Source organism: Spermophilus citellus (genome assembly GCF_964194105.1).
Source record: "Spermophilus citellus genome assembly, chromosome: 10".
Classification (NCBI taxonomy): Eukaryota; Metazoa; Chordata; class Mammalia; order Rodentia; family Sciuridae; genus Spermophilus; species Spermophilus citellus.
Window position 1 is genome coordinate 895,203 of NC_138197.1, and position 72,089 is coordinate 967,291.

The 72,089-nt window shown below is 41.5% G+C and overlaps 1 long non-coding RNA gene across 3 annotated transcripts; it reads right to left on the bottom strand.

Moving 5' to 3' along the window:
* Positions 1-37,065: 37,065 nt before the first annotated feature.
* Positions 37,066-43,101, bottom strand: LOC308658467. 3 transcript variants are annotated; one of them, XR_014024173.1, is made up of 3 exons: positions 42,785-43,101; positions 41,099-41,227; positions 37,066-37,626 (listed from the first exon to the last, which is right to left on the bottom strand). It is a non-coding gene; the product is annotated as an uncharacterized lncRNA (long non-coding RNA). The 3 variants fall into 3 exon arrangements; XR_014024174.1 differs by having other exon boundaries at positions 37,066-38,051; XR_014024175.1 differs by lacking the exon at positions 37,066-37,626 and adding an exon at positions 40,486-40,905.
* Between the last annotated feature and the right edge of the window lie 28,988 nt (positions 43,102-72,089).

Consider the following 72,089-nt stretch of genomic DNA (forward strand, 5'->3'; position numbering starts at 1 on the left):
ATTGACCTATACCACCCAGTATACCAGAAAGGGAATTAATTGTTTTGTAGCCAATAATTAAGGCAATGGGCCATAAGATTTGGCTCTGCTAATTTGTCCCTCCTGTCACATTTGTGTGCAGTGATGGGTCAGACAGGGACAGTACCAGGTTGCTCACCAGCTGCATTTGTTTATGACAGTCACACAGGTGCAGGGGCACTCAGTGTCTCTGAAGGCTGTAGCTACTGCTTTCATAGAAGCAAACAGAATACAGGTGCTGACTTATGGGTTGGGGCTGGTCCTCTCTGGCCAGAGAAGTCTCAGGTGGCCTCTTGGTTCTCTCAATCCATTCATTACCATTCAAAATCATAACTTCTCTGGATGTCATTACATGAGCAATATTGGGAAACATCATGGTGGAGGACAGATACTTGGAGAAGATGCTAGCTAATCTGAGGCTTCAAGTTTAAGAAAGAGAATCCTATGATTCAGCATATGAAAAATAGAGGCAAGCAGTACTGTGACACCTCAGGGCAACAGCTGGCATTTGGTACAGTTGGGAAGAAGGGGAATGAGGGGGAGGGGAGGTTTGATGGGTGAAGGGTGCAGAGACATGTACAGACAGCTCTTGAGTTTCCCAATCCAAACTCTGAGCAGGGCCATTGAAGGATCCTAAGGAAAGTTGTTCCTTTGGGCTAGTTGCAGGGAGACTGGAGGATAGGAGAAGACAGCAGGTAAACTGAGTGGGCAGCTTGGACAGTTTGCAGGGATCCAGGGGTGTACTCATGACGCTCTCAGCAAAGGCAAAAACAACCATTAGATAAAACTATCCTTTGCAAATTATAGTGATCTGCAAATACTGATTTTAAAATATACCTGAGCAGATTACCTACGCAAATTGAAGGTAAGATCTGTAACTATTTGCTAGGGCAATTGAAAAAAAAAGTAATCATTACATGAGAGTCTAGGTGAAATTTAAAGAATTTTTATGTATTTTTTCAATAGAGCTAGTAAGTACATGAATACTTGTTAATTATTCATGAGAGAAAACCCAATTAAAACCACTAGTCACCAAACAAAAAGCCTAAAATTTAAAGAACTGACAATACCAAATGTCAGTGAGGATACGAAGGGTTGGAACTCTCAGATCTTTCTTTGGGTGGATATACCAGTAACTCTTTTTGTAAACAGTTCAGTAGTCTCTTAAAAAGTTATGATGTGCCTTTAGTAAGGCCTTAAGCAACTTAGTGAGACACTGTCTCAAAATAAAAAAGGGCTGGGGATGAGGCTTTGTGGTTAAGCACCTCTGAGTTCAATCTCTGGTTAAAAAAGTTACATGTATATTATATGTATATTAAATGACCTGATGGTCTACTGCCATGTATTTACCCCAAAGAAAAATAAATATGTGCTCCTTCCACCACCATGAAAAACAAAACTAAAAACAAAATTCTAGTGTACAACATCCAAAAATGTGTATTCACAGGAGCTCCAAACTGGAATACACTCAAATGTTCATCAACAAGGTGTGATGGGTGAAAAATGGAGTCACATCTATACAATGAAACTGCACTCAACAATGAAGGAAGTACTAATACATGTATCAGCAGAGATGCTCTCACAACCACAGGCTGAATGAAAGGCACGAGGAACAAGAGCACATGCTGAGATTATTTCTATGAAATTCTAGAACATGCGAAACTAATCAGTAGTGTCAAAAGCACAACAGTGGTTGCCTGGGGTCATGCATTGGCAGAGATGGACAGCAAAGGGGAGCCCTTGGGTGGGAGAGAGTGTGTTTCAACTGGAGCAGGTACAAGGCCGTCCATTGGTTGAAGGTGCCGAATGTACAGGTAGACACGTTTTGGCATGTATAACTTATAACTCTGTAAAGTTAATCTTAAAATAAAAATTGTGGTGGCCATCTTTTTAGTAACTTCAAACATTTTCACTGATTAAGGATAATTTATTTCTTGAGTGTTTACTATGAGTTAGATGCCAGGTGTTTCCCATTTCACAATCTACCTAGAATTTTAGCCCTACTGACGTCCCCGTTTCATAGACGGAGAAACTGTGGCTTCCAGAGTAAAGCCATGGGAGGAACTGACTTGATATCACTGGAGCAGTGGTTGGAGACTGGATTGAAACACAGTCTTTTGGATTCCAGAGTCTTTGCTCTTGTCCACTCTATGAAGCAGTCTTGTTGGTCACAGAGGCTGCACTTCTGCTTCCTTAATAAAATAAAAGTCACCTACTTACCTTTGGTGTGAGGGCCTGGACCCTTATGCAGGGAGCTGGGGCAGTGGACAGTGTACTGGCACAACCCAGTCTTCTCATTGCTGGCCCCTCCTCTAACAGTGATACTGGAGTCAGGGGGTGGAACAGTGTGGACATGCAGCACTTGATGAATTACTCATTCCTCTTGCTGCCTGAGCCAGGTGCAGGAGTCGCAGATCACAGAGCCTGCAGGGCCCCAGGTGTGGAGGTTCAAGTGCTCTTGTGCACCTGAGTCATCTCCTTCTTCTTAGTGGCATCATTTTTCATCTGTGGTCAAAGCTGCCCTGGACCACCCCTCAAAGTGAAGCAGAATGGGCTGCTATCCCTGCAGAAACCCCTGTCTTGTCTTGTAGGCCTGGCTGACCCCACAGCCCACCCAGGAAGGGCATGAGAAGTATACAGTTCTCATCAGGGAAGAGATAGAGCTGCACTTGGGGAGATCTCTAGCCTTCACCTGTCCCGACTCTCATCTGATTCTATCTGTCCCCAAGACAGGTGGACAGAGAAGAGCAATGTTCTATATCTTAAAAACTGAGGTCTACCCACTTCTACCCATACCCCACGAGGAGTCAAGGGGCACTCTGAATTGAAATTAGGTTAGATGTAGAACCCCATTTATAGCTCTTGAACCCTGGAGCTTATGGGAGGTCATGCATTTGAATAGCTTAGTAGTCACGTTGCTGGATTTACAGCTTTAGTAGGCCATAGAGGGACCTTCTACAGTGGCTTCTGAAAGAGAAAATGGGGTAGGAGGGTGCTGGCCCCTTGGGTGGATTACAGCATGGACCCTAATGTAGCCATTTAATAGCCCTTAGCCCACAAGGGGATACAGAGGTCTAGGGCTGAAAAGAGAAGGTCGAAATTTCCTCAGCAAATCCAAACCTTGAGAGACGGAAAAGGAGGCCCAGTAACTTCTGGCTGCATAGGGATTGTGTATTTTCTCAAACCTATAAGCTCTTCTAGTGGCTAACTAAATGACACACATACTCAGCTCCCCCAAGAATGCAGATCCAAGAGCATTTGAGACAGTATTCAAATGTCTTGTGAACTCTTTTCTGTATCCAACCTAATTTCAGTTCTGAGCAAAAGGTCCCTCAGGTACCCTGAGACATAACTGGTTCTGCAGGAATGTTGACTGGCTCAAACCATCACTCAAGGAAGCACCAATGTTGGAAAATCCCCAACTATGAACCTCTGCACCCCATCTCCCAGCTTTCCAATTTGATTCACAAGCAGCAATGGAAGAAGGAGAATAAAGAACAATTAAGAGAAAGATGAGTACTTAAGTGGAGATTGGAAGGATGGAATGAAAGAGGAGAGAGATCTTTCCAGGACTGAGGGACACTAAAGTGTAGGGGGCTGCTGGCTCAAGACTGTGGTTGCCTGGCCTCTGAGAACATCATGCGTTTCCTTCATGGGTCCTCTTCCAGCTGCTTTCCCTTCAATTTCACATAGTCATCTTCCTCCCTCCCTCCCTTCTTTCCTTTCCTTCATTGCTCCTCCTCCCCTCTAGCCCTTTTCTGTAAAGTATGGGAAAAAGAGACAAGCAGAGTTCAGAGTCTATTTACCAGGCCACTTCAGGTATCTCACAGTTTCAGTATCAGCAATCCTGATCCATTTAGCTTTTCTCAACAGAAGCTCCTTTTTAATTAAGTTACAGTAGTCTCCTCTTTCACTGTTGATTTTCATTTTTTAAACTGTGCAAGCTCTTCGAGTAAGCAACCTCAGAACATCCTCTTCTTACATTTAAGGTGGCAGTAATTAAGTCAGATTTGCTGAGCCTGTGGGAATCCCACAACCAAAGTGATCTTAATGGTGGTTTAATGTCTGAACTCCTCTGTCTTATGTGTGAGGTCACGTGTGAACATCTAGAGTGTTCGGGTCCCTTGGTAAGGGTCACAAAATAACCAGGACACAGCGGATGCAGAGCAAAGGCAGCAGTAGCAACTTCATGCTGAGATTTATTTGCAAGTTCCTTTTATATTCTTCTTCTAACAAAGCAAGCAATTAACACTTTACCCACATTGCCCAAATACCATGCCTCAGCAGGTACACAGAGCTAAATTCAGATCATTCCTATTCATTTGATAAGTACCCTCCCAAAGTTCTTTGTAGACATTATCTAATCCTCTGAGGATGCATTTGTTTCTTTAGAATGTACTGTTCCCAGGACAAGTATGCAGGAAGCTTCTTCCTCTTGGCCAAACCATGCAGAACTTGTGACTTGCGATAAGGAGAAGAGAACTTTTTCTCCTCCTAACTGAGGTTTGCCTCAGCTGACCTAAATCACAACCACAGCTCTTGCAAAGTGTCAGGCCTGAGGGAGCTAAACTCTGCACACTCAAACTCCAACAGTCACTAAGTGGATAAAGGAAATGGCTTTGACATCCTGGTGCCTACTGAAGTTTACAGAATGGCTTAAGGGTGGGAGGTTTGTGCATTTTTCTTTACTAGTTGAGAAACTGTGTACCCTTGAACCCATGTCAGAGCCCACCATGCATCTGGGGGCTTTCATCCCTCCATATGTAAGGTACCTGGAGATATTTTATTCAATTCAGAGAAAGTAAAGATTTTATGGATGGCAAAGTTTTGTAAATCAGGAAGCAGTAAGCAAGTGGAAGTGCTCAGTGGTCTTTAATAGGAGAGGCATTTTATCTTTAAAGGAAAGCTTTGTTATCTTCCAAATAGAGACATACTGGTATTTTGGGTTCATTGTAGAAGACTAACACCCACTTCATAGAATAGAGACTATTTTTAATGGTGTTACCCCTAAATATAATTTCTCATAGATGGTCTGAGGGAAATGGAGAAAGAGCCCAAATAAATTGTCCAAAGCAGGGAATCATCATTGTCTCAGACTGTTGCCTGACTTAAAATTTCTCCTGACTTAGGAAGCCAAGAACTACCACCTGGACTTTCCCTAGGGAAACACTGAGTCTAGTCTCCAAATCCCACAGACTTCACTTTCCATTCAATAATAATAAAATTATTTGCCAGTTGGTTCCTTTGATCTGTCTGAGTCTTTTCCAACTACCAGATGATTTCTGAGCAGAGACCACCTCATTATTCTTGTAAAACCAGTCCATTATCCCAGTTACCTTCTCCCCTGATAATCACCCAGCACACTTTGATACCACCTCATTTATTGACCAGGCATGGTACCAGGATCTCAAGACTGCAAGATGCCCAGTATGACCTTAAGCTGCTGTTCTCTTTTAGGAAACTGCAAAGCAAACACAGGTATGACTGCCAGACAGAGAAATGAGGGCATAAGAGAGTCTTGCCATCGGGGCAGGGAGGGGGTCCACATGTAATCACAGATTCAGAGAACCCTGCCTGAGGGTGACAACATTTAGTCTAAGCCTGAGGGACGTGTAGGAGTTAAATGGTGGCAGTGTGTATTCGAGGTAAAGAGAGGACCCACCGTGAAGACTTTGTGGGTAACCAATTGTTTAGGATGGTTAGGTCAGATTTGCTGAGCCTGTAGGGATCCCACAACCAACGTGATCTTCATGGTGGTTTAATGTCTGAACTTAATGTCTTATGTGTGAGGTCACTAAATGGATAAAAGAATTGGCTTTGACATCCTAGTGCCTACTGAAGTTTGGAGAATGGCGAATGGCTTGTCCCTGGAGGGACAATTATAGGTAGACTGTTAGAGCTACCATTGGGGCAGTTACTGACTGTGAAGGTTATTGAAATTCAAACTATACCCCAACAGTTCTTAGAAGGGAATTGAAGATGTCTAGCAGCATAACTGGATGTATGTTGAAGAAGAATGAATCTCTCGTAGATGATAGAGTGGAGGAACTCATTCCATGAAAAGGGAAGCCATTGAGGTTGCTGCTGTGGTATTCCAGGTGAGAGGAAATAAGGGCTGGATGGATGCAGAGATGCGGGAAGAGGAGGAATGTGTAGAACAGAAATATCAGGACTGTCAGGTTGGGAACTGATACAGGCAGGGAAGGGAGAAGAAATAACTGAGAATTCCCAGACTGCTGCCTGGGTTGGGGGTATAGAAGAAGGGGCTTGCAGAAGGCTGGAGGGAAGTGGACCCAGCCTGCACATGCTGGGGTGTGGGGTGAAGCTAACAGAGCAGTCTGTCATTCAGTTCTCGACCTTGAGACATGAACTAGTGGGTACCTAGTCAACTGCTCTTTCTCAACATCTTTAAATCATGGGTCAACTAAAAATATCATCATTTATTTCTCTAGCTAATCTTTCTTGAATTTTACCACATGAAGCACATTTTAAACTTTCTTAGCTCTTGAATTTAAGGTCCATTAAATTCCTGTCTGCACATTCTTATTTTCACAGAAATAGAAAGACAATTACACTTTTTGAACTGTACTACCAACAAAGAAAAAACTAAGGCGAAAATTCATACTACTATTTAACAAATAGTGTATAGCATCTTTAAAAGCTGTTCCCCTGCAGTGCACAAAAGCATGAGCAGGTGCATTTCACACAGAGAAGGCACGGAGGATCCCAGGGAAAGTGGTTTATTTGAGGCAGTAATACTTCTTTGAGCTTCTGGAACCACTGACTCAGAACCACCAGCTTCATTCTAATTTATAACATGTTCTTCATGTCTGGCTGCTTGGTTAGCCCAAGGACTCCTACCTGGGAGAGACATCTGTCTCCTGGAGGAGTCCAATGAGGAATTCAGAAGGGATGCTAGGACCTGAATTTTAAGCAAAACAGAACGGAATCCAAAACATTTGCTCCTCCTAACATGCAAAATACTAAGAAAAGGATTAAATTAATCTTCAACACTCAACTCTTAATTTTGTTATCTGTGATTTAACTTCAACACACCACCTCTTGGGGAATAGGAAAACTTTGAAATAAAAATATGTAAGTTAAACTTTATCAATTTAAAGTGCAAAGTAATGGATGCTTAAGGGAAGTAAGAAGGCCCTGAGGAAATCTAGAAATAGACTATAACTTAGTAGAGCTAGTTATTAAATATTTACTTTTCCACATTGGTTTAGAAAAAGACAAAATTCTTTGATGGCAAGATGGGTCTCACTCCCCACAAGAAACCCTTACTGAGTCCCCACATCCTGGCCCAAGGAGCTGGTTTCATGGCAAGGGTGGTAGGTGCAAAGGAGGCAGTGATGACTTTGGCTCTCTCTCCTCTCCACGCTGCCAAACAAGTGCTTTGGGCAGTAGCCATGGAAGCCCCTGTGCCCTGCCCCAGCCCCATCTGATCCAGGCACTGCTTTCTTCCTGTATATCCATATTCTCTACTCCCATTCACTAGCTCAAATTTTAACTACCCACATTTGCTTGGCAAAACAACAACTTATGGTAGACATTGTTAAAGTATTCTCCCCACTAAAAAGAAAAAAAAAGAAAGAAAATGTATTCTCTATTTAGAAGCATTTGGCCAAATATTAATCCAAATCCAGAGCCTGTGTGAAGCTCCTGAACCAAGTAGGTAAAGCAAACCTTACCTTTTTGTACAGACTTCTCAGATCTCGGTACTGCCACATGTTGTTTAGGACCTGAGATGCAGCCTTGACCACTTTTGGAGAGTGTCTGATAAAGGAAAGACAGGAAATGCAATCAGAGTGGTAGCTGGGCTTGCACTGACCCTGACATGTCAGGAAAGTTCAAAACGGACTTCCTCCCAGCTTTTCTGGCTCTTTTCTTCTCTGCCTGGGAAGTGCAAAGGATTTTTGTACCAGTCCCCATCTGTGCGCACATCCATGAGGATGACAGGTAGGAAGAATTTACAATTTGGCAAAGAGTTTTTAAAAATGCAAACACATGAACAGTGACATATAGTCAGAATTCAGACTTAGTGTTTGACTACAAAATGGAATAGAAAGTGATAGTTGTCTATATTCAGGCAAGGACCTCCATGGGCTTTAACTCCTGGGATCAGGAGAGAGAAGTTAAATCTAAAAGAACTTGGCTTCTACCTTTATGAGTGTTCAGCAAATGAAGAGCTCCAATCTTGGGTTTTCCCCTGTAAAAATCACAAGACTGCCAATTATTTCCAGAAGGAAAAATTTTCATCACTGAATGTATTATCACTTAATAGCTTCCGTTCAATGAAAGAAACTAATTTTCTCACATAAAACAAAGATTCCCAACCTACGTGGCAAAAGAATAGTGAGAGGCTTAGTCTGAAGGACCCCAAATATAAAGCCATTTTAAATCCTCAAGCGCTGGGAGTAAGCTTACTGAACACGTGCAAATCTCCCCTAGATCACAATCCAGTCATTTATCATTGCTGTACAAGTTTCTCAATGGGCTGCTAAAATCCCAAGCAATAGTGTAGAGAAGGTGTTATAAATAACACTTGCCCATTAATCCCCCCAAAGGTTTGTAACACACACTCTCTCTCCATCATCCTTCTCTCCCTCCCTCCCTTGCTTCTTTCATTCCTCCCCTGAACAATAGTAAGAACACTAAGTAGGATATATGTACTCTGAAAACATACTATTATAAAGTGTAAGTATAGAATTATTCTGCAAATATCTTATGCAATTGAAATTTTGTATCCATTGAAGATCAGCACCCCATTTTACCCTAACCACATTTTTTTGAAAACAACATGCTACTCTCTGTTTACATTTTTTTCGCCACTAGTGATTGAATCTACAGCACTTAACCACTAAGGCACATCCCCAGAGTTTTATTTATTTATTTATTTTAAATTTAGAGACAGGGTTTTATTCAGTTTATTTTGGCCTGGCTAATTTGATGAGGCTAGTTTTTAACTTGTGATCCTCCTACCTCAGCTTCTGAAACCACCAGTATTAAAGTATGTCCCACTGTGCCCAGCTTGCTTACTGGTTTTTCCTCAAGTTTTTTTAATTATTATTTTAATAGAGTCATGGGGATTTTCTTGTGTTTTTTAGACTTTACCCTTTTTCTTGTGTTTCTTGTGTGTTTTAGACTTTACACATTTTTCAGGTGATGTGCAGGTAATTTCTCTCATTCCAACAGTTGAGTCTTTTTTCTGTACATGCTTTATTGTGCTGTGCAGAAGCTTTTGGCTTAATGAAATAATACTTGTCTGTTTACAGTTCTGTCTCCTGTCCTTTTACTGTCATAGCCAAAGTACCATTTTCTAAAGCAATGATGTTAAGTGTTTCTTCTGTGTTTTGTTTTTATTGCTCACAAACTTATGCTCTTCTTCCTGTTTTTTATTTTAGATTGAAAAATAGCAACTTCATCTGCTTGTGTGGTATACCATGATATTTTAATACATGTAACACTGTATAGTGATCAAATCAGAGAAAGATCATGTCTATCACCTTAGTAGGATGGGAAGAGATTGGTAAATGGGACCCAGTATTTTCTTTCTTCCCCATGCAAATATTGAGTGTCCTCAGCACCATCTGTTAAAGATACTATCCTTTATCCATTCTGTATTATTGGCCCCCTTCTCAAACATGAGTGTGAAGTGAGTGTCTGGGTTTATCCTTGTTCTCTTTTCTGTGCATTGGTTTATATGTTGCCTTCTATTTCAGTACAACAGTGTTTAGTTCTTATAGTGTGTAATATGTTTTATTCTGTCTTTTTTGCATTTGTTACAATTAGCTATATATAACAGTATAATGCATTGACACAGTATATATAAATGAATTATACATTCACATTTTTCTTGTTGTAGAATTTTGTTGATGGAGAATTGCATCAGACATGTAATTGTATAAGTGTGCAAGGTAATAATATCTGATCCATTCATAATCCTTCCAAATCTCATACCTCTTTCCCTCCCTTCACTTCCCTCTCTCTAATAAAAAGTACATTTTTTCTTCCCTAGTGCCCTCCATTATGAATTAGCATCTGCACGCCAGATAAAATATTCAGCCTTTGGAAGTTTGCTATTGGTTTATTTAACTTAGCATGGTATTCTCAAGTTCCATCCATTTGCCAGCAAGTGGCATAATTTAATTCTTTTTGGGGTTGAGTAATATTCCATACACACATACACACACACACACACACACACACACACACATAATATATATATATATATATATATATATATATATATATATATAATTTTATTTATCCATTCATCTGTTGAAGGGTACCTAGGTTGTTTCCATAGTTTAGCTATTGTGAATTGACCTACTCTACATTGATGTGGTCACCAGCAATGTATGAGTGTACCTTTTCTCCCCCATTCTCATGAAAAAAATTATTTCTTGTATTCTTGAGAATTGCCACTATGACTGCAGTGAAATGAAATATTGAAATAGCTTTGATTTTCATTTCTATAATTGCTAAAGATGATGGTCTATTGAATGTGTTTGTTGATCAATTATATTTCTTCTTCTGTGAAGTGCCTTTTCTGTTTCTTAGTCCATTTATTGATGGGTTATGTCTCTTTTTTGGGATTGTTTGTTGAGTTCTTTATATATCTTGGAGATTACTACTCTATTCGATGTGTGGTGGTAAAGATTTATTTTCGAATTCTGTAGGTTCTCTCTTCATGCTATAGATTGTTTTATTTGTGAAGAATAAGCTTCTTTCTTTGAATCCATCCCATTTATTAATTCCTATTTTTACTTTTTGTATTTTAGGAATCTTGTTCAAGATGTCAAGTCCTAAGCTAACATGATGAGGATGTGGACCTTCTTTTTTTTCTCTTAGTCACAGGGTTTCCATTCTCATGTCTAACTCTTTGATCTACTTTGAGTTGATTTTTGAGCACAGTGAGAGATAGAGGTTTAATTTAATCTTTCTACATATGGATTTCCAGTTTTCCCAGCACCAATTGTTGAAAAGGCTATCTTTTCTCCAATTTATGTTTTTGGCATCTTTTTCTAGTATGAGATTGGTCTACATGTCTCTTGGTACCTTGTTTAAATTTTTTTGACTATTTCTCTGTAGTATAGTTTAAGGACTAGTATTGTGAGGCCTACTGATTCACTCATTTTGTTGAGAATTGCTTTGGCTATTGTGGCTCTCCTAGTTTTTTCAAATTAAGTTAATGCTTGCTTTTTCTAGTTTTATGAAGAATGTCATTGGAAGTTTAAAAGGAATTGCACTGAATCTGTATAACTACTTTTTTGGTATGGCTGTTTTGACTATGATCGTTCTGCCTATCCAAGCGCCTGGAACATCTTTACATCTTCTAAGATCTTCAATCTGTATCTTTAGTGTTCTGTAGTTTTCATTGTAGAGGTATTTAAACTCTTTTTTAGATTGATTCCCAAGTATTTTGTTTTATTCTTTTTTTGAGGCCATTATTAATGGGGTGATTTTCCTAATTTTATTTTTACAGTGGATTCATTGTTAAAGTGTAGAAATGCACTTGGTTTATGGGTGTCTATTTTGCTGAATTTATTTATTAGTAAAGACATTTTTCAGGTTAATTTTTTTTTTGTTTTCTAAATATAGAAGCATGTCATTAGCAAATAGTGATAGTTTGAGTTCCTCTTTTCCTACTCATTTATCTTTAATTCTTTCTTATAATTGTTTTGGATAGAGTTTCAAGGATGTTGTTGAATAGAAGTGGCAAAAAAAGGGCATCTTTTTTTTTTTTTTTTAATTTTAGCGGGAATGCTTTAAATTTTTCTCCCTTAAGAACAATGTTTCTGAGGAGCCGCTGTGGGAGGGCCAGGCACAGCGGCCAGCCACTCCCGCCTCCTACCGGTGCTTTGAGGTGGGGGGGAGCCAGAGGATGGAAACACCCCTCTAAGGCGATGAGGCCCTGAGCCTGGGCGGTAGCACCAGTGGCAATGGCAGCAACTTAGCGTCCCAGGGCTGCTTGTTCCCTGGGGCACCCCAGAAGGACATGCTGACACTGAGCCTGAGCAAGCAGGTGTTGCCGCTCCAGATAGCGGCTGCGCCACCTCAGCCTCCCTGGGCTGGATGGGCACCGCCAGGGCAGTGGCCCCCGGCCTCTGCCCTCCTCACCAGACCTGGAGCTACTCAAGCTCACCTCTCCTGAGCTCGGGCGCCCCATAATCCAGTCCAAAGGGCTAGTCACCACCACAGGACAAGCACGCAGTTCCTCTACCCCAAGGTGGCAGCCAGGGAGGAGTAGGAGTTCACCCAGGTCTTTGTTAAGGCCCTGGAAGATCTGCACAAGCAGATGCAGCTTGGCGCCGGTAGGGCAGCCTCTGCTGCAGCACTGAAGGAAGATGGCATTGAGCGCTTAGCCCCCTATTCACCCCACCTCGGTGAGCTGCCCACAAGGAGGCACCGCTCTAAGCTAACCTGAGCAGCAAGGGGGTGGCTCACAGGGGTGCTGGGTGCTGCCACTGTGGCCTTCACCGCCGATCCCATTCCCTTCCCACTACAGATGCCCCCATAGCACTGGGTCCGCTTTGCCTGGTTCCGTGAGAGCACGCTGCTGTGGCCCATCGAGGTGTACATGCAAGAGCCAGATCGCAAGCAGCTGGCCAAATGCATGGCAGCTTCCAAGTGACACAAGCGCAAGCTGGAGCGCATCTCGCACTTGGAGGAGAAAGTGAAGACGCTCAAGAGCCAGATCAGGAGCTGGAGTCCACCGCGAGCCTGCTGAGCCAGCAAGTGGTGCAGCTCAAGCAGAAAGTTATCAGCCACGTCAACAGCGGCTGCCAGCTGCTGCCCCAGCACCAGGTGCCTGCATACTGAGCCCGAGCAGGGGCGCAGCCCCCCTGCTTGAGGAGCGGGCTCACTAGGAGCGAGGCATGGGTGCCCCAGACTTGGAGAACATGCGGCCCTGGTGACCTCCTCCGCTAGAGTGCCCAGGACTTGGAGAGGGCGCAGCCCCAGGTATATCCCAGGGGGTACCCAGATCTCAGAGAGGGTGCCCTAGACTTCAATAAGCTGGACCCCCAGCTCCTTGGGGGCATGACACCACCCCCCTTCATCGGAGCTGCCTCTGTCTGTGGCCCTGTGTTGCAGAAACCTGAGAGCGCCGAGAGCTGTCCCTTTATACACACCTTTGTGGAAGGGGCTCTGTTGGGCACAGCCAGCAGCCTGCCTTTTCTTTTACTTTTTTTTTTTTTTGCCTTTGGAAGAAAGAAGAACAAAGTGTTCGGTTCTGCCCTATTTATATTTTTACTCCGGAACAAATGGTTGTGTATACGTGTGTGTTTCCTTGTGTTTTTTTTTTTTTTCAAGAAAGGGGGAGAAGAAAAGAAATTACTATGCCTTTTCCTAGCTCTGGCTACCCTCTTCTATCCTTCCGACCACCACTCCCTTTTTGTTCTTTTGGTTTTGTCTTTCTTTTTTTTTTTTTTTTTGCTAGGAGTCCGCATTCCTGTTTGTAATTCTTTGTTCGCCCTGTTATCTGTTTTCACAGTCTCCTTATGCCAAAAAAAATATATAATAAATAAATAAATAATACAAATAAAAGAAAAAACTAATGTTTCCCTTGTGTTTACCATTGACAGCTTTTATAGTGTTAAGGTATATGTCTACTATACATTGTTTTCTAGTGTTTTGATCATGTATGTAGTCAAATGCTTTTCCTGCATTTTTAAGATAATTTTTTGATTCTTGTCTCTACATCTATTTACTTAAAAAAATGTTTATTGATTTGCATGTGTTGAACCAACCCTGCATCCCTGGGACAAACTCCACTGATCATATTGCACTATCTTTTTAATATGATGTTGTATGCTGCTTGTCATAATTTTATTGAGAATGATTACATCTCTGTTCATCAGGAATACTGGCCTGAAATGTTTTTTCCTCTGTGTGTCTGTCTCCTTTGATATTAGTTGATATTAGTTTCATAGAATGAGGTTAGAAGGTTTTGCTATTTTCTATTTTATTAAATAATTTTAGAAGAATTGGTGTTCATTCTTTTTTCAACTTCTTGTAGAACTGGGTAGAGAATTCCTCTGATACTGTGTTTTTCTTAGTTGTTAGGCTTGTGATAAATCCTGGCTTGGGAGAATTAATGTAGTACATTCAAGACTTCATACTTTAGAGGAGAAATGACTCCCCTAACATTAGCCTGCTTTGACAAATGTTAGTCCTCAAATAACAATATTTTTTAAACTTTATTTTTTCCCCCAGGAGAGGAGTGACACCTTCAAGACTCCTTTTTTTTTTTTTAAACGTGTGCGTGTGTGTGTGTGTGTGTGTGTGTGTGTGTGTGTGTATCCAGAGCTTTGTGGTCACTTGGTAAAATTGCATTAAATAACACAGCTGTGACTCCATTTTGGGTACTTTATTCAAGCTTTTTAGCTCACATATTAAATTTTTGATCCATAAAACACTTAAAGTAGCTATAATTTCTATCAGAGTCTCTATATAGAAGTATGCAATGATGGGATAAAATATTTTAACACTCTAACTCTCCAATGCTATCAAATTTATTTCTAATGGAATTTAATGTTATTCATACTCTTGACATATGCTCCTTAAATAAATGTAAAAACCATTGAAATAAATAAAACACAAGAGGATCAGTTAAAGGAAGTGAAAGACCCCATGAGAGCAGGATAAAAATTATGAAATACTTCTGAATTAAAAGCTAAGTTCCATGAAAAGTGGAATCAACATTTTTCATGTGTGTGTATCAGGATAATTACTACACTGAGATATCTAGGTGTTTGTAAAGCAGGAAAATATAAGATACTATTACAGTGTTAAGAAATAGGGAAATAAGAGGAGCACTAACATAAACATCACGCTGAATTTAGCTGGACACCCAAATGTGAAGCCTAGAGATGTTTTGTAGAAATCAACAAAGTTAAGCAAATATCATCAGTTCTCTTGCTGCTGAGGACAGAGTAGAAGGCAATAGTTTACACACAGGGATTCCACCTCTTGGGTCCCCTTCTTCCTCCTCTGGGAGAAGTCTTTTCTGCTGTCCTTTAATAAACTTCTAATTTCTACTCTGAAAAAAAATAGTTTACACACATATTTTTAATAAATTCAATATAATATTTCATTTCAAGGGAAAGGAATAAACCACTCTGGGTAGAAGAAACTGTCAAGTTCAACTTGTTAAACTGTCTTTGACACATCTATGACCAAGAAGGAAAAATGACTATTTCCCATGAATAAATTCAGTAATAACAGAAAGTCTTCTCAGACTACACTTTGAATAATGCTGCAATGTTCATTAACTCTGGTGCCTCTCACAGAATAGTTGATACTGCTGTTTACCTGGAGTCTTTGCTTTCCCAATGCTGAAGTATAACACCAAAGAAGCAGGCCCAGGCAAGTGTAGAATGGAAAGTGGAAGCTTTATTAAGGACAGTAGAAAAGACTTCTCCCCAGAGGAAGAAGGGGACCCAAAAGGTGGAATCCATAGAAGGGCGAGGTCTTCCCTTTTTTATTGCTAAAGTCTTCTTTCAGTTTTCCCATACTCATGTCTTTTTTTTTCCAAGGTGGAAAGGCCAAAAGGTGGGAGATAGCCAGGCTGGAGGAGTAATCTGGTTAGGAAGGGCCTGGAGCAGCTTTGGGATTAGCAACTCCCTGTTTGCTTCGAGCTGTTTCATTAACATTTCCTTAGGATGGGCTCCAGGTCTAGGGGACATTAACATTTCAATTTCCCCAAGGCTGCTCCGGTTTCCTGTACTCCATTCTCTATAATGGCCTCCATTTAATTTATCTTACTGGATATGAGACAGGATTTACCTAACTACACTAAGAACATATCTTTAAATCTGGCTTCATAGTCACTCAGTGCCTGAAAGACTCATGGGTAAAAAGAAGTAGGTACCCAGGGCTTTGAGTCTTCTTCAAAAAAATTTTCCTTTACTTCCAAGTTTGACCATTCTGACATCAATATGTGGATTCAGATATTTGGGGCAAAGCTGTACTCTGATGATCCAATTACCTTTCTCCTTTAAAATTACAAAAATTTCTATAAAAAATGCTTACTTTACCTGAACACCCAAAGTCCATTGTCATTCATTGAGTAAATTGAAATTGCCTTTGAAAAACAAATTTTCTTTAAAGTTTTCAGTGAATAAAATTATGCTTTGATATTTGGGTGAAAAATCAGTGAAAATACCTTTGAAAGTTTAAGTATTTTTCAGGAAGAGATAAAGTAACTTTCTCTAAATTATTATAAACTTCTTTTATTATAGAAAAGTCAGTAATGTCATAAAAATAATTTAGTTTTTATTGCTGTTATCTTTTTTTCTGGTTCTCTTCCTAGCAAAGCAATGCAGGGCCTCTCATTAGACCCCAGATATGTATAGCTTGTTGTATAAGAAAATAAATAAACAAATAAATTATCCAAACTAATGTTTCATGTGAGTGTGTATACTCTTAAAATATATTTTTCAGGTTTTTCAATTGAAAGCAATTCAGAGTAATGACACCCAACATAAATGGATATGCCTCCCATAAAGCTTTATTTTCCAAATGACTAGTTTCTGACAAGTAAATATGGAGAGTGAACTGAGACATCTTCTCTTAGAAAGAAATCAAGGAAGAAATGTAGAGTGAGAGTTAAGAAGGAAATAACCAATGAAATGAGGAAGGATGAAAGTAGTGAAGAGAAAAAGGAAGGAAGAAATTTTACTAATGATTTTTCTCATTTGGGAATGAAGACAGGTTAAAGCACCTTCTTCCTCAGGGAGCCAGTTTTTCTTCCAATTACCCATTCCCATTGTAGTCCATCTTCTCATTCTTTCACCCTCATCATATTGAATATTTAGCAGATATACATTGTCATTATGAACCAATTTGTGCTTGAAGATAATTTCTTCAGCTACTGTAAAGTCCAGCTTAGTCATGGCAGGTAGTTTAAGATCTGTGAAAAAAAAAGAACTGTGGATGCCAGTAAAGCAGAATTTTTCCTTTCCCATTCTAGGAACCAAAATAATAACCTCTTTCCTGTTAACCTTGGCTTAAAATGTAAGGGAAGGTCCTGACTGGCCCTGGTCATGTCCAAATCTACTAAATATTGTGAGCATAATGGAACTTGATATGGACAGAAATGACTCACAGATCCTGTTATCAGTTTCTGGTAGGTTAGTGTTAGTAACTACCATTACTCAGAAATGCAAGATCTATATGGGAAGGGTTAAGTTATTAAAAAAATAAGAATATAGAGATCTAAGTATCATCAAATGCCTACTATTTATCTGAACAATAGGACTGTGTCTCTCAGTAATATCACCCACAATTTATCTGTCCCTTAATGTCTATCAGCATACATCTTTACTTGAACTATCTTCATTTATTTCAACCAGAGATTTGTTGAGTAAGTAAAAGAAAGTACTCTCATTTTATAAGTAGCATATTGGAAGTAAAATGGACTTAAAAAGTCTCAGAAAAATTTCTCATGAATATAAGTGTAGTAAAAAAAGTTTAGAACATCTTTTCCTTAGTATTCAAAGAATTATGAACTGTGGTGCCGAGTAATAAATAATCATTTTTTATTGATGCATAAGCATCTTTTGAATGTAAGATACTAGTTTATTCACAAAGGCCTTATGTTCACTGTTCTCTAAAAACATAATGAAAATTGTAAAGATAGAAAAGAAAGAAGAAAACTAGGTTTTGAAAATTATTTGTTCTCAGTACAAATTTTATTGTTGAGGGCCAGTCCTAGGGCAGGCCATGTTTGAGGCTAGAAAGATTACCAAGCCTTCTGTGATTGTTTTAATGAACAGACTTTATTTTAACGAGAGTTGTTGATTTACAAGAAAATGAAGCACATAGTACCATGTTCCCATATGTCTTCCCTTATTCAGAGTTTTTACTATTTTTTGCTTTGTATATTACTAAAAAATATTTGATATAAGCACAAAATCAAAATATTTTGTCAATAGTGATGGTATTAAATGATTATTACTGGTAATACATAGTTTAATTATTTATTAAAACATTAATTTTACAGTTTTTTAAGCATTGACAAAGAATAATGTCAATTTTCACCATGATGGTGTCTTATAGAGTAGATTCACCATGCCAGAAATCCCTGTTCTTCCCCTCTTTAGCATCTTCTACCCCCCTGATTTCTTGGCAATGCTAAACATTTTTAATTTTTTGACTTTTCCAGAATGTCACAAATTTGGAATCACAAAAATGTGTGTTTCAGACAATATATTCTTTCCAACAATATTTATGTATGATGCCTCCATGTGTTTCCATGTTTAATAGTAAATTTCATTTTAAAAAATTTTATGAATGACCCTCCAGTGTATGGATGGATGTATCATAATATTTACATTAATAACAGGTAAATAGCTACTGAAGTCTCTCTTAGCTGCTTCCTGCTCTTAGCAATCATGAATGAAGAATCTGTGCGCATTTGTATGTAGGTTTTGTGTGGACACAGCTTTCAATTTCATTGAATTAACCTGAGAAATACAATTAGTGGGCCATAGTAAGTGTAAATTTAATTTTTAAGAAGATATCAAGCTGTCTTTCAGAGTGGATGTTCAATTTTGTTATACCCACCGCAATTTATGAGTGTTCTTCGTGTTCCCCATCTTTGCCAGCTCTTGATATTGTCAGGTTTAAAATTTTGTAAATTTTTATAGGTGTGTTTAATTTGTAATTTCTTGATAACATATAATGTTTAGCATCTTTTCCTATGCTTTCCAAATATATACTTTTTTCTGAGGAATATATACATTTCTTTCAAATTTAAAACAATTTTATTAGGGTAATACTTAAATACAATAAACTGTATTATATATATATTTCATACTTTTACATGTTTGGACATATATATTTACCAGTGTAAAAATGACCACAATCAAGTTTTTAACATTAATAGTTTATGCAGATGGCTTTGTTGCCCTTTTGTAATTTCTACCTCTTGCTTCCTCCTCCTATGGGAGTGAGTTGGGGGGTGTGGGGGGGACAAGACTGACTTTTAATTGTTAGACCTGATTCATTAAATTGGAAATCACAAAAATTAATTGTCAGAGACTTAGTCTGCAGTGATGGTGACCTCAAACTTAGTGTACTCATCTGTAAGATCAGAAGTCTTGCAATCAGGACTCAAAATATTGGAAATATATGGACAAAGTAAATGATTAATCAAGAGTACTGCCTGACTCAGAAAAGGCTCTTGAATTCTGGTATCCTGTGTTACCATCCATGCTTTAGCTTGGGGATGCATAGTACATGTGAGAGACTATAACTCCATAGTTTCTTTTTTTTGAATTTAGTTTATTTGTTCTTTTTAGAATATATTTTGGCATGTTATACATACATGGAGTATAACTCATTGTATTTAGGATTCTATTTTTGTGGCTCTACATAATACAGTTACTCTTGTCATGTGTTCAATACAAGGATGAGAAAGTTATGTTCAATTCCATAGTTCATTTCTGTCATCTCTAGCTATAATTCTATAGAGTTCAGTGTTTTCAAGTCTTTTTCCTTATTGGTGTTATTGAGTTGAATTCTCATAAAAGTGCCCATCAAAAATAAGTTATGTAGTGACATTTACAATGTTGTGGTATTATTACAAGAATTATCTTGTTTAAAAAATTTTAATTACTAAAAATAAGCCATGTAATCTGTTAAGCAACCACTCACTTAAAAGGCTTCCCAGCCCCTGGCAACTAACTCTTTGTTTTCTGACTCTATGATTTCCAATTTTTGGGTATTTGATATAAATGTAGTTATAACCCAGGTTAAATTTCATCTCTGATTTTGCTTACTTTTCTTAATATTTTTGATATTTTTCTACATGGTGGCCTGTATCAGCACTTCATTTTTATTGCAGAGTAATATTCAAACATATATATGGATCCTATATATAGATATATATTGTTTGTATGAATATATCTATATGTACATGTGCTTCCTCAGTATGTATGTATATATATACATATAAATACATAGACACATTTGTTTATCATTCCTGATGAAAATTTGGATTTTCATATATTTCCTAGTGTAAATGGTGATGCCATTGATATTCATGTTCAAGTATTTGAATATCTATTTTAAGTTCATTTGGAAATATAGCTAAGAATAAAATTGGTAGGTTATGTGGTAATTCTATGTTTAAAATTTTAGCATTCATCAAATCCATTTCTATACCTACTCTACCATCTTATATTCTTAACAGAAGTGTGTGTGGCTTCCAATTGTTTTATACGGTGCCCAACACTTCTATTTTTTTAAAAAATGTAGGCATTCTCTTGTTCATGAAGTACTCTTTCATGGTATTTGTTGGATTTCTGTTGTTCATGTTGTTCTTTTACTAGTTTTGGTAAAGGGAAGTGAACACTAAGGTGGTCCAAGAATGAGATACATCTTCTACCTCTTTTGTTCACAGGATCTCCCTAAGTCACCCAAGGTTTCCACAAACATGCAATACTCCGGCAGACTCCTGAATAGTTTTGATATGAGCATGTATATATTAATAGATAAAAAAGAAAAAAAATAAAAGTATCAATATTTCTCTAATAGAATTTCACTGAAAGAAATATCAGGAACTGTAATGCAAAAAGACAAAAAAATAGACTAAATATAAATGTCTAAGATACAAAGTGAATAAAAATTATAAAAAATTATGATATGCAAATGGTGTCAGATATAGTGAAAATTAAAGCAAATGTTGAAAAACTGATCCAGATACAGAAAAAAAAAACCAGAAGGTATTTGCTAGCTATTTCTACAACTTTGTTCTAGTAGAAAATTTAATCCTATTTTATTGATTTTTATCAGAGGTAAATATTCTGAAATAGAGCATATTATTTTAATAGTAGTGGCAAATTTGCTTTTGATCAGTTTTGTCAGAAGCTGAGCTTTTTTCTCCACTTAATTTGCATAGTTTTATTATTTAAGTGTCAGCATTGATCAACACCAAAGAACTGAGCATGCCATCATAATTGATCAAAAACCTTTTGAAGACATGTCAGGATGAGATAACTTGTCCACACTATGCCTATTAATAGTGAAATAATAAAGTCCAAACCATACTGGATATCAAAGATGATGAGCAGCAGAATGGTGTGAGTAACTCCTCTTTTCTGGGAAGCTTCATGGAGAAAATCTGGAGCTTAGAAGAAACATGATTGTTGTTTAAGTGTATTAAAGAAAATTATTATTTACCTGCATGAAAGAACGATATGGTCTCAAAATTAGAGATCACTGCATGCCATTGTTAGACCAGGATGCAAGAAAAGACCACTGACTCAAATTAAAATCAAATAAAGCAAGCTTATTTTTTTGACCGGCCTGGCTGTCTCTCCCACCCAAAACCACGGGAAGCAAGACAACAGCAGCAGCTTTCCTGCAACCCAGCTTTGTAGCCCAGAAAATTACAAAAAAGGGGGTTACAGATAACAGAACTTTGACAAGTATCACACTAATGGTAGTTTACATTATTTGCTGGCCCCAACATCAGAATTTATGAGGACCGTTAGAGCCTCAGAGAGGGTTGTTGTTTGGCCAGGGAAGGCCAATATTTATGAGGTGTCACTAAATTTTCAGAGAGATATGATATCTGGTCAGAGAGCTAGGCACGGGTGAGTTCAAGTTATGGGTAGGCATTCCAAGCAGGTTCAGAATTTGCAGTAATTTATAGTAAAGCCAAAATTATCTCTTCAGGGTTTTGTGGCGAGATGGCTCCCAATTATAAGAAAAGATCAGGTTGGGTCTATCATTCTCCCCTTTTCTTATGTGTCCCTTTTAAATCTTTGAAAGGATAGGGGAAGAGCACTGAGGGAATTTTAATCCCTAAGGTAACAGTCTCCAACTTTTTAGAACTCATCCAAAACTGGTCTCCCTGATTTGATCTGACTTAATTAATTACTTATATTGATAGTTTATTTATTTTTGTCTTCATTGTTGTAAGAAGAGGGGCATCACTCATTTTGGCTTGTTCTGAGCTGAGAGAGGGTGACATGTGGGGGCACGGCGTGAGGGACATGAGTTTCCTTTCAGTTCGGTTAGAAGTATGATTGGTAAAGAACAGGTTGTAAAGTCATCTGAGGTGCATCGGGACCTTCCCGCTATTGTTGTTTGGGGAAGGTTGTCCCATACAGGGCATCCTGTACACCCTGAGACACTCAGCAGCAGCAGCACCCTCTGCTACCAGGTGCCAGCAGCGCACTCTCCAGCTGACATCAAGGATTGACAAAGTCAGCTGGGAGAAAGGGCACAGAGCTAGGGAGCTCAGAGGCGGGACATGGAGGGGAGTCAGGTGGGTGCACCTGGGTGGTCGGTGCCTTTGGAGGGGATGAAGATGAGGCTCAGGAAGCTATGGGCTCCTGGCCCTGAGGGCATTTCTTGAGCCCTACTGTCCCCTCCCCTGGGCTCCTCCGATTCAGCCTGAAATAGTTCCAGGAAAGGATGTGGTCCAAAGAGGAGGGCTGCCTCAAAAGGATTATCAAGCTGATCATGCAGAGGACTGGGTGAACTCAGTGGCTAGAAAATCAGGATGTGTTCTGCTGCTCTCCAGAGCAAGGTGCTTCTTGTCTGTCAGTTGGGGACCCCAAGAGGAGGCTCACCTGGTTAAATACAGGTACAAGGCCTTCCTCCCAGATTCGAGGCTTCCCCAAACTTGTGACTCATTCAAAGGCACTGGGATAACACAGTGCAGCTGTGCTTCCTGGCAGTAAGATGGCAATTACATTTTCAAATGGCATCACAGTGAATTAAGCCTGAAAAGGCTTTTCTTTGGGCCAGTGAATGTTCTATAAGCCTATTCTGTACATGAGGATCCTGGCCATCCCTGCTCTCAAGGTCAGGAGGCCAGAACCCCCATCAGTGCCTCCACATCCTGACCTGAGCTCAGCACTAGGCAGTGCTGCACACGGCCCTCTGCCTAAGGACACAGCTATGCCCAGCGAGGCCAGAGACAAGTGCCACTCCCAGGGAGGCAGCAGCTTTCACAGCAAAGCAGATGTTATGAGCTTGGACCAATGAACCCTCTTAAAGATCAACTTGGGATAACTGCAGGGATGATGGGAGGCCTTCTGGGGCCCAGTTTTTCTGCAGAAGCCTAATACCTTTGCTGCTGAGGCTGGGGTAAATGTATTTTTATCAGTGAAAGATAAGCCCATTCCCCAGGGCAGGGCTTGGGGGCCCAGTTTCCCAGGGATCTGGAGGAGTTGGCTTCCTGGAAGGCATGCTATTTCATGGACCATGAAGACTGGGACATTTTCTTCCCAGTCACAAGGCATCCTGTTCTGCGGCTCTGCTTCACATGCATCAGGCACTCCAGCCCCACACCCTGTCCCTCTCCCATTTGGACTCTAGTGAGGGGAGACAGCATTGCTCCATGTGGATCAGGAGCTTGGGAGGCTGCCAGGCTGCACATGCACAAAGCCCACTATAAAGAAGTTGACCATCAGTTCAGGGAGCCCCTGCAGATGCTTCCTTCCTTCAGAAGAACTGAGAACACTCTCATGTAAGAGGGCACTGACAAAATCTGCTGAGGAAACCCAGGGGCATAATCAAGCCTGAGCACATGAGCACTCCCTGGGAGTTGTCCGTTGGACACTCACCAGGGCCTGGAATCCAGAGACAGAAGTGGACAAAACAGGAGGATTCTGTCTTGGGATTCAGTGTGTCTGAGCAGGAGAAATCCAAAAGTCTCTCTCGCCTAAGTAGTGTGGTATTTGCATATCTTTCTGCATTTTAAGTCACCCTCAGTTAACCACAGTCTGAAAATATTCAATGAAAAATTCCAGCAATAAATAGTGGCAAGTTCTACAAGACAGGGATGCCCTCTCTCACCACTTCTGTTCAACATAGTTCTTGAAACACTGGCCAGAGCAATTAGACAGATGAAAGAAATTAAAGGCATAAAAATAGGAAAAGAAGAACTTAAATTATCACTATTTGCAGATGACATAATTCTATACCTAGCAGACCCAAAAGGGTCTACAAAGAAACTATTAGAGCTAATAAATGAATTTAGCAAAGTGGCAGGATATAAAATCAACACGCATAAATCAAAGGCATTCCTGTATATCAGCAACAAATCCTCTTAAATGGAAATGAGAAAAAACACTCCATTCACAATATCCTCAAAAAAAAATAAAATACTTGGGAATCAACCTAACAAAAGAGGTGAAAGACTTATGCAATGAAAACTACAGAACCCTAAAGAGAGAAATAGAAGAAGATCTTAGAAGATGGAAAAATATACCCTGTTCATGGATAGGCAGAACTAACATCATCAAAATGGCGATATTACCAAGAGTTCTCTATAGGTTTAATGCAATGCCAATCAAAATCCCAACGGCATTTCTTGTAGAAATAGATAAAGCAATCATGAAATTCATATGGAAAAACAAAAGACCCAGAATAGCAAAAACAATGCTAAGCAGGAAGTGTGAATCAGGCGGGATAGCAATACCAGACTTCAAACTATACTACAGAGCAGTAGTAACAAAAACAGCATGGTACTGGTACCAAAACAGGCAGGTGGACCAATGGCACAGAATAGAGGACACAGAAACCAATCCACAAAACTACAACTATCTTATATTTGATAAAGGGGCTAAAAGCATGCAATGGAGGAAGGATAGCATCTTCAACAAATGGTGCTGGGAAAACTGGAAATCCATATGCAACAAAATGAAACTGAATCCCTTTCTCTCGCCATGCACAAAAGTTAACTCAAAATGGATAAAGGAGCTTGATATCAAATCAGAGACACTGCGTCTGATAGAAGAAAAAGTTGGCTCCGATCTACATACTGTGGGGTCGGGCCCCAAATTCCTCAATAGGACACCCATAGCACAAGATTTAATAACTAGAATCAACAAATGGGACTTACTCAAACTAAAAAGTTTTTTCTCAGCAAAAGAAACAATAAGAGAGGTAAATAGGGAGCCTACGTCCTGGGAACAAATCTTTACTCCTCACACTTCAGATAGAGCCCTAATATCCAGAGTATACAAAGAACTCAAAAAATTAGACAATAAGATAACAAATAACCCAATCAACAAATGGGCCAAGGACCTGAACAGACACTTCTCAGAGGAGGACATACAATCAATCAACAAGTATGTGAAAAAATGCTCACCATCTCTAGCAGTCAGAGAAATGCAAATCAAAACCACCCTAAGATACCATCTCACTCCAGTAAGATTGTCAGCCATTAGGAAGTCAAACAACAACAAGTGCTGGCGAGGATGTGGGGAAAAGGGTACACTTGTTCATTGTTGGTGGGACTGCAAATTGGTGTAGCCAATTTGGAAAATAGTATGGAGATTTCTTGGAAAGCTGGGAATGGGACCACCATTTGACCCAGCTATTCCCCTTCTTGGTCTATTCCCTAAAGACCTAAAAAGAGCATGCTACAGGGACACTGCTACATCGATGAAGCTAGCCAATCCCTAAAAACAAATGCCAAATGTCTTCTTTGATATAAGGAGAGTAACTAAGAACAGAGTAGGGATGAAGAGCATGAGAAGAAGATTAACATTAAACAGGGATGAGAGGTGGGAGGGAAAGCGAGAGGGAAGGGAAATTGCATGGAAATGGAAGGAGACCCTCATGGTTATATAAAATTACATACAAGAGGAAGTGAGGGGAAAGGGAAAAATAATACAAGGGGGAGAAATGAATTACAGTAGAGGGGGTAGAGAGAGGGGAGGGGAGGAGAGGGGAGGGGAGGGGGGATAGTAGAGGATAGGAAAGGCAGCAGAATACAACAGACACTAGTATGGCAATATGTAAATCAGTGGAAGTGTAACTGATGTGATTCTGCAATCTGTATACGGGGTAAAAATGGGAGTTCATAACCCACTTGAATCAAAATGTGAAATATGATATGTCAAGAACTATGTAATGTTTTGAACAACCAACAATAAAAAATAAATAAAAAAAAATAGTGGCAAGTTCTAAGTTGCACAAAGTGCTGTGTACTGTGATGAAAGTTGGCAGCTCCTCATGATGTCCCACTGGGGACATGAATCACCCTTTTGTCCACACTGCAGACAATATGCTGGTCAGCCTCTCTGCATCCAGGCTGCCTCACAAAGATGTTGAGGTCAGAGTACAGGGTCAAGTGGTATCTCCTTTCTCCCACCTGTCTGCATATGACTGCAGAACACAGGTGGAACCAGGGCCCAGGCTCTTGCCACAAGCCCTGCTCACAGATTTGTGGCTGGACTGAGTGTGCATCTAGAGGCAGCATACCAAAACAGACATGCATAATGCAAAGCCCTGCCCAGCTCCAGAGTGGCCACCTCCCTATTCTTATGCTGCTGGCCCCACTAGCAACATAAAATGATCCTATTAAAGACCTGGGGGTGAAGATCCAAAGTGGAGCACAGGCATGACTGAAATCCACCCAGAGCCAAAAAGGGCACAGGTGGCATCCCAGCCAAGGTCAGTGCTGGGCCCTGTGAGAGCTACATGCTGGCTGCAGCGTTCTGCCTGACACTGCTTTCTGTCTGGCCTCATCCCTCTAGGCCCAGTTCAGACATGCAAGATGTTGGCCTTTGGGGATTGTTTCTCTCTTGGAACCTAAGATCATCCGAGACCCTTGGTGCTCTTGCACCTTGATTTCCTCCCCAATAGCATCAATGGTGCACCTGGCTCCACCGAGGTCATGTCCCCTGTGGCCACTCAAATGCCTTACCCCTAGGGGCAGGTGGTGTGGTGAGGCCTCTGCTTTCCCAATAGTTCTGTCTGCTCAAAGTTTGACTGATCTTTTTCAGGGAGTTTATTTCTTTGGATGATTTCTTCTTTGTCTCTTTCAGCTTTGAAAAGTTGAAAAGACAGAAAAAGCATGAAGAATTTCATGACCCAAATTAGCAAAGGTTTTCTGTCCTGTTTATTCTCAGTCCTTGGAAAACAAAGAAGACTTGACAGAGGCAGCTGCAGGCCTTTGAACACCTACAGCTCCTCACCAGCGGCCAGCAGTTTGATTGCATTTTTATAGTCCTTTTTAAACTTTTGCATAGATCACTATTTACATTTATTTTTTATCTGAATTTCTACATAAGTGGCACCAGCTATATCTGGTATTCTGCATCTTCTTTTCACAGTGTGTGAAACTAGCACCAAACCCGTCATTTATATTTTATCCTGCCAGTTTGAATGTTCACATTTAGGCTTTTATTTATCTAAAGTCCCCTCTGAGCTGGAGTACAGGAGGCTTCACAAGGACCTTGGCCCCCAGGTGTGCACCCCCAGCTTCCTGCAAGTGGTGTCTGTTCCGCTTTCTCCCAATTCTGCCCCACTATCCTCTTTCCCTGTACTGATGTCACATCTCTGCCATTGCTAAATGACATGAATGTGCTATTTCATTAACTTGGACCAAACATGTGTCTTTCCACAGTGCCAGAATTTACTGAATGGCAATAAGTTCACAGACCACACCACTCTCATCAGTGGCATTTCACTGAATACTGGTATGTCACCTGGTAGTCATAAACTGGGCCATCAAAAGTTCTTTTATTCTGAGTTAATTTCTAGTGACTGTAACACTTGTGTCACACATTTATATATATGTACGTGTGTGTGTGTGTGTGTGTGTGTGTGTGTGTTACAAAATGCTAGAGAAAGATTAAGGCAGGTAGCCAGATGAGATTAGGAAGCAGCCAAAGAAACTGTTTAGGGCACAGAGCTATCAGAGTGCAGGAACCTAACCTAGGCGCAGGTCCACAGCTTTAGCTTGAGATGTCAGCTTGGAGTGGGCTGTGCATGGCCATCACAGGCAGGAGAAGCTGCACTCCACTAAAGCCCCCAAACAGAGATTTGGATATTTATTGCTGTGGTGATTTTCCTGGGCAAGGGTTATGATGAGTGACCAGGTGAGCATGTCAGGGTACTGTTATGTCCAGTCTGGGGGTGCCTGCCCTTTTATGGGTCTTGAGTAAAGAGGTTGCATCATTTGGAGATCTAATGTGTTTTTTCAATGAGCTCATGGGTCTGGTTTTTCTGACATGAGTTTGATACACCCATGTATCCATGTGCTTCTGATTAACTTGATAAATGCATAGGTGATTGTTGCAGGGCCTGACTCTGGACCTACATGGATAAATGCTTATCTCACTCATTGTGCAGCAGGGAAGTCCTAATACAGAACATTATGTTGGGGAACAGAGTGCTGTCAAAACACTGGCTCCTTTGACAAGGAGTTATTCCCCTGTTGGTGCAAGGGCAGCCTACATGGCAGTTTCTGAACTCTTGGTGTCTGGGCTCCTGTAAGATGATATGTTGTGTATCACTTCTGGCCTATCATGACCGTTACATGTAAATTGGCACATACCCACTATAAAAGCTATTTTTGCTGCGCAATAAAGCAGATGCTGTTTTCTGAAACCGTCTCAGAGGGGTTTCTCCATGCCCTCAAGCTCCTCACAGTCAATGCTGGAGGGGAAGACCCCTCAGCATTCTGGCACCTAACGTGGGGCAAACAGGTGGCTTTCGCTTGAGGGATCCCTGGCCATGGGGAAACTCAAAGCTCAAAACAGGTAAGCAGTCAGGGCAATGGGTAATTTACCTGGTTCACATAAACAGGCTCAACTACAAATTTCATGTCAGCTCTTAAAAGCCCAGGGTATAAAAGTAAAACATGAGGAATTAGAGACCTTTGGCACATACCCACTATAAAAGCTATTTTTTTTAAAGAGAGAGAGAGAGAGGAGAGAGAGAGAGAGAGAGAATTTTAATATTTATTTTTTAGTTCTTGGAGGACACAACATCTTTGTTGGTATGTGGTGCTGAGGATCGAACCTGGGCCGCACGCATGCCAGGCGAGCGCGCTACCGCTTGAGCCACATCCCCAGCCCCAATATAAAAGCTATTTTTGCTGCACAATAAAGCAGACGCTCTTCTCTGAAACCATCTCCGGAGGGGTATCTCCATGCCCTCAATCTCCCCATAGTCGATGCTGGAAGGGAAGGCCCCTCGGCAGGTAATCATTCTTATCAGCACACTGATTTATCAGTTTTGCCTCATGGTTATGCGAGGCAGATAGTCATTGTTTACTTGTACAAAAAGCATATTGAAAAATTCTACCTCAGCACTAAAACTCAAAATGGAATAGCTCTTGGCAAACTACTGCTTTATAAGATAAAGTAACAAAGATTTGGGCACAACCTCAGAGCTGCAATTCTACATACCATGGAATCACTCAGGACAAGCAGAGCCTGAGAACTGCTGTTCTGCACACCATGGAGTAGAGAACACTATACCTTCACAAAAAGTTTGCTTTCTCATACATTCTCTCAGTTTGGCTCCCACAGGCCCCCAGAAAAGTTTTAACTATTTTCCTTGTCAAACCTCCTTTTTTTTTAAGAGAGAGAGAGAGGAGAGAGAGAGAGAATTTTTTAATATTTATTTTTTAGTTTTCTGTGGACGTGACATCTTTATATTTATGAGGATGGAACCCAGCACCCCGTGCCTGCCAGGCAAGCACTTGAGCCACATCCCCAGCCCTTGTCAAACCTTCTTAATGCTTATATTAAGAAAGGAAATGCTAAACAGAGGAGCAGATCTCCTGATCGCCATCTGCCTAGTGCCTTTTTCCCATCTCTCCACTGCTTTTCACCTCACATGGCCTTGGCCAACTTCAACCCACTTCCTACTCCACCATTGTTCATACTCACAAGGAGGCAGCTCCGCTGAGCCAGTGACACCCTTAGCCTGGCAGGAGGAGGGCAGGGCGGGAGCCCAGAGAGCAGCGTGCTCCAGGACTCAGTCCTGGTTGGCCTCAGAGACAGCTCCCAGGCTTCCCGAGCTTCCCATGGCTGTCCTTCTCCGCAGCCTCTCACCCCAGTCTGCTCAGAACTGAACCACAGATGGTGAAATGGGTGCCAAGCCACAGCTTCGTTCAGACCCTGCTGTCTTCTGAGCATCTCGATTCCTCCTTCTCAATGACCCAGTCCAGGCTCAGGGCAGTGATGAGTCCTCCACTGAGTGGGTCACATGGTGCTCCGTGTCCCAGGCAGAGTGGTGCATGGGATTCCTCCAACACTCAGCCCTGTGCTCGGCGCCCAGGGAGCAGCAGAACCCATTCCCTGACTCCCCTCTTCTCTGAATCCTGCCCCACTCTTGCCCTTAGGTGGGGAGGTGTGGGGGCAGGAGGCTGGGGCAGTGCCTGGGGCTGCTGGAAACCTGCTGGGCTGAAGCCCTACTCTCTCCTGAGCCTGGCACCTGAGACCCCAGGGACACAGAACTCAGATTATTCTCCCAGTCTCCCTGTTCCTTGAGAAACCCCACCTGGGGACATTTAAATAATCAATGCCTTAGCCTCAGGGAGAAGACTGCAGTACATTCCCTGTTAGAAAACAAGCAGCAGAGAGAATGTGAGTCAGAAAGGAGCAGGAAAGTCCTGTCAGAAGAGCAGCTGTAACAGCGGGGCTAACATTCTCAAAGACAAGACAGGAGCAGATCTCTCTCATACTGTTTTCTGCAGGTATTTCCCTGAGCTCTGCTTCCAAAGGGTAGCTCTCCAATTACAGCCAGAGATTATTATCATGGAGTTAGCAGTCACTATCTACTGCATTCAAGGCTCTGTAAGGCATCAGTTAGCAACACTTGCAGTATCTTTTGCGTTTGCCCTTCGACGCCGAGCTCTCTGCTAATTAGAAATATTTTTCCATGCCTTTTCAACAAAATGGAGATGTTGTTCCAGGCTGCCTAGCCCCTCCCCACAATGTTCCCTGGATTTGTGCCAGGTGAGGAAATATCAGCAGCCACCACCTGGCTCTCTGGCCAATTCATTTCTTCTGACTTCAGTTCCACTGAGTATAGTTACCAATGCTTCTCTTAAATAATGGAGTGTTCTCTCTAGACACCCTGTTATACCACTGAAGTAGGCCTTAAATTAGGGTCAAGAATGTCTAACTTGGGCTGGGGTTGTAGCTCAGATGTAGAGTGCCTGCCTTGCATGTGTGAGGCACCAGGTTTAATCCTCAGCACCACATAAAAAATAAATAAAATAAAGGTATTGTTCATCTACAACTATATATATGTAATAATAATAATTATTATTATTTTTAAGGATGTCCACCTTGAAATCCATTGGTCACTAGGAGCAGAGTGCTGGCATTGTCCTGACTCATCTGCACACCTGGCTGGGTGGTAAGAGGTTCAGAGATCACAGCTTCCACCATCCATTCCACTCTCTCTGTTCACTTTGTACCTATTTTCATTTTTAAAAGTTTAAATGGCATCCCACAAACATTGCATACCTTTTCAAACTCAAAATCCACCTTCTCCAAGTGAATTCCAGCCTGGCTGAGAACAGTGGGTGGCATTTGTGCCACAAGGGAGAGTAGATTCACCAGCTAACAGGTGACAAGAAGGGCCATGTGATTGCCACACCAAACTCAGGAGGAGTGCTGGCGCCCCCTTATTCATCGAAGCATCACTGTGAGGGAGGCACCACCTGATCCCTGTCTCAGCAGAGAGAAAACTGCAGCCCGGGGTCCCAGGCTGGCTATGTAAACCTGGGCTCTGCTGGGCCGCCTGAGTGGCCTTTACTACTGGGAGCAGCAAAAACTGTCTTGTGGTGGGCTTTTCTAGAGACCCTCACCATCATTGTTCTTATTAACACGATATTAGCAAAAATTTCTGCAAAGAACTCAATGTAGTTTGAAACTTTCTATTTTCTGTAAGGACTAAGTTGCTCTTTCATGCAAAAGCTAAATATACCAGCAAACTTAGCGATGTACAAAAAAAAAAAATTAGCACTTCTGCTTTCTTTTATTTAAAATTTTTTCAGTTGTACCTGAAAACAATATCTTTATTTATTTATTTATTTGTTTTATAATGTGGTGCTGAGGACTGGACCCAGGGCCTCACGCGTGTAAGGCAAGTGCTGTAACTGAGACTCAAACCCAACTTCTGCTTTCTATGGTAAAAACTTGTGAAACCTCTGTCCAGCCTAGAAATATGGGACAAAGTGTACTGTTATGTACCCACTGACTGACATGATCCACCCCACTGGGTATAAAGTTTAAAGAATTTCCAGACTTGGGGTCCAGAGATTTTTAGACAATAGCCATTCTGGACTGCTGCAGCTAATAAGCCTGCTTCCTACTAGTTCTTCATCTGTCCTGCTGCAGCCTGACCAGTCCCACGTCCTGATGCTAGACCGTCAGCTTTGGTCTTGCTCCACCATGGGATGTGGGCCAGCAGACACACCAGGTTCTGTCACCTAGGAGCAGCAGCTTGTGCTGTCACTCTGTGCTGTCCCCGAGAGCATGGTTTCCAGGGAGTCACAGATGAGGGCTGTGGTGAGAACACATGGTTTCGGTTGCTAACCCTGCTCAGAGTTCTTGGAATGCAGCCCTCTTCAGCAAGGACAAGGAGCTGACCACCGCAGGGTGGTGCCCAGGACAGTGTGTTCCCCTGAGCACAGGTGTCCATGACTGAACAAGAAGACAGAATTTCATCAGACAAGCTTTGCAAGGCCCAAAGGGTGCTTCCACCCACCTCATGCCTTCTCATGGGTAGCTGCTCACCAACTGGAACAAGAGGCTCCTGCTTATGCAGGCTTCACTCAGGAAGACCTGAGGCACTTTCCTGCGGCTGTGAAGGCTCCAATTTGTTGGGATGAAAACCCCATTTTACCTGAAAATTCCTTGTGAATGCATGCTCAGCATTACTGTGTTCATACAGACCAAAGAAACTACTTGTTCAGAAACGTTTTCATATTTTTATTTTATTCACCACAAACACATCTAAGCACAAGGTAAACCAAAAGCCACACATTAAGCACATTTCAGTTTCAGACCACACTGTAGGAAGGGTGCTCAGGACCCTGAGGCTTCATTGGGGACTGAGATGGTGCCACAGCTTCTGCCTGGCCTTCAAGGCCTCAGCCCCCCTGGCCGTCCCACAGGAGCTGGGGGTAGAGTGATCCCGTCTCAGGCAGGCCACCGTGAGTGGGGTGGGCCACCTGCACAGACCCTGTGAGGTGTGCTCCAGTGCCTCACTGCTGCCTAACATCTGCATGTGGCCTCTCTACCCCCAGATGTGCAGCTGTGTCTGAGCAGGTTGAGCCTGTCTGCTCCGTGTCTTGAGAATCCCCCTGTGAGGTGGATGACAGTCCTCCTTGGAAACTCTGGTAATTTACTCACAGTTGATCTTAGGAGTGAGGAGGCTCCACTGCAGATTGGGAAGAAAACCAGTAAGAGTTAGCAGTGGAAGAACTGCTTCCCCTCATCTCTGCCCTATCATACGATATCAGCCTCATCTCCCGGACAACAGTGAATCAATCAAACCCAGAAAAGCTCCTCTGAAGTCGAGATGAGCACAGATAGGAGCTGCTGACATGCCCTCTGTGCGACCTCGTTTCCACCGTGTGTTTTCTTCCCAGGGAATCTGCAGTGATGTGCTACAAAGGGGAAGGGCGAACACTGACAGACAAATGGACAGGTGTCCCTGCCCCCAGTGCCCATCACTCATACCAGCAGGGACCCTGGTCGGACAATGTGATGTTGAGTTCTGCTCACTCAGAGTGTCCACCAGTGCAGGCAGAAGTCCACCCCAAGCTCAGGACACCAACAAGGTCAAGAGGGGCTGGTGTCCAGCAATTGACTGATGTGTAGTCATCCCTGAGTGAACAAACTGGACACAGGTCTCCTCCTAGTGTGTCTGTCCCCACCTACAGTGAAAATTTGGACCCTCCACACTCTCTTGCAGTCCAGGACCTGAGCTTCCCCATCCATGATGAAAGCTTGGATACAGGCCACCAGACATGGCCCCTGCGCCCTCACAGCATCTTCCACACTAGGTCAGTGTCCACATGACACCTCTGGATTCCCCATTGTCACCTGATGGTATCAGGCACAAACAGAAGTCAAAGTGCTTCCAGCTCCCCACAGTTTGCATGCAGAGAGCGGCCGGCTGGAGTCCTTCTCCATTCCGCATGGTCCCAAGTGAAAGCTGGGACGTCACTGCAGGTAGCCTAGCCAGCATCGGGGTCCTTTTGTCGTGGCTCTTTTCACAGCACAGCATGTAGACTCTTATCGGAGAAGAGCACACCTAACTGCATGTTTCTGAGCTTTTATTCAAGCCCAGCTCAGAAAAATGATTTCTCTATCTGTATTTTTGCATGATGCTATCAGTAGACCTTGACAAATGCTATAAAAACAGATACATACCAGCTACCACCACATTCCTGAAGGAAACCTGCTTGGTTTGAAGGAAGGAAGGAAGGAAGGGAGGAAGGGAGGGAGGGAGGGAGGACTCAACAGCAGAGTGGTGCCCGCCCTTCCTTCCTCCTTCCCTCCCTCCCTCCCTTCCCTCCCTTCCTTCCCTCCCTCTCCTTCCACATCCATCAAACAAGGCCTTGCCTAAAGCACTTGGTAACCATGAAAATGCTCCTTGGAGGCCTACTAGGATCAGGCCCAGGACAGGTGGTATCCGACTTGCCTCAGAGTGTGGTCACTGTTCCTACGGCATCTGCTGGACTGCCCTTGCATGCTCTTGGGAAGAAATGCTGTAGATAGGAGTCGAGCACATATGGTTATGAGTGCAGAATGTCTTCACAGTGGAGTCAGAGCAGTTTAACTTTGTTCTTCTCGTGCAAATCTTGGCACCCACCCTAGGGCAGGCTCCAGAACTGGATGCGCACTGGAGCAAACAGGGCTTTGCCTGTCTGAAGTTCATTCTGCACATGTTTGGTCACCTTTGCTGCAGGTCAGTCCTTCTGGAGGTCAGGTTGAAGAATGCAGTGAGGTTGTCCATAGGGAGGCTGTGATTCAGTCTAGCTGTGGACACACTGGCCAGAAGAACACCTTCACCCCCAGCCACCCAGCCAAGGGTAGCAGCCCTTCTCATCAGCCCGTATCTCAGGTTCCAGCAGAGCAACTGGGCTGGCACTGGCTTTACGTATTCACTGAAAACCCAGTCATTGGAGCAGAGTTGTGGCTTACACACACAGGAAACAGAAACCAGAGAGGGCTGTTCTCCTACAAAGGTTCCACTCATTCCAGAGGCAATTTCCTTTCAATCTGGGATCATAAAAGGAAAAGTCAGAGGCCCTCCACTGGCAAGAGCAGGAGCCACAGCAGATCTGTTTCCTGCTTATAAATGCCCTTTTAACATTCAATAGCCCTCACAGGAACTGTGGAGGGCACACTGTCTTTCACTCAGATAAATAGCTGCAGAAAGTATGTCATTTTTTTTTTATCAAGATTTTTCTTTAATACATGCTATTTCCTGTGGACCTTCAAGGCTGTTTGAGTGGTCACACTAGCAGAGTATTTTTTATCCCTGCAGTTTTCTCTTAATAGGGCAAGATAGGATCTTTGTTTAAATATTTATTTTTTAGTTGTAGATGGACACAATACCTTTGTTTTATTTACTTAATTTTATGTGGTGCTGAGGATCGAACCCAGGGCATCACACACACTTAGGCAAGCTCTCTACTACTGAGCCACAACCCCAGCCACCCCCTCCCCCTGCCACAAGATAGGATCTCAAGACACTAATCTTGCTTTTCTTTTCTCTGCTTTCTTCCACGTGAATTTGTACTTGGTCAGATCCAGCATCCACACTGACAAGCACCCTGAGCACTCATAACTGCAGCATTTCATGTGTCTCCTGAAAACTCGACACTAAAGAACTCCACTACCCACAGGACACATAAGTGGGGACTAGACTGCCATGGAGAGGGAAGGCTGTACAGCTGGGATGAAAAGCAGAAGCAAGGGCAGACACTCTATTCCTTCTGTCTCTCCAGCAGCAACGAGTTTCGGGAGGCAGAGGGACCAATGCCCACACACTTGGCCAGTGTCTGTGGACTTTGCCCTGTTGCTGGAGCACCTCGGCTGGGTCCCTCCTGACACGTAGTGGATTAATTGTGCTCTCCTATTTGTGAGCTTTGGACTTGCTATCATATCAAGTCCCCTCCCAGGAGAAAGGCTACAGCATTTGACAACCTGGTGACTCAGAGGGGAAATCTATGCCTAGTGCTTGGGTGAGTCAGAAGATTCAGACACCAGGAAATGCCCATCTGGAGTTGAATTGAAGGAAAACCTTATTTGGTCCCATTTCTCTTTTAACATCATCACAAGTAAACATCATTATTTGCTGATAATTCTAAGATTTTTAGTTGCTATACATCCATTTTAAGGTGGCCTTTAGGAGACTCTGAGTTATTTCCTTATTGCTCTGCATGGCTCTCTGCTAGAAGGCTGGAAAATAAAGTTATGCAAAGTGGACTGCAACATTAGCACTCTGGGCAGAGCCAATTTTGTGTGCCTCTTTTCCTTAACCAGGCCCTAAATGAGAGTTACATGGTCTGATTTGCCAAAAAAAAAAAAAAAAGGTGGGGGGGGGAGTAAAAGGAAAAGTTTGGCCATAGCCAAACTCACCACAGCTGGACAGAAAAATCTGCTTCTGTGTGGCCAGAGGCACCTATAGTCACTGACAGTGCATGGGACACTACATTCAGTCCGTGGTGATGGCTAGGTACCTGACTGGGGTGTGTCCAGTGGTGCTGGTGAGCCAGCTCTGTAGAAGAGGGTCAGAGTGTGCATAGTTTGTATTTGTAGTGTTTCTAACTTCTGTATTGTGTATTCTCCAGCCATGGCCAATTTCCAGTGGCCCAGCTGAGGACTTGGAACCACTTTGAGCAGCCCACAACACTGGCCTCCTGCAGCTATTGGTGTTTCTTCATGAGACTTCATCCTACCAGTCTTGACAGGACTGTTCCCAAGTGCCAGAATGTCTAACAGTGGGATCTTCCAAGCTATACAAATGATGGCCACCTGCCACAGAGCCCGTCCCAAGGGCTGCAGCTGGGAGCCTAATAAATCACACATGGCAGGACCATGGGTCAAGCCACATGGCACTTCCCAGGCAATTTTGTCAGCAGAAATTTATTGCTTTTTTGATGGAATTTAAAAAGCCAGACTCAATAGGAAGGCAGCATTTTTAATGGATCTGAGTTGTAGCAAGCTGTTGTGATAAAGTGCTACATGATATTGGAAAATTTAATTCTGATTTGGTTATGAGCATAAAAACGATAACATTGTTAATGTCCACACTAAACATCCTTCCAATAAATTTTGGAAAAAAAGAAGTTAAAGTAAATTCAATTAGCAGGGTCCTTATGACATTAGAAACTGGGGAAAGTCGTCAAAACAAATGATTCGGGGCTCTTGGAAGCATGATATACTATGGTATAACCTTATAATGATGTATAAGGTCTATGTGGAAAAGGTGAAATCAGAACACAGAAACAGCTTATAATTTCAAATGAAGCTTCAGCTTCATCTAAGGCTACGGTAGCAGGACAGAAAGGGGAGATTTTAGCCAGGACCCTGATGTCATCTTAGAACCAGGCTGGTTGACGCCCACAGTGTCCTGGAGAATGAGTCTGCATGAGACCAGAATTTATTTCAGTGGTGAGAAGCACTTTCAGTGGTGAGAAGCAGTTCCCAGCCTAGTAACTGCCTCTTCCTTTCCCTGTCTTCAGCTCACTCTCAGGTGTTGTGGTCCACCTCCGTGTGTGTAAGCAAGAATGTCAAAGAGTCAACAAGTTTGCCTCTTGTTTCTACATATTTTCTTGTCTTTTCCCCAACATAAAACCTAGGGCAATATAAATGATATGAGCCAGCAGTGAGCAGGGTGTTGCTGAAGGTCTCATATTTAGGACTAGGTAAAGAAAATGTACAGCAGCGGGCAGCTGCTCTGTTGAAAGCATTCTTCCTTGAAGGACTTCTCTACTATGCTCTAGTGAGATGGAATGAAAAATGGCAAAAGCCAGAGTAAGGAACATCTTCAGGTTAGAAAACTAAAGCCAACTAACTGCATGTTTTATAAACATTTTGAAGAACTTTGAGGCAAACCAACTCAAGGAAGAGGCAGAGGAGGCTAACTCATTGCTGAGACCAGAGAAGTTAACTAGCAGCTCAGTTGAGTAGCCACTAAGGAGACATGACTTTCAGCTGCAGCTTCAACAAGAGTGCTGTGCCCACTGGTGCATACACTCTGTTTCTTGGAGATGCAGATGCCTAAGGTAAAGTCAGAACACAGAAACTTAGCTTCTACATTCAGATGAAACCTCAGCTCCATTAAAGGCTATGGTAGCAAGACAGAGGATTTAGGAAGTTAACAAGTATAAGGGACTTTGTTTTATAGGAGGAACAATTCGAGAAATGGCCTGAAATTACCATGAATTTGGGGGGGAGGGGCCTATAGGAAAACCTTGAAGAGCAAGGCAAATCATGATTTCCTGACAGGAGGTCCCAAAGCTCCACTGTTTCCTGATGTCGAGCCTACCTGAATGGTCATTTCCACCCTGTATAAATACCTACTCAGTGTCTTGGAGACCCACGGGAAGCAGTGTCCCGGAAAATGGGTCTGCACGAGACTGTGCCTACAATTTTTACCATTATTAAAGTCCTTGTAAAGAACTCTGACTCCTCATAACTGGTGGTATCTTATGTTTCATGGCAAATTTACACTAGATAATTCCATTGGTTACATGCTATATGTCTTAAAAAATCTAAAATAATAATAGCTAATCCAGATATATGTTTATTTCTCTTTCACACAAAAGAAATTCAGAAAATGTAGTCTGGACGTTGGCGGGCCCAGAGCATGATGGGTCCAGAAACTCATCAGGCCCCCAGATCTCTGACAGGTGGTCTCCATCCTTAAGGTCAGCTCAGGCCCAAGACAGGTGGTGGAGTGCCAGATCTTATAGCCACATCCCAGGAGGAAGGGCATTTTTCCTCTTAAGTAGAATTTCTTTTTCTAAAAATATTTTTAGTTGTAAATGGACCTTTTTTTTAAATTTATTTTTATTTATTATATACAGTGCTGAGGATCAAACCCAGGGCCTCACACCAGGCAAGCGCTCTACCACTGAGCCACAACTCCATCCCTCTTAAGTAGAATTTCTGAAAGTGTCACACCTAAATGCAAAAAGAGAGTGAAGTTGTACCAACAGATGCACAGTGAGTCCAAGAAGGAGGGGAGAGAGGAAAGGTCAGAATGAGTGAAGAAACAGTGCTCTAAACTTCTAAAATGTGAAGGAAAACAATAATCTATATATCTAAGAATCTCAACACCTCGACATTGTATCCTTCAGTGGGATAAACTCAGAAATTCACACCTAGACATATCATAACCAAACTGCTGAAAGCCAAAACAAAGAATCTGAAAACAATGAGAATGGCCATAAGAGAGAGGCTATCGGTGGGAGGTCAATAGGTTGCCAGTGTGTTTCTTATCAAAAACCATGCAGGCCAGAGGCACGGAGAGACGCATCCACACTGTTCATGGTAGAAGACTGCCTTTCCAGAACTCCACAGTGCCTCAGGCCTTAGCTCTCGACACCCCAATTCACCTCTGGCCCATCCCTGCCACTCATCCACCAATGGGTGACCAGATTATGTGTTGACTTTCTCTCCTTGCTCCCTGCAGCACATGGCTCCCAGGTCTAACTGATGGGATCAGGCTCCTGGCTTAAATCTCCTTTTGGGGGATGCTACCATAGCCTTAGATAGAGCTGAAGCTTCATCTGAATGTATAAGCTGACCCTCTGTTCATGTGGTCAGCAACTTATGGCCTCTTCCTGTGGGTGGTTGGTCTCCTGCCAGAGCCCTTCTGCTACCTGCTTCCCCCCACATCTACATCCCCAAGTTCCCTTCAAAGTTTGCTCATTTGACTCCAGAGCCTGGAACTTCATGCTCTTCCCAGTAGAATGAGGTCAGTCAGCCCCACGAAGCAGTGGACAATCATGACAGGTAAGAGGCCAGCAAGCCAGAAGCAGTCTCAGGGCCAACCCAGCCTGTGGACATCCTGCTGTGTCAGATGACTGAGGAGGACACCTACACCTCAAGTCCCACTTTCAGCACCCGGATGTCCCTGAGACTGAGGACCTGGGAGAGGGCTCTAGGATTCCAGGGTCCATGGTACCTGAGTTAGATACCATCCTCCTTTGGGGGGATGCTGCTGGCCGCGTGCTCACTGTCTGATACTGTGAATGTGTAGGCTTTGTCTGCCACAAGGCTTAGGCAGACCAAGGTCCCTTTGGGTCCCAACAATCTATTGCTCATTTATTTCACTGCTTGGATCTCACCTAAAGCAATATTAAAGCAGGATAAGCATGTCTCACTGGAAATAATATAATTTTGATGAACTACATTGATGCCATATCTGATGTGACTTCAAAGTCTGAACTTGATCCCAGCATGTCAGGAGGACTTGAGCTATTTGGATCCAGCATTTCCATCTGGGATTAGCAGCCTGTCTGCTGCATGTCTCTCCCTACCTTTCCTATAGTTGAGACAGGCTTTCATGGCTCCTGAAAAACTTTCTTCTTCCTTCAGAGAGCTTTTAGTTTTTATGGGGAACTGGGATTTTTTTTAAGCAAAGGGGGGTTGAGCTGAGGTTTAAATAACTGAAAGAAATCACAAGATGCCATGATGGTCTAGTGAGCAATAAGGACAATACACCCCAGGGGGGTGGGAGCAGAGGGGGCACTTGACATAGCTGGTCAATAGGTGTTTTGCAGGAAGGACAGACCAGCAGACCTGGAGCACAAAGCCTGGTCCCACCTGGACCCACCCCTGGCTGCTCCATGTGCCTCCCAGAGGTGGGAAACAGGTTTAGGAAGGTTATGGGCCCAAGAGGCATCCGCTGGAATGCAGACGCTAGTTTCACCTGTTGCTCCTTGCGCGTGTTGTGCACGGGACAGGGAGCTGAAAGTGGAGTCATACGCAGGTCTAGGCATCAGAGTGGGGATGAGCTGCAGTTGGGTGGCCATGGGGTCTTCACATTGGCCTTCCTGTTCCAACCGCACACATTCCATGTGTGACAATTGTTAGGCACCTGGGTGTACAGCCCTGAAATCCTATTCTAACCAAGAGATGAAAGACATAAGCAAATGGCATGCTGAACCTAACCTTCTCCTGTCTTTGACCTCACCCTGGCTGCCCACTGGTGTCTGAGCCCACAGACTGTACTACTTGCTGCCCTTCCAGGAGCAGCTGTCACTGCATCGCCCCCTGCACATGTGTGCACTCACAGTGCCCACTGCCTGCTTTCTCACCTAGTATTGCCATCTGTGTTGCAGAGGGTGGAGTTCCCAAAGATCAGGGATTCTTCCTTTGGAGTGGCACAGGTGGTGATTTGGTTCTTTTTCTTTTCCTTCCTTTTTTTTGGCAGGGGATGGCCAGACCTGGGAATTAAACATTAAATCCGGTGACTCACTTACTATTGCAGTATTATTGCTGCATAGAATAAAGTGGTCTTCACACATTGCGCAAAGACCCCACCAGATATACTACGCTCTGTGTTCCAAAGGGGAAGTGCAGGATGAGTGAGCCTGTAGGGGATGAAGTCCAGAGAGTCCCAAGGGCAAGGGTGCACAGGGAAGGCCAGCATGTGTGCAGCACAGGGAAGGCCAGCATGCTGAGTTCAGGGAGGCATGAACCACTAGGTGCTTGTACCCAGCAACTACCTGCTCACTGCCATGAGACCTCACTGTGGCAGCAACCACTAGTTCAAATATCTCCAACTCCTTGGATACTGTCAAGAGTAGACTGCCTTAAAGAAAAAAAACAAAACAAAACATTTTCCCAAATATGTAAATGTGTTAAATGAGTCAAATGCCCCAAATATGTGGTATGTGGGCATCTCTTTTCTGCTCATCATGTCCCTGGGCCACTTCTCCAACACCCCAGTGGCACCACAAGTCTAGCCTTTTTCTTTCCTCTGAGTGCTTTCCTCTCCATCCTTTGGTGACAGTCCAGGGGTCACCAAACATATTAATCTTTACAAGGGCATCCAAGTACTGTAGCAAAAGACTCGCTGGATGTGAGTCCATCTGAACCTGCCTGAACTACCTCTGAGTTCTTGTGGTTACTTTGTAGGTGTCTACTCTTGCTCTGTGGGCTCACACTAGTGCTTTGCTCCTGCTATTACTTTGCAGGCTATTGTGCTTTGTGGGTTCTGTTGTTAAATCGTGGCTTTCTTGTACTTCTGGTGTTATTTTATAAACTATTGTTATTTTGTGAGTTTCTGAAATTATTTTGGCTCCTCAACACAGCCAACAGATTTCCTTCATAAGGAATTGTGTGGATGCTAGCAAAATAGATTAACATATATACAGATGGTCTCCAACTTACAAGATGGCACTTACATGACATTTGACTTTAGTATGATGTGAAAGTACAGCCATGCTTCTGTTCCTCACTTCCAGTACACTATTTGATAAGTCACATGAGATATTTAACACTTTTAAAGTAAGATTTGTGATAGATGACTGTGCCTGACTGTAAGCTGTTGTAAATATTCTGAGCATGTTTAAGGTGGGCTGGGCTAAGGCACGACATTTGGTGGGTTGAGTGTATTAAATGCATTTCTGAGTCACAATATTCTAAACTTATATGGGTTTATGGGGATAAAACGCCACGGGGACTACCTGTGTTTTATGGCCCCATTGTAGTAGCAGAATCTTGGCTTGCCAATATCTAATCAACTCGACAAGCAGTTAACCTTGATCCAATAGTCCCAACTATAGAGGTTTACTTGCAAATACACTTCCACTACAAATAAGAAAAAATACAGTCGATGGGCCTTGTGTGAAGGAAAGGAAGAAGGGGAAGGCGGTTAAGCAATACTGCCCACTTTGGCCCATGATGGGTTTTACATTACTTGTAAAGTAGCCAAAAATCAGTATTAGAATACTGATCAGAAATGACCTACAGAATCATTTTCAAATATGAATACTTACCTTCCTGTGATGCGTTCCACATACAAAAACTCATTCTGAAAGGGAAGACACTAAAATTGAACGTGCATATTTGCTGACTACACACGAGACACTTTCAGGTGGTTTGCACGGCGCTGGCACACGCACAAAGCCATCCCCGAGCAGCCGGCTTCTCTCCCCGCCCTGCGGGCTCCGCCAGGCCAGTCCGCCGCCGGGAGGGCCGCGCTCACACGCGCACACGCCCACATACGCCCAGCGACGGCTGAAGCTCGGCAGTTCCCTGGCTGCTGGCTGCCGGCCAGCCCCGGTGCTCATTTCAGCTGCCGAGCCGGTGTCCCAGCGCCCGCCAAACCGGGCTGCGCGGACCCGCCCACGCCTCTAGGGCCGGGTCAAAGGGCACCTTTCCTGGAGCCCCCGCTGGAGCTGGCCAGGCGGCGCTCACTGCGCACGCGCGCCGCTGGCCACCAGCTCTTAGCCACACCGACTGGAGCCGCGACGGCCAATCAGCGCGGCGGGGGACGGGGCTTCCCGTAGAGGCGGTGACGGCGGGCGACTTCCGGCAATATTCTCGGGTGCAACGCAGTCGGTGCGCACTGAGGCTGTCGCGTGGGGTGAGGCCAGGCAAGTGGGGAGAGGAGCACAGGTGGGCTGGGGGCCGCGGTCTGCCCGCGGGGAGGGTGTGGCGATGTATGGAGAAGTCGTGGGCCCGCCAGTGGGGAGGGGACCGCTAGGAGGGAGAGGACGGCCAGGTGGGACTGGGCCTGGGGGCCCGCAGTGGGGAGAGGAGCGCCAGGTGGTACCGGAGCTGTGGGGCCCATCAGTGGGGAGGGAATCGCCAGGTGGGGAGAAGTCTGGGGTCCGCCCGTGACGAGGGGACCTTCAGGTGGGGAGGGATCGCCAGGTGGGACCGGGGCCTTGGCCGCCGGTAGGGCGGTGCACTGCTGAGCCTGCCCTGGGTTGACCTGCCCTAGGTGCTCACCTAGTCCCCACCTAGCTCCAAGGCGTCCTCTGCCGGTCCTTGCTTTGTCTGCCTCCCTCTGGACCCAGAGAGAGCTGCTCTGCAAACCTAGGCCTCTCCCTGTTCTCTTGAGTTCCTGTGCACCTTCTCTGTGACATGCCTGGGAATGACCCCGTTCTCCTCCACGCCACTGTGTACCTACCTACTTTTTCTCTTGCAGGTGGTACTTGAGAATTGTGTATCCTTCCCTTCACAGCTCATTTTGGCCTTTTGGATTCCATCTCTATCCCAGGGCCTATTCAGACTCACCTTGAACTAGGAGTCTGAAGAACTGTCTTCAGTGAAGTTCTCTTTTTGCCTATTCCCAGTTCTTTTACTATCTAATCAGAAAAGACCTGATTTCTCTTTCATACAGCTTTTCCCCTCCTTGCATTGTTTTCCTTTTCCGTGAAGCATCAGTAATTATCTTTCAGACCTTGTTGGAGTGAATCCCACTTTTGACTTCAGCCTCTAATTTGCAATGTTTTGATGTACTCTCTCAATCAAATTTGTTCACACTTACAAACCAACGTTTGACCCAAAATTGTTTGATCTTAAGTTATTTGGAAACATCATAAGAAAACACAATAAAGAAAAATAGAATGCTTATCAAATTGAAGACCAGTTATTCCTTCTTATTTCAGAACAATGAAAAATAAGAAGGGGGAAAGTAAGTTCCTATACTAACTTCTTTTTCTGAATTTGAATAGCAACTGACTTGCTATTTTGTTTATTGTGTATGCTATTGTAGCTCTTGTTTAACAGTTCTTATTGTTTTTAAAGCCCAACTTAATAGTTGCATTAAGTACTATTTTCATCTAGCTTAAATAAGGAAACACATGCGGCCTGTTAAAGTGTATTAGGGTTTTGTTTTCCTTGTCTTAGTACTGTTGTATTTAAATGAATCATTAGTTTAGATTATGTTGGTGATGTGTCACATAAGTTAAAAAAAAAACTCTTGTAAATATATGGCATCTTTTACTAAGGTTTTCAGGAACTGCTTTTATAAACATAGTGGCTGAGAGCATGCATTCTAGAGCTAGAGCCCCTAATTTTGAATCCTGTTCCACCAAACTCTTTGCCTTGATGTTCTCATATACAGAAGAGAACTAAACCTGTAAAGTGAGAATGGCATTTCCTATCTTGTTGGGTAGTATGACAACTAAATGAGATAATGCCTGTAAATTGATTGATGTCTACCCCATACTAATCTCTGGTAAATGTTATCATCACTAGTCTTACCAGTTAGGAAAACCTATGCTTATAGAAGAAAAGACATTTCTTGATTAGTTCAGATTCTTTCATGCCAGGAATTTCCACTGAGAAATGTATTTCATAGTCCTGTTCTGCAGTACTCCACTCTCATGTCCTGCCATATTAAACAGGAGGTTTAAAATAGTTCAGCCCCATATGCTCTCTGACATAGTTAGCATAAGATGTGCTTAAAGATTGCATGTTATACAAAATGAGTAGACTCTGAATAGTCACTCTTTTATTTTGTATTAATTTTCAGAAATAATTTCCAGTTTTAATTTTTGTATTTGCAAATTCTCAAAGGTAATTTTAATTAAAATAAACTTGTAAAGCTCTAGCAATTCACATTTTTTAGCTGTGCAGATAAATTCCTGAACAAAGTTGTGGGGTATCATTCTAAAAATTAAGTAGCTTGTTTTCTGATTTGTAAAATCAGTTGCTCAGATTGGGAGTATTTTTGAAAACTTGACATGTGGGCCTCTTAAATTGCAACTTCTCTTTTTTGCATTTCCCAGTGACTTACTTATTTGTTAAAAAAAAATCTGTTTAGTCCTTAAACTATATAAATTTAAAATAAAGCTCAGGATAATCCAGAGATTTTACCATTACAAATTTATGAAATACACACATCTGCTGAAGAGCTAATTTTTTTCTCTGTTGAAAAATCTGAGGCATGGGCTTGTTTATTTCCCATGGTCCATTAGCTTCATTGTACTACTGGCCAATCCAAAACAGGAAGGAAGGAGAGAATCACTTAACTGCTGAAAAATTCACTCCAAATCATATTAATTTCTTCCCAAGTTGTTATAGTCAAAATTGTAATATGGGTAGAGGTGTTTTTAAAAAGGTTATTTTATTGGACACACCACGCTGGCTCTTTGTGTGTTTTGCTAGGGTTAGCACCCAGGGCCTCACACGTGCCAGTCAATGCTCTACCACTGTGCCACATCCCCAGCCAATACTGGCTGTTTACATAAATGTTATAGTCATTTTTTGAAGCCAGAAAATAAGTGTGCTCAATGGGGAACAGGCATAGCCTACACAGGTTAACTTTAAGAAAATTTGTTGGCTGAGGACACAGGTCTGCACAGGACACTGATAAGAGTCTGTTGCCTGTGGGGCTCTTTGGCCTGTCTCCTTTCTCCATTTAGATCTATACTATCTATCTTTTACCTGTCTTCCTTCTCCATATAGATCTGTCCTTAGATCTATTTAGATCTAAGCCCTAGGAGGTTATCATTCTTTTAACAACACTGTTCACCTTGACACATTGCTCAAAAACATAGTTACCCAGAGTCTTTTGACCCTGTGAATTTCTCTCGGTTGTGTCACATGTATCCTGATCTTACATTTCCCCTCACCATCCCTGTGACTGATACTTCTTTCCTTGCCTCTCCATTCATATGAAATTAACCAGGCTTGAAGGCTGAGCCCCTGTCCTCCCTGGAACCTTCCTGGCTGACCTTCCTTCTGTAGTCACTACTATTTTACATGGTTAAATTTCTTTTAGTTGTTCCCTCTTTACCATCTCTTTGTTTTCCATGTTATAGGATCACCTGGATATATAGGTAAACACATACTTGATGTTACATATGTATGCTTTGGGTTTTTGTTGTTATTGTTGGTGTTGTTTTGTTTTTGTTTTTGTTTTTTTAGTTCCTCAGTTGCATGGTACACCTTAAGGGCATGGACACCCATTACTATAATATTTAGTGAGTGACAAGTGTTTGTCATGAAGTGACCCTTTTTATGGTCATTTCAGGGTCACCACTGGATTTTCTTTTGAATACATGGTTCCATTGTGACATTGAGAGGTACTTTGGGAGTTTTCAGAGATTGTCAAACAGCTTTGTTTTTGTAGTGTACATTTGATGATACTGAAGTTGTCATGTAAAGTAGACATTGCTTCTTCAGGGCCCTTCCATCTCTTGGGGGGTGTCCTCTGGCCCATATATCAATATAGATATATTGTGGATCATAAGATAACTCTGGATTGATTGGACATGAATGGTGGCCTTCACATTTGGAATGATCCATAGCTATGAAGCAGATCTGTAAGACAAGGCTTACCAGAGTAGTGCTGAGATTTAAAGAACGTTTTAAAATGATCTTCTAAAGCAAGAATTCAATCAATATATGCCTGAAAAGGGTGTGTCCAGGCTATAAATTATCTTAGCAAGGTTTCATGATCCTCTCGTAAGAAAGAATTATTTCAATGCATATTTTATACCAGTACAGGAATTGGGTGCTTGGAGTTGACCCAGGGATAATGGTGATGTTTATGTAATTTCCTTACTAATTCTTTTGTCTCTTCTAAGTTAAGCATAAATGCCCATTTGATAGCCTGGATTGTTAGTTACACTACATGTAGTTTGGACTCAGTCTTTCAAGAACTTTCTCTGATATAATATGCTATGTCGTGAAATGCTCCAAGCCTACTTTGATTTTTGGTTTTGTGTGTATGTGTGTGTGTGTGTGTGTGTGTGTGTGTGTGTGTGTGTTTTCCAGTGTTGGGGAATCAAACACAGGGCCTCATGAGTACTAGTCAAATGCTGTACCCCAGCCCTTGCCAGTCTACTTTGGATACAAGATTCATGGATGCTGCTCAGCTGAAATGAATTTTGTGTAAGTCTTTGGCTTCCTGGTGTAGCTAAACTAAAATATGTCTGCTTTTGAACATCTACTGTGTTTGGCTTCTTTACAATTTTTCCTCTCTGTCAATCATGTCTTTCTTAAAATGCATGCTTCTCTTAGCTTTCCGCCTTTCCCAAACCTCCGACTCTTCCTTGAGTTTCTCTCTTGACTCATCTCAAGCCACTGTCCCTCACCTGTTGGTGTTTCCTGAGTTCTCTCCTTGGTGGTCTTGATTTCTACACTGCCTACTCTACGATGTTATTTCCATGACTTCAATTGTTCTGAATGCTGGTAGTTTTCCTATATTTCTCTCTAACCTAACTTTTTTTCTGGTCTATTAATTAATTAATTCAGTAAATAGATATTTGAACTCTTGCCATGTGCCTGGCATTGTTCAGGGTAATTGGGATACAGAACTGAAAAAGGCCTCATTCTCTTTTAGGAAAATAAATACATGAGTAATTTCAGACAGCCCTTGTTGGGATGTGGACACCAGGCAATGCCGAGCCCTGTGAGGTGGGGAGAAGTCTTCCCGAGGGTCGGGGAAGCCTTTGTGGGGAGGTAACATTTCAAATCCCCAGTTCCTAGCCCTGTCTGTGCAGAGAATCACTCCTGTACCTTTAAAAGCTACTTACTCCTAGCCTCCCCCGCTAGGTACTCATACTTAATTGGTCTGAGAGGGGACCAGGCACTTCACAAACTGAAAACCACTGATTACCAGAAAGGGAATTCCAGATCTCACTCTCATCAAATTGTAAGCTTCTTAAAAGTAGTAATATCTGTTGTTTCACTTTTTAAGTTATAATTTTTATTTCTAGATTCTAGTTGACAGCATGTCTGAAGCTGAGGTCAGTGTCCTAGCCCCATCCTCCCCTCCCCAGCCTGCTGCCTCTCGTGACCTCATTCAGCAGTCAGAATCTGGACATCATCTTTGGCTCTTTCCCCACATGGCACCCATCCTTGGGTGCTGCTGACTCTGCCCCCTCAGTGTTGCTGTAGTCTCCTTCTTTCCTTCCTCTGAAGGCCAGCACTCAGGTCTCCTCTCCACCTCCCACTGCTGACATAGCACACACCTGAGCCCTCTTCAGCTCAGGATCCATCGAATTACTTGAACCACTTATGTGTCAGTCCCTGTCTTGTTCCCCTTGCTCTCAGAGTGAAGCCCAGCTCCTTTGCCTCATCTGACTATTCCGACTTCTTCTTCTCACTCTGGCAACTCCCCACTCCCACCTTCTGTGCCAAGCACCCAGACTGATCCACCTGGAGGAGATGGACGTGAGGAGTCTCAGGCTGTGTTGCCTCTGATTGCAGTGAGTGCATGGTTTGAAATGACATCCTTGACTCTTGCTGCTGCTTCGGGTGTAAGCCTCTGTTACCTCGGAGCTGGAAAACCCACCTGTTATGCTCCACCATTATCATTATAGAGCCCCCAAGGTGCTGTGCTGTCCTCATTGTCTCATCCCTGATGACCTGCCAACATTTAGGTGATAAGTATTTTGTTCTTTAAAATCAGTGAACAAATTTTCTAAATGAAACTCTGATTGCTTATTCATATATATTTATACTTTTAATGCAAATTGATTTTTTGTTTTATAGGAGAACTATGCCATTCCTGGGTCAGGACTGGAGATCTCCTGGGTGGAGTTGGATTAAAACTGAAGATGGCTGGAAAAGATGCGAGTCCTGCAATCCGGAGCTGGGAAGAGAAAGCAGCCAGTGTAGTCTCAGCCATGACGTGTGAGTCACGGCTGGCAGAGTCAGGCTGCTGCCTCTTTACCTTTATGGCTGTACCTGCTTTTCAGGTCACCACAGAACTCTATAACTTGTCATCTTGCTGAGAATTGTCCACTCTTGGAGGCTGATGTGAGGAAATGACTTATGTAGCTAAAGAATGAGCTTGACAGTTAGCCTGATTTCCACACATGGATGCTCCTTTTTCTTACTGTTTAAAACATTTAATCCTCATGATAGTGTGAGAGAAAGAAATCATTTTAACCTTACAGTATAGCTGAGGATCTGAGGCTGGCAGCCAATGTCGAGGATGTGGCAATAGTGGTTTGCACAAGAAAGAAGTCTTTTTTCTCTCTGGCAACTTGAGTTGATGCAGTGGTTTTGCTCGTGACATCACCAGGGGCTGAGTGGCATTCTCTCTTTTGCTTTCCTATCCTGGAGTTCAGGCCCATCTGCAGGGGTCCAGAGGGTGTGTTACCCACTGTCTGACCTGCTCAGTGCCAGGGGCAGTACTGCCTGCTACATCTGCTTCCAGCTGGTGGTGGACGGGGCACACTCCTGCACTTTATGGCATACATAGCCCTTGATTACCTGGATCGCGGCTGCCTGCACCTCATTGACTAGAGCATGAGTTGCGGGGACGCTGGGGTTGCAGTTGGTCTGCTGTGAGGCCATTTGTCCTGGTAGAATTGCCAGATGACATGGGTACGGGAACAGGTAGATGGCCCTGGAGTCATCCCTAGCAGTCCCTGATCCGAGTTGTTGAGAATGTGGAGGCTTGGGAAAGTCATGAGCCCTTGTCCTCTGGGGCGCCTGGGTCTAGGCTTTGATTTTAGTGTGGGTTCTTATTTGGCATTTGCATTCTATCATTTGTGTGTGTGATGGTCCCTCTGTTTAAGTTTAGTAGTTTTAGGCCAGAGACTGGTTTTTGCATATTTGAAGCAGGAATTAATCTTATACTTCAGTTATAGTGAAGGTAATACATAATACTCATTTATGAGTTTATGTTGTGGCATTTCTCTGCCATTCTGTGTTTTGTTAATATTGAAGGTTGGAAAATCTATTTAAAGTGGCAATTATCTGTGCTGTTGGTATTAGATAATTAATTTTAGACAATTGCAAATTTCTTGGGTGGTTTTTTATTGTCTTACGGTTTTTTATTATTTATTTTTTAGTTATAGGTGGACACAATATCTTTATTTTTATGTGGTGCTGAGGATCAAACCCAGTGCCTTATGCATGGTAGATGAGCGCTCTACCTCTGAGCCACAACTCCAGCCCTGTCTTACAGTTTTTATAGCGAGTTATTTAAGTTTAAAGTTGGTTAAATATATCTAGAAATGTTGGGTGTCTCATTTCTTCCAGATGGTCACTGTTAAGCATAGAGATTCCTCAACTCACAGATCTAGGATAGGGAAACAGGTCACAAAATTAAGTTTTAAAAAAGCTATCACTGAGTACCAGGGCTATAGCTCAGTGGTAAAGTGCTTGGCTCACATGCATGAGGCACTGGGTTCAATTCTCAGCACCACATAAAAATAAATAAAGATACTGTGGGTTTATCTACAACTAAAAAGTATACATTTTTTTTTTAAAAAGCCATCACTGAAAACCCATGTTCTGCTAGTTCTGTATTAAAGGATTTGCCCAATTCTTGTTTTTTTCCTATGTATTCTTTTCCCTATCATCCCAAACATGTTTTTAGTGTCTGAGAATTGACTTTCCTTAATTTGTTTTTGTAGTTGTGTATGGACAGCATGCCTTTATTTTATTTGTTTATTTTTATGCAGCGTTAGGGATCAAACTCAGTGCCTCACACATGATGGTAGGCAAGTGCTCTGCAACTGAGCTACAGCTCCAGCCCCAATTCACTTTTCTTACATACACACAGAATTGGAGAATTCAATCCAAACGTGTTGGTAGCTCTCTGGGCCCCTTCCCTTCCCTTGCTTCCCAGCACACTTACCACTCTCCCACCCTCTGAAACTTACTTGCAGATGTGTTTAATTCCTTGGCACACTGAAGATGTGCCTCTGCTTCCGGCAAAGAAGCCATGTGTCTGCAGTTGGAGAGAGGGCTTCCACAGCAGTCCGGCTGCTGCCGTGGACAACATGGAAGGGCTGTGCTCTCTCTCCCGTACCACTCCAGTTGCCTCAGAAGCCTCAGGCCTTCTCCTCCCACTCTGCCTTTCTTCCCTGTCTGTCCACCAGAACTCTCAGCCAGACTTGTGGGGGTCTGGGTGTGACCAGGACTGCAGAAGGTTTCTAGTGTTTCCTGCTTCCCTGAAAGGAAAAAGCTGCTAACTTTCAACCTCAGTTGTAACTAAGATGAAGCTCTAGATAACCCCAGTGTGAGTGGCTCCATAAAACACCTCCTCTCCCTCCATGTGTGTTTGGGAAACAGCCCTTTTAATTCTTTGATGTGGAGTGAGCATTCTGAAGCTAGAACTGTTATAGTAAAAAATGGCCTAAGTGATTAAGATTCTAACTTCGTTAATATTTTTTTGTTTGTAATGGGCATTAAAAAGAGACCTTTAACTGTCCCCTGCTTATTCTCATCTCATTTTAAGATTGAAAATTCTGAGAAAAATAGATAAAAAAGGATGCATTGATTCAGCTCCTGCTCCAGACCTTTGCTTAAGGTGCTCTTTCAGGTGACATTTGTGATACTGCCAAGGTCCTTGATGATAGACAGAGTTAAGCCCTCTTCTGAATGCTTGGTTCTTCATTGAGTAGATGTTGTTCATTAGAACTTAGGAAATGTCTTTCTACAGAGCGCAGCTTAAAGCTCACCTTGCACCCCTTTAAGCCACAGATGCAGGATAAGGCAGCTGGTGGTATACAGGAGTGGGAGGGGGCAGGCAACCTGGTCCAGTGGCCCAGCCCAGTTGGAACTGGTGGGCTCTCACCAGGCAGGGACTGTGTATGCCACTGGCAGAGTCAGCAATGCACGAGGTTTGCAGTCCAATGGGATGAAGCATATTAAGGTTTTAGCTCCTGCACTTCATCGCATGATTGGCATTGCTGGTATGTATGGCATGATCTGTGTGGAGGAAGCACTGCAGGGGTGTGTCTCAGAACTTCTCCCTACTCAGCAGATCTCCAGGGTCTCCTCACTAAGAACACAGCTGGGGACATGCAAAGGCCTTGCTGCCCTGTAGACTGATGCATTCCACCCGGGCTCCACCTAATACTCTGGGACTTGCCCTTTGCTTCAACGTGTTAACTCTTAGCACATTTTTTTGTTTGTTTGTTTAAAACTTGTTAAACATTCTATTCTATCTTATTCAAACTCAAATGTTTCAGGTTTTTCATGGTTACTTTGTTCTCTGTAGGCATAGTCATGGGGGTTATTGTGAATTTAGAGCTCCACCAAAATTGCCTTCAGCCATAGTTCTGGAGATAGCTGAACACTATAAAAGCATCTGTGGGAATTCATGGGGTGGGAATTCATGGGCAGTAGGAACTGGACCCCCAGCCATCCTATGTCCCTTTGCATAAATGCCCCTGCTGTCAAGCACAGTCCTCCAGGGATCTTTACACTGTTGTTACAGGTTTGTAAAACCCACCTGATCTTTCTTACATGTTTTCTTTGGTGACTAGAAAGCAAAATGTAAGTAAATGATGTAAAATATTTGCTTGTATATCACACTCAGCAAATAGCATTCTAGGCAGTATTGCTGCCGTGTGTGTGTGTGTATGTGTGTGTGTACGTACAGGGGACAGGTTGTGTGTGGGTGTGTGGTCCTAAGAATTGAACCCAGGGTTTTGCACATGTTACATAAGCAGTTCATTTCTTTTAGTAAGTGATTTTCTTTGGTTTGCACATTCTTGTCTCCAACTTCATTTTACTATTCTATCCCCAGATTTGTGGGTTTTTTCATTTATAAAGCAACATCTGCTCATTGTAAATGAACAAAACAGAAAAATTACGTAATCTCAAAAGCATAGAAGAGGAGGCACAGAGTCCTTCCCATCCTCCCTCAGCTCCTGCTCTGCCTGCCCACAGGTAGCCAGATGATGGCTTGGAGAGGAAGAGGTGGGATTATGAAGGGTTCAGATCCTGTTAGGCTTTTGTAGGACTCACAGGCAGGTAGGATGCGTAGAGTGTAGTCTAAAGGAGTGAGGAGGATGGCCTTTGGCTGCATAGCTGGAAGGATGAGTCCCACTGACTTGAGGAACTTCCGGTACAGGCCCAGGGTCTGCCTGAGCAGCTTGGATGGGCCACACGTCACATGGTCACATGGCCCTTCACTGCGTGGCTCCATCAGCCATCGTCCTTTCCCCCACTTTTCACTTCTTGGAAGTTGTACCACATCAGCACACGTTGGTTTGCCTCATTCTTTGTAATGACCATGTTTCATTGTTGAGATATAGCATGTCTTGTTCACCCAAGCTTCTACTAATCACACTTTAGTCATTTCTGTTTGTCATTATTTCTGACTGGTAGCTTCAGTTACCTGTGTGTATCCCTTTGCATACTTGTATGATATTTACAAAGTGTACGTTCCTAATAGAATTATACCAGTTTATACTTTCAATAGTATTATACAAAATTTTGCAGGTAGTATGGCAATACTAGAACTTTAAGTATACATGGAGGTGACCGAGCATGTATAGATAGGTCAGAGCTTGAAGACTTGGCAAATGACCTAAGGTCTTACCTTCAAGTGAGAAAAACCTAATCCAAACTGATGTATACAAAAGGAGAACCTACTTACAGCAAGATTTTTTGTCTATTAGAGTAGTTGCCCCTCTGCACAAGGGGCGGATTGTAGAGGAGTGACAGACCGTCCCGCCCCTGGCTGGCTCATTTTCCTTCACCTGCAGGGTGAGCAGCCTTTGCACCTTTGCTCCTGGGGCTGCTGCTTCACTGGCACATACAGGGTGTCCACGTTGCTGGCTCTCCTTTCCTCACTTGAAGGACTGAGCAGCACTCTGTTGGTTCTCTAAGTAGGCTATGCATACTTCTGATGTGTGTTTACGTGTTGTTTTTTGTTGTTGTTTTAATTTATATATGACAGAATGCATTACAATTTTTATGACACATATAGAACACAATTTTTCATATCTCTGGTTGTATATAATGTATATTCAGATAGAGGGAGCATGGGAAGAATAGACAAACTCTAGATAGGGCAGAGGTGTTGGGGGGAAGGAAGGGGGCATGGGGTTATAAATGATGGTGGAATGTGATGATCATTATTATCCAAAGTATATGTATAAAGACACAAATTGGTGTGAGTATACTTTGTTTACATGTTTTGATTTTTTTTTTATCTGAGCATAGCATTCCCATCACAACTTGAGCTGCAATAGATGCTGATAAAATCAGGGTTCTAGAGTCTGCATAAGTGTGGAGACATGTTCATAGAACTTTAAATATACATGGAGGTGACCGAGTGAAGCAGAGACCAAGACTAGCCATCAAAATTGGTTTTGTTTTGGTTGCTGACTGATTTATCTTCTAAAAGCAGAGGGCCGAGTTACTATTTTTATGTTGAATTGAATTATCACTGGTGTCCTGCTGGCCACAGGTAGCATGGTCATGCTGGGCCTATAGGGCCCGAGAGAAAGCATCCTCCTCCAGTGCAGATCACCAGGCTGTGCACTGAGGCCTGAATTGCATCTGCGGGGTGGTATCTGCAGATGAAAGCTGCCCACTTGCTTTATGCAGGTTGTTTAGTGTGAGCAATCAGTGGACCCTGGTCATGGAGACAGGGCCCTGGCTTAGTCCCCCTGATCTGAAGTTGGGTTGCCCAGACAGGCTCAGATCTTAGTTCATTCTTGAAGCTTGGCATGTTCATCAGCTCCCATGATTTTATCAGCATCTATTCTAAGGCATTCTTTCTCATTTTGTTTTCTGTTTTGTGTATCCATATTTTAATTCAAAACGCTCATCTCTTATTTGAGGTATGGCATTAAAAAGGCCTTAAAATTTCCAATACCCGAATTTCTAGATTTTCTCTCCTCCCCTTTCCTCATCCACCTTTTATTTTAGTGAAATGTAGCATACAGAGAACGTGTACAAAGCAAGAGTTCTAATTCAGTGATATGTCATGGAGAATGTGTCAGAGTAACTACATAATCAAAGATGTGCCCACTGTCCCAAAAGCCACCCCATTCTTGCTTTTTTACAGTTGAGCATCTAGTGATGTATGTCTAAACACTGTAGTGTGGTTTCATCTGATGGATTCTGCAGTGTCTCGCCTCTTTTGGATGGTGGTTGTTGGCAAGTTTTATCCTATAGCCGAGGGAACTTGCTGCCATGCTCGTTCTATTAGGGATGGGCACCTGCTTGCTTTCACTGGGATTTTACAGATAGTGCTGCTGTGAACATTCTTGTATAAGTCTTCAGGTTTATGTGTGTGTTCTTCCTTGGCTGAAAATATCCCTACTACTATGACAGTGGGGCCTTGAGTGAGTGCCCAGGCCAAACTATAAGTTATGCCAAACTATTTTTTTTAAAGAGAGAGGGAGAGAGAGAATTTTAATATTTATTTTTTAGTTATTGGCGGACACAACATCTTTGTTTGTATGTGGTGCTGAGGATCGAACCTGGGCCGCACGCATGCCAGGCGAGTGTGCTACCACTTGAGCCACATCCCCAGCCCCATGCCAAACTATTTTTCAGAGTGTGTTAGCCACTCTTTCGTAGATTTAAAGTCTGCTGTTGCACACCAGCATCGGTCTATTTTTCTTTTTCCTTTTTGGAAATAATGGAGATAGCATGGTAATGCTGTGAGTACAGACAGTTCAGTGTTCAAAACAAGGGTCTTCCAGTGTGAGGTCGGGTATTTTCGACCCAGGTGTCCAAATTCATCAGCAAAGGAAGAAGTGTTTTTGACTAGTGCAGTCCAGTTGAGAAAGGCAGACTCTCAGGTTTCCCTCACTGCTGACCCCCCTTCAGTCACAGCATTGACATGGGTGGGTCACAGAATGCTCTGTGAAAGTTGAAACTCAAGCTTCAAGGGGGAAAACATGGAGGCTATTGTCATAACCTGGGGAATAGAGAACCATGATTCAGTATTAAAAATTTCTTGTCTAAAGTCATCACTAGAAAGAAGGGGAACTGGAATGCCAAGACAATTCTGAAAAATAAGAACATGATTTTTAGATTTACTGCTAAGTGTGAAACTGTGTGGTCAGAGAGAGTGGTCTGTGGATTGGGACAGGATAGACATACATTCAGTGCATCTACACAGAGAGGCCCCAAGTAGGGCCATGCATATGCAGTCAGCTGATTTTTGACAGAGGCACAAAGGCAATTCAATGGAGAAAATATAATCTTGTCAATAAATTGTGATGGAAAACTGGACATCTACGTGCAAAAAAGATGGACATTGACCTACAGCTCCCACTTTATATAAGAATTAATGGGTTATAGAGCCAGTTGTAAATTGTAAAGAAATAAAACTTGTGCAAGAAGCACAGGGGAAAGTCTGCAGGATCATTTAGATATGACACCAGAAGCACAACCCGGAAAAGAAAAACATCAGTGATTTACATTTTATCAAGAATGTTTTCTCTGAGAGAATATATTTGTAAACCACATATCTAACAAAGGACTATTATTCGGAATATACAAAAACGCACTTAAAATTCAATAATAAGAAAACAAGCAGAACCCAGGAGGAAATGGGATGAAAGAACTAAACCTGTGCTTCACCAAAGGAGACTCGCAGATTGCAAAGAAGCCAGGAAAACAAGCAGAGAAAAATAATCACATGCTCAACTCTCAACTTGCTTGTCTTTGGAGAGTACGGGGGCAGGGGGGATTGGGGGAGAAGCAGGGCACTTACGGGAGTCCCCACGCTAGCTTTGGCTGCCGGTGACCCACTGGAGGTCTGGCAGGAAGTGTGGAGAGTAGTACGACTGTTGCAGGCCCAGGCGGGGCCTTTGCTCAGTCCTGGTGATATGGAAGGCGTCACCTTCCACACAGGCACCACCACACACCTGCCTATCAGGGGGCTAAGTTGGAGAACAGCAACAGCAAAGTACACAGGGGCTGACCAGGGTAGACTCCTATGAGGACAGTGGATTGTGAATGGCACAGCCACTTTGAAGGACAGTTGGGAAGTTTGCTATTAAGTTAAGCTGCAGTATGGCCCAGCAACCTCACTCCTCTGCACTTACCCAAGGCGAATGAAAACTGTTTACACAAAATATGTATATGAACAGTAATGGCAGTTTTATTCGGTAATTGCTGGAGGTTGGACAAAATCCTCTGTCCTTCACCTAATGAATGGATGACAAACAGGAAACATCTCTATAATGCAAACTACCCGGAAGGAGCAAGGAGTGCTTCTTGAGCAACAAAGTAGTGTGGATGAGTCTTGGGAAACTTAACCCAGAGGCCTACACAGGTGTTTTAGTCAGCCGTGTTCCTGCTGTGACCAAAAGACCTAACAAACAATTTTAAGGAGCAAAAGTACATTTGGGGCTCACAGTTTCAGAGGTCTCAGGCCATAGATGGCCAGCTCCATTCCTCAGGGACTGGGTGAGGCAGAACATCACCATGAAAGTGTATGGAGGAGGAAAACAGCTGAGGACATTGCATCAGGAAGCAGAGAGAGTTCTCACCTTGGGTAAAATATAAACTCCAAGGCACACCCCCAGCAACCCACTTTTTCCAACCACTCCCTAACTACCTGTATTTGCCACCCTGTCAAGGGTTAATGTGCTGAATAGATTAAGGCTCTCACAACCCTCTAAACTTTCTTGCATCTCTTCACATATGAGCTTTGAGAGAGACCTCACCTCTAAATTGTGACAGCATCATGGGGTCTGGGGCTAATTACCAAAGGCAAAGGACTGCTCTAGGGTACCCGAACTGTGGTTATATTTGTGACTGTTACAAGCTGTAGATCTTACCAGAATCAGCAGGGAGTTTCTGTGGGGGCCACGAAGACTCCATAAGATGCAGGCTGTGACGATGGGTCTCATTTGGCAGAGTCTGATGGCCACACTAGAGGTGGATGTGAAGGAGCTGGCCTGTGAGGGACTGGGCCCTGTGACAATATGCCATGCAGCTGGAGACAGGAGGCTGGTTGGCACATTCTTCTCACGGTGTGGGTTGAGCACCTGGAACCTCTTTAGAGATGTGCTGGAGCATACGGCCATGATCGAGTGGGGACGATGAGAGCCAGTTTCTCACTTTAGAGGAAGAAGTGGGAAGCCAGGAAACGCTGTGGCAGAACCCTGTGGTTTTTGACAGGGTTGGGGTCTCAATAGGAGCCAGCTTGCTTGTGTTTTAGAGAGAGATGGTTCTGTGGGCACAGAGTGAGTGGAGCGCACCCCTTCTATAGTTGTGTCTGTGAAGGCCTTGTGGCACCGAGCAGCCCACATTGCCCGAGAGTTGAGAAATCTAATGAGGGGTTCTAACTTACGAGGGCAGACACCAAGCCAGAGTGCCCTAGTTGCCAAAGCAGGAACAGTTTGAGCAATAAAAGTAACATGACCAAAAGAAGATGGCGGGCCAGAGGGAGGCAGTGTTCTGTGCCCCTCCATGATCCAGACCTCACCGAGTCGGAATCCTGCACCTCTGAGAGTGTCAGAGGACCCTGACGGCTGCTTTGTGCAGAAATCACCAGTGCTGTGACTCCTGGCCCCCACAACCCAAAGCCCACAGTTCTAGCCACACACGGCTTCCAGCGCCTCAGCAGAGCCGCCTGTCAGCACCCCTGCAGAACTCCAGACTTTGCTGTGCTCCCACACAGGTCACTTGGCCACTACCTACCCACAGTACAACACTATCACCCGGCTCCCCCCGCCTCACCAAACACCCCAGCGCTGGAAGCAGACCGCCCCCATCTTGGGTAACCATTTTTGCCATATTTGGTGAGGGCAGCTCCCAGATCAGATCTCTGTCTAGCCAGGTACCAGGTATAGGACTTCCCCCTGATCCCATCCCAGTGGTGATGGCACAGTAACCACCCAACACAGAAACAGTTCTGAGTTGGGTAGGTGTGCAGTGCAACCAAGGTGCTGCCCACTTCATATGAGCCTTGGTGTGAGAGGTCCCGCAGGTGGGAACTAAGGGAGAGGGACATGGGGCTAAAGATTGGATCCTAACAGAGAGACCAGGGACTGGGAAATCTCCAAACAAGAGAGGGAAATAGTACCGGGCACTCAAGTCATATGAGCAGTCCCCAAAAGAGTCCTGTGAGGTGTAATCTTCCTGCGGGAACTGGCAGGTGGCACTCCCCGCTTCCAGGCGCCCTACACCAGGACCAGTCTTCCCACCCTGGTTACCTCCACCATCCTGAGGGCAGAGACACCAGCTTACAACAGATAATCCCACCTATTGGTGAGAAGAGAAGCAGAAAAGATACGGATCTCTAAAACTAGCAACAACCTTCGTTTCTTCCTTCAAATATTTTTTTTTCTTTCTCTTCTACCTGTCTATCCTCCAGCCCTCACATCCCCAACATATGTGAAACCAAGAACTTTGCAAGAAATAGAACTTTGAGGACTGAGTCATCTGAATAATATTAATTATATAGAGGTGTTGTATATGCCTTTTTTTTTCTTTCATTTTTCTTTCCCCTCCAAATTTTACTATTTATGTACTCTACTGTCTTCCCATGTACTTGTCTACCCTAAATTACTTCCTATCTATTTTCTTGCTACTAACCCTCTTCATTAGATTTCTCTTTTACACTTCCTAAGGTGTATTAACTCTGGATCCTCACGTCCTACATCCTCAGCATATCGTCCTACGCCCACCCCCAGTTCATTGTCCACCGTGAGAAACTCTAAACCCTTTTACAAAACTACTGATTATATTTTAGATAATAATTGAATCCAATTCTGAACATTGAGACTAAACTGTAAATGTCTTAACAACAATAGATTGTTCATAGATGGTATATCGTTGATACTGGGATCTGATAACATTGTCCTTCCCCACAAAGGAGGGATCTTGGGTACCTACAAGAGCATTACCAAAAAAAAAGGCACTTAAAATTCAACAATAAGAGAATTTACCTATAGGGTAAAAACAATTAACACCCCAGGCCCACAGAGCTGGAAAGGAAGACACACGAGGAACATGAATAGACAAGGGAAGGAAGTGCCCCAAACAGATCAAGACACCACATCATTAGGATCATTGGCAGCCAGAGCAGGAGGAACAACAGAGAAAAAGTTCAGGATGTATGTGGTTAAATGTTCTGTGAACTCAAGTAAGATATAAGAGAACAAATACAAGCAGCGAAAGATCACTTTGACAACGAGCTCCATAAACAAATACAGGAAGCAAAAGATCACCTCAACAGGGAGACAGATGGGCTGGGGATGTGGCTTAAGCGGTAGCACGCTCGCCTGGCATGCGTGCGGCCCGGGTTCGATCCTCAGCACCACATACCAACAAAGATGTTGTGTCCACCGAGAACTAAAAAATAAATATTAAAAATTCTCTCTCTCTCTCTCTCTCTCTCTCTCTCTCTCTCTCTCTTCTCTCTCTCTCTTAAAAAAATTAAAAAAAACAGGGAGACAGAGGTGCTAAAACAAACAAACAAACAGAAATTCTTGAAATGAAAGAAACAATAATCCACATTAAAATCTCAAATGAAAGCATCACCAACAGAGTAGACCACTTGAAAGAGAGGACAACAGACAATGAAGATAAAATATATAATCTTGAAAAGAACATAGATTACACAGTGATAATGGTAAGAAACCACGGGCAGAATATTCAAGAAATATGGGATATAAATGAGAACATAGACACAACATATCAAAATCTCTGGGACACTATGAAAGCAGTACAAAGTTCATTGCATGGAGTTAATTCCTTAAAAGAACAAAAAGTCAACAAATAAATGACCTCACATTACATCTCAAAGCCCTAGAAAACGAACAAATCAACAATAAAAGCAGTAGAAGGCAAGATATAATTAAAATTAGAGCTGAAATCAATGAAATTGAAACAAAAGAAACAATTGAAAACTGACAAAACAAAAAGTTGGTTCTTTGAAAAAATAAATAAAATTGACAGACCCTTAGCCATGCTAATGAAGAGAAGGATAGAAAAAACTCAGATTACCAGCATACGTGATGAAAAATGTAATATCACAACAGACACTACAGAAATACAGAGGATAATTAGGAATTATTTTGAAAACTTACATTCCAGTAAGATAGAAAACACTGAAGGCATTGACAAATTTCTTAAGTCATACGATTTGTCCAGATTGAACTAGGAAGACATACACAATTTAAAAAGACCAATATCAAGTGATGAAATAGAAGATGCCATCAGAAGCCTACCAACCAAGAAAAGCCCAGGACTAGATAGATACACAGCCGAGTTCTACAAGACCTTTAAAGAAGAACTAATACCAATACTCTTCAATTTATTTTTATGTGGCACCACTTCCAAACTCATTGTATGAGGCCAATATCACTCTGAAGCCAAAACCAGGCAAAGACACATCAAAGAAAGAAAACTTCAGACCAATATCTTTAATGAACATAGATGCTAAAATTCTGGCAAATCGAATACAAAAACATATCAAAAAGATCATGCACCATGATCAAGTGGGATTCATCCCAGGGATGCAAGGTTGGCTCTACATACAGAAATCAATAAATGTAATTCATCACATCAATAGACTCAAAGATAAGAATCATATGGTTATCTCAACAGATACAGAAAAAGCATTTGACAAAATTCAGCACCCCTTCATGTTCAAAACACTAGGAAAACTAGGGATAACAGGAACATATCTCAACATCATAAAGGCTATCTACACTAAGCCTCAGGCCAACATCATTCTAAATGGAGAAAAACTGAAGGCATTCCCTCTAAAAAATTGGAATAAGAAAGGGGTGCTCTCTTTCCCACCACTTCTGTTTATTTTCACCACTTCCATAGTTCTTGAAACACTGGCCAGAGCACTTAGATGAAAGAATTTAAAGGAGGAAAAAAAGAACTTAAATTAGCACTATTTGCTGACAATATGATTCTATACGTAGAAGACCCAAAAACCTCCAGAAAACTTCTAGAACCAGTAAATGAATTCAGCAAAGTAGAAGGATATAAAATCATCCCCCATAAATCAAAGCCATTTCTGTGTATCAGTGACAAATCCTCTGAGAGGGAAATGAGGAAATACCCCATTTACAGTAACCTCAAACAAAAATTAAATACTTGGGACTCAACTTAATGAAAGAGGTGAAAGATCTATTCAATGAAAACTACAGAACCCTAAAGAGAAAAATCAGAGAAGACCTTACAAGATGGAAAGATCTACCTTGCTCTTGGATAGGCAGAATTAATATTATCAAAATGACCATACTTGGGGCTGGCGTTTAGGCTCAGCAGTAGAGTGTTCGCCTGGCATGTGCGAGGCACTGGGTTCAAGCCTCAGTACCACATAAAAATAAATAAATAAAATAAAGGTACTTTGTACAACTACAACTAAAATAAATAAATAAATAAAAATGACCATACAACCAAAAGCACTATACTGATTTAATGCAATTCTGATCAAAATCCCAATGGCATCATGAAATTCATCTGGAAAAATAAGAGACCCAGATTAGCTAAAGCAATCCTTAGCAAGAAGAGTGAAGCAGGTGGTATCGCTATACCAGACCTTAAACTATACTACAGAGCAATAGTAACAAACACTGCATGGTATTTGACACCACAATAGACTGGTAGACCAATAGTACAGAATAGAGGACACAGAGACTAAACATTTATCTTATATTACTTTAAATATAAGATAAATATATTATCTCATATTGTCTTAAACATTTATCTTATATTAGACAAAGGTGCCAAAAACATGCACTGGAGAAAAGATAGCCTCTTCAACAAATAGTGCTAGGACAATTGGAGATCCATAGACAACAAAATGAAATTAAACCTCTATCTCTGACCATGTGCAAAATTCAACTCAAAATGGATCAAGGACCTAGGAATTAAACCAGAGATTCTGTGTCTAATAGAAGAAAAAGTAGGCCCTAATATCCATCATGTGGGATTAGGCCCCAACTTCCTTAATAAGACTCCTGTGGTGCAAGAATTAAAACCAAGAATCAATAAATGGGATGGATTCAATCTAAAAAGTTTCTTTTCAGCACAAGAAACAATCTGTGAGGTGAACAGAGAGCCTACAACCTGGGAGCAAATTTTTACCCCTCACACATCAGATAGAGCACTAATCTCTAGGGTATATAAAGAACTTGAAAAGCTAAGCACAAAAAAAAAAACAACCCAATCAATAAATGGGCCAAAGGCCTGAACAGACACTTCTCAGAAGAAGATATACAATCAATCAACAATTATATGAAAAAAATGTTCATCATCTCTAGAAATTAGAGAAATGCAAATCAAAACTACTCTAAGATACCATCTCACTCCAGTCAGAATGGCAGCTATTATTGAAGACAAACAATAATAAGTGTTGGTGAGGATGTGGGGGAAATGGTACACTCATACACTGCTGGTGGGACTGCAAATTGGTGCAGCCAATATGGAAAGCAGTATGAAGATCCCTTGGAAAGCTGGGAATGGAACCACCATTTGACCCAGCTATCCCTCTCCTCTGTCTATACCCAAAGGACTTAAAAACAGCATACTACAGGGTCACAGCCACATCAATGTTTGTAGCAGCACAATTCACAATAGCTAAACTGTGGAATCAACCTAGATGCTCCTCAGTAGATGAATGGATAAAAAAAAATGTGGCATATATACACATGGAATTTTACTCAGCGATAAAAGAGAATAAAATCATGGCATTTGCAGGTAAATGGATGGCACTGGAGAAGATAATACTAAGTAAAGTTAGCCAATCTTCAAAAAAAAAAAAAAAGCTGAATGTTTTCTCTGATATAAGGAGGCTGATTCATAGTGGGGTAGGGAGGGAGAGCATGGGAAGAATAGACAAAACTCTATTAGATAGGCCGGCGGCGGCGGCGGGGGAGGGGGGGGCAAGGGGTTAGCAACGATGGTGGAATGTGATGGACATCATTATTCAAAGTACATGTTATGAAGACATGAATTGATGTGAACATACCTCACATACAACCAGAGGTATGAAAAATTGTGCCATATATGTGTAATAAGAATTGTAATGCATTCTGCTGTCACTTATTTTTTAAAATCAATTAAAAGTGGAGCCCCAAAAGCAAATCGTTTGGTAAATTGAATAAAATCCAGGACATCCATAAAGGAAATAATAAAGAATATTCATTCTTTAAAAAATAAAAATAAGTAAAATAGGCCTTATAGTACTGAATTATAGCCATAAGAGAAAGTAAATATTCCAGATTATAAATCCCCTACGGGCATAAATCTTCATTTATACATTCAATAAGAATTCATTAAATTCCTACTAAGGCTTATATTGAGGATACAAAAGCAGAATTCTTGCACTTTATGTACTAGATTATATAGCTGTTATGCTCAGTAGATTCATAAACAAATACACTATTTTGTCCCCAAACATACTATCTTACAATGTTGTAAATATTCAATGTTATTTGATTTAAAAGATAAAATTTTCATTGCACTAAATGAAGAGACTAAGACAAGAGTGTATAAAATATAAAAAATGAGTACTATAAGCTAGAAAGTGTTTTTCCCACCTTTAAAGATTTGAAATTTTTTTAAATTCTTAGTTCTTTCGTCTACTATATAAGTGACCATAAAATGTGAATTACAGCTTCTTCTACTAATATAAAATAAGAAAAAAAGTTTTAGAACATGAAAACCATAAATATTAAATATCCAGGAAAAAGAAAAATGATAAAAAAAAAATCAGACTGAAAACAATTTCTTTAAAAAAATTATAATGCCTAACCCCTTGAATGAAGACATTTAAGTCATTTTTTTCATATATAGACAAAATATTTGTTTCTATTTTCTCTGAAGAATATAAGCAACCAGTTGCCCCCTTTCACAGTAAAAAAATGCTATCCTTGGTGTATAAAGATATAATTGCTTTAATAATATATATTAATAAAATAACTATAAAAATCTAAACATTAGGATTAATTCTGTTTGGGTTTCTTATTTTCCTCCAGTCAAGGCAATAAATTAAAGTCTTTTATCTAATGATAAAGGTCAGAAAATTAGATGAGATTAAGGGAGAAATTCATGTTTATGGAACACAAACTATATTGTGTGAAATGTTAACAAGGATTAAGAGACTGAACTAGTAATTAGCAATCATCCCACATGCCAGGTGCAGGATGTATCATTCCCAGCTACTAAGAGGACTGAGGCAGAAAAACTCTTTCAGCCCAGGAGTTCTAGTCCAGCCGGGGCAATGCAGTAAAATCCCATCTTTAAATAATTATATAAATACAGATACCATCCTTTAAATTAATTGATATCATATGTGTGTATGTGTGTATATGTGTGTATGCATCTATACATTTTGCAGTATACTGTATAGGACTTAACTATATATGTGGGAGTGTCTAATAAACAATCTTTCATATGATGATGAAACCCAGAAAATAAAAAACTATCAATTCTGTATTTAAGGAAGATGGAAGGTGGTGATACAGATAAGCATGGTTTGTCATCTTCTAAATTATAGGAAAAAATATGACAAGTGCATAAATTATGTAATATTTGTTTTTCTTTGATGTTATTAAATACATAATTAGCCTTCTTATTCTGATCACAGGCTTTTTTCTTTATTTTTGTAATACATTACGTATCACATTTTATAAGCAAATTTTCTAAAAGAATGTCTTAAAATTCAGTAAGATCCTGAGTTCAAAGCTAGCCTCAGCAACAGTGAGGCACTAAGCAACTCAGTGAGACCCTGTCTCTGAATAAAAATTCAAAATAGGGCTAGGGATGTGGCTCAGTGGCCCAGTGGCCCTGGGCTCAATCCCTGGTATCCACCATAGTTGCCCCCCCAATAAAAAAGAATGTCTTAAAATTCTCCTTCTGAAATAATCCATGTTGTTGTATACAAGGCTTAGAATATGACTTACGATGGCAGAATTTTCCAGGCCAACATACTAAAATTCTCAGATCAAGACAGTTGGACTGGGCTGGGGTTGTAGCTATGTGGTAGAGTGCTTGCCTAGCATGTGTGAGGCACTGATTTTGAAAATCAGCACTAAATTTAAAAAAAGACATTAGGACTCAGAAAAAGTTGGAGAAGACAAAAAAAAAAACAAATTAGTGTGTGTGTGTGTGTGTGTGTGTGTGTGAGAGAGAGAGAGAGAGAGAGAGAGAGAGAGAGAGAGAGAAAGAAACTTACAGACTGACCAGAGAGAGAGAGAGAGAGAGAGAGAGAGAGAAATGGTTATGAAATATTCACTCTTGACAGTAACAAGAGCAATAAAAACAGCATTCTTTAAAACAATCTCATTAACAATAAATAGTTCTACAAAGAAAAGTAAGAAGAAAAAAAAATGGAAATAACAGGTCAACAAAAAGCAAAGAGGCTGTGATCATGAATCTGAATGCTATGAGCATGGCCATGAGTATTTCACCAAACCTGAAGTTATTTTGAATTGTAAAGATTAATTTTTCTCTCAACAGATCATATCTGGTATAATTAAAAGTTTAAGAAATTAAGGAAAGCTGATTGTAAGAATCCCGGAATTGGACTGGGGATGTGGCTCAAGTGATAACGTGCTTGCCTGGCATGCACGGGGTGCTGGGTTTGATCCTCAGCACCACATAAAAATAAAATAAAGAAGTTGTGTCCACTGAAAAACTGAAAATAAATATTAAAAAATTCTCTCTCTCTCTCTCTCTCTCTCCCTCTTAAAAAAAAAAAAAAAAGAATCCCGGAATCTTGTGCAACTGAGCTGCTCTCTCAGCCCCGAGAAACCTTTTGAGAGGAAGTGCAGGTATAGCCAATTAAACCTAGTTTAAATCCTTGCTATGTATTTAATGGATAAGAAGCCTTGAGCTCACCTGTTATTTGCTATTTGTATTTATTTTCATAAAGTGGCCTATAATCTTTTTCCCAGTGCTTTCAAACTTAAAGGTTATTAAAACTACTACATTAATACTGTTTAATATTTTAGAACATACAATTACTTGATATTTTAAATATTGTCCGTCCTGTCACTGTTTCATGGATTCTGATTGAAACTTTTTATGATTTTTCATGTAATCATCCTTTATCTCTTATCTCTTCAGAAAGTACTTCTGCTAGATTTGAAGAGAAGATTTCAGGGATTGAACCCAGAACCTTAACAGGCTAGGCAAGTGCTCTACTACTGAGCCACACACCCAGCCCTCTCTCTTCCTTATCAAGTTCATTAAACTAGATAAATGTCTGCCAACTCAAATATAATTCCAGATATCTTTGCCCTTCTATTAGATATAAACTGTATTTGTTTTTGCAAGAAACATTTGAAGAAAGCTTTAATTCCTAAAATAAAACCAATACTATAAACTTTATTATTTTAAGTATGTGAGTTTACTTTTTAAAATACAAATAACACATTCTACTGTAATTTTTTTCCAAAGTCACTTTTGCCATTTTCACAGACCAAATACCTAACATAAATTATACTGAAATATACTAACAAGAGGCAATGATAACATCTATCTTCTGCACTCTTACAAAGCAATTTCATATACCTATATTATGAATATAAATCTTTTCTGTTCTTCACAATAGTGACACAAAGTAGAAATCAAATTCCAAAAAAGTCAACTCAACATCTAGTCACTTTTAATCTTCCTTTGCCATTTAATAATGGTAAATTATTTAACCTTGTTACATTTTCATTTCCTTATTAGTCAGATTACTTCATTTTACAAATTATAATAGGCAATAATATATATTTTTTTGCAAGAACACTCAAATATACTACAAACAACTACACAGATAATGAATTATGAGCATACAAACTACTCAATAGGTTAACAGGGTAAATGTACAAATGCATATCATTATAACTGGGAATTCTGTGTACCCAGAGTTTGAAGAATGGTTGTATGAAATACAAAGATGAATAATCTAAGTTTCTTGATTAAATCAATCAAAACCCACAAGAGGTCATGACCTAAACAGTGGAGATACTGACAGAGTTAATCTTTCATAAACACAGATGTACAAAAAAGAACACCTCTTCATTTACCCAGGAATTTTTTACATTTTTACACATTCCATGCTCCCATAGAGTCAATGTTGTGAAAATGCATACAACAAATTAGAACTCAAAAAATTCTTTACACAATTTATACCTCCCTATTAGAAATGATACTAGATGAAATACCCACCATAGCAAATTATTTAAAAATGCATTTCAATTAAAAAAAAACTATAAAGAAAATCTGACATGTGAAAAAAAAATGTATCGCAAGAATAGAGAATTGGCAACTGCAAGAGGAGTCTATAAGATCTGGCAATCTTTATATTTTGAAGTCTTACATCATAATAATTAGCTTCTTTTTTCTTTTAGGGCACATGGTGTTCCTCAAAACTCCATTCATGCTCATTTTCTAACTAGTACTGCTCTGTTTAAAAAATTCTTCTACAATTCATTTATACATGAAAGGAAGTCCCTATTAAATTGTCCCATCCAGTGTGCTATGCTTCTGGATCTTCTGATTCTAGTCCACTCAAGAATCTCTTACTAATCTCCACTGGAAATACCCTCACAGACACACCCAAAATAATGTTTCACTGGCTTTCCAATATTCATTCTATATATCATTATGCAGCTATCTCATATACAACTGTAAAAGCACCAATCCCTTTCCTACCTATCATCAAATTTCTACTATTCTCATATACATACCCCCTACCCCCTTGTATCCACAATGGGAACTGTGGTTTTGGGAATGTCAACTTTCAGTATTTCAAAATTCAGAAACTTAACCTTTGGGGATTGCCATTTGGGGGACTTTAGATGCTCAGAACTGGTATCAATTAACTTAAGGTAGGAGACCTAAAGATAAACCAAACTCCATTAACATACTAATAAAAATGATTATACAACAGTATGTTTGAACTATTGAATAGGAAAATAATAATTTAACAAAAGGGGAATGTATTAATTTTTAGAAATAGAATGTATACTTAGAATACTCAGGAAATTAGAAAAATTTAAATACAATAATTTAGCAAAATAGCAGGACATAAAACCAGTTCATATAACCAGCACTGTTCCTCTTATCTACAGTTTAGATGGTCACCTTCCAACAATAACAATGAAAGCAACATAAGGTAGCTCAATAGTTATTATAGTTCTCTATGCTAAATGCAGTCTGTTAAGTACCTCACTAACAGAACCTTGGAAAACTCAAGTTCAGGTATGATAGCCACGTATTTTGAGGCCTAAATTGTATAACAACCTATTTTTCAAAGCACTGATGTAGAATACAAGGGTGGGATTCTGCATGGAAAATATAAACATTGACACAAATTACAAGAATTTTCCATGTATATTTAATACAATTCAAGCAAAGGAGAATCAATTAAACTGGAAGACATGAGGTTTGGGGTCACTGCACAGGCCCAATCCAAAACCAATTTTTTATCAGTGCATATTAATTATACAGAATAACAAGTTTCATTGTGGTATGTTCACACATGTATATTCCTAATTGCCCTTTCTCACCCACTCTCCCTTCAATCCTTCCCCCGATGAAGCCCTTTTTATTAATAGTCTCCCTTCTACTTTATCTTTTTCCCTCTAGATCACACATGACAATACATGTGATATTTGTCTGAGTCTAGCTTATTTCTTATACCATGTTTTTCTCCAGTTCTATCCATTTGCCTACAGATCACGATTTCATTTTTCTCTATAGTTGAATAATACTCCATTGTGTATATCATCTCCATTTTCTTTATTCATTCATCAACAGGCACTTAGGCTGATAGCACATAACAGTTAATATGATATGTGCTGCAATAAACATAGGTATGCAGGTATCCTTCAGGTATATACCCAGGAGTAGTACAGTTAGATCATATGATATTTCTATTTTTAGGTTTTGAGGAAACTCCCCACTGATTACCACAGTGGCTGTACTAGTTTACACTCCCATCAACAGTGTATAAGAGTTCCTCTTCTCACAGGTCCGTACCAGCATTTATTTTTTGTTTGTTTTTGTGTTTGTGCTGGGGATTGGACAAAGGGGCACTTTACCATTGAGCTACATCCCCTATCCTTTTTATTTATTTTGAGACAAGTACTCAGTAAGTTGCTAAGGCTGGCCTCAAATTTGTGATCCTTCTGCCTCAGCCTCTCAAGTCACTGAGATTACAGGCATATGCTACAGTGTCCAGCTATTTTTTATATTCTTGATGCTAGCCATGCTGACTGGGGTAAGATGGAATCTTTTTTTTTTAGTTGTAGATAGACACAATATCTTTATTTATTTATTTTTATGTGGTGCTGAACATTGAAGTGCCTCATATATGCTAGGCAAGTGTTCTACCACTGGACCACAACTCCAGTCTGGAGATGGAATCTTCTTCTTGTTGTTATTTAAATATATATTTTTTTAGTTGTAGGTGAACACAATACTTTTATTTTATTCTTATGTGGTGCTGAGAATCAAACCCAATGCCTAATGCATGCTAGGTGAGCGCTCTACCACTGAGCCACAACCCCAGCTCCCACAAAATGAAACCTTAATGTAGTTTTGATTTGCATTTCCCTGACAGATATAGATGCACATTTTTCCATGTAATTATTGGACATCTGTACCTCTTTGACAAGTGTCTGTTCATTTGCTGATCCATTGATTGGGCTATTTGTTTTTTAGGTGCTAAGTTTTTTGAGTTCTTTATATATTTTGAGTTTTTTATATGGATATTAATCCTCTGTTGAAGGAGCTGGCAAATATTTTCTTCCATTTTATTGGCTCTCTCTTCACTCTAGTATCAAATTTTTGATTAATTTGACTTCCCAGGTTCTCTGCAGTAGTACTTGGATATAGGTTATAAATATTCTAGTCACAAAAAGGGCAAAAGCCCCACAAATATTAAAACTAGCATTTAATCTCTTATAAGCTTAGTTAATAAGACTCAATTCCCTCAGAATCTGAAATGGTTAAGACAAAATAATAAAATAAAAGTTTTCAACCTCACAAAGCAAAAGACCAACCTGGAGGCAACGACAACTCTTCATCGCACATGTGGCCTGTCCACATTTCTCTACAATATCCTTTTCATATAATGCCATTTATTATCATTAGACACTTAATATACTTTATAGTAGTGATGAATAACAAATGAATACACTGATTTTAATTTCATCAAGGACAAAAGATATATTTAAAGAAAATATTAAAATTCTAGAATAGTACTGCCAATTCAACTTTCTATAATAATGGGAATGTGCTCGATTTATGTGGCACGATATGACAGCCACTAGCCACAGATGACTACTGAGTATTTAAATTGTGACTAGTCAGACTCAGAAACTTAAGTATTATTTTTATTATTATTACTTTTGATGGTATCAGGACTGAACCCAAGGACTCACACATGCTAGGCATGTAAGTGCTCTACCATTGAGCTCCATCTCCAGCCTAGGAACTAAAATTTTTATTTTATATACTTTTGCTTAATTTAAACTTAAATAGCTTCAGAGAAATAAAGGAAGGGATCACTAACGCTCTTGATTTGTAAAATTTAACAAAGATAGCACCATTGAAGTTAATGTATAGATTTTGCTACAGCCTCTCAAGACACTGAGATTACAGGCATATGCTACAGTGTCCAGCTATTTTTTATATTCTTGATGC